Source organism: Ambystoma mexicanum, chromosome 5q (assembly GCF_040938575.1).
Source record: "Ambystoma mexicanum isolate Mex_15411 chromosome 5q, UKY_AmexF1_1, whole genome shotgun sequence".
Lineage (NCBI taxonomy): Eukaryota > Metazoa > Chordata > Amphibia > Caudata > Ambystomatidae > Ambystoma > Ambystoma mexicanum.
The window spans coordinates 599,921,555-599,993,643 of NC_090933.1; positions in this window are offsets into that span (position 1 = coordinate 599,921,555).

A 72,089-nucleotide genomic window follows, 5' to 3' on the forward strand; every position below is an offset into this window, starting at 1 on the left:
GGACACTGGCCATGGCCCCAGTAATGTATGCCCTGTAATTATGTAATGAACATTTAGCACTTTGATATTTAGCATGTTAACTGTTTTTTACAGGTAGCACTTTGACTGTTAGCACTTTAATTGTTTTTGATGATATTCAGCACTTTATAGATGCGTAGAGGACAGTATACATGTTCCATTTGGAAACACAAAGAAAATATGGATACTGTTTGTCTCTAATATATCATCCTAGTGTTTCACTGGATCTATGTTAGACCGGATTGTTTTTAACTATATTATGTGTTTGTGTAAATGGCAGAACTTACATTGGTTATGTCTTATGATTCTATGTCACTTAAATTAATACAATTATGAAACTTACTGATTGTGATGTTTTCCTGACCTAGCACTCTTCCCTTTGCCATTGTGAGTCCTTTTTTTATAGAGTAGATATTCTACTGTACCATGAGACACCTTCCAGTGTTTGTTATGTAATTAATATGAACATTGTAAGTTAAATAATGTGGTTATTAGGCTCACAAAATGTAATAAGCATCACCTTAGATATGGACATTTAGATAACGTAAGAAGGGTATAATTTGCACTTTTCTGTCTGTAAAAAACAAAACATAAAGATAATTAGTTAAATGACATACTTTATGAAATACAATTAGTTACAGTTGCACACATATGTTAAATTGTTTTGGCCCTCAAAAGTACTACATTGTATGCACTCTGTTTGATAAAACATTTGTGCGTAATACACTGTTGTTGTCTTCACATATAATAATCATTGGGTCATTGGGAAAAAATCCAAGATTGATTGAAAAGAAACATACACTGTTTAAGATTTACATGCCAAGGTGCATTCAGAAAATCCACCATATACGTTTATACAGTTTGTGAGACAACTCCTTTTCTTTTACTCATTGCTTTTTCTTCTGACTACTGAACAGGTTCTCTGTAAAGTAGCCATTTTTGAGCAAACTCCTCATTTATTGCCATCCTTTTATTGCAATTCTTTGCCCATATACCTCTTTCCTGTGTCCTGTCAATTCCTTATTTAAGTTAGTTCTTTTCTTTTTTTTAAAACAAAAGTGTTTATTTTTAGTGGCATAGTCCTTTTTGTCATGTCCTTTTTGATTTTATTACATTTTCCTCCCAGGTCAGACATTGTCCACCATGTCTGACCACAGCAGTATCAGTGAAAAATGTTGTCTGGGTCCCAACACCTCCACCCCCGCCAACCAATTGTGCGGGATGAAAAAACTGCAGACAGCTGGAGGTACCTCATGGTGGGGGAGCCTCATCCAAGGAAATTAGATAGAACAGGTGCAGTGATGTGGTCCCATTTTACTGTGGAGAAAGTTTAGGACATGTGCATGCAAATAAACCTTTAACCCTAGATTAACCTTAGTCCCTCCACAAGACTAGCATTGTACATGGATCAGTGCACCAAAGCAATGTATTTGCAGTGAAGCACAAGAAAGGAATTTTTCCAGACATTAATGTCAGCAAAATGGTGCATGGCATTGATTAAGAAGAAAAAGGGAAATCATTGAACATGTAGATCTTCTTGAATCTCCAAATAGAAATCTGTAAGAGAGTGAACATTAGTTTATGATAGAGCAGGCTCTGAATCACTGGACAAATGCACTCTCAGAGTTTTGACCGCAAATAAACCTGTAAATATTTACTGACACTTATTATCTAAAAAGTTATCCCTTAAAACAAATATGACCATGTAGCACTGCATACATTATTAATAAAAAATCTAATATGTAATCTTCAGCAAGCAACAAAAAAACAATTATTTAATATATCTTACACACCACATTGCAAATAAACCTTTAAATATGTACATATGTACTTACACTTGCTTTCAACTAATGCAGAATGGCAAAAGTTGGTGCCTACTCTTTCAAAAACCAATGGCACAAAATGAGGACTATAGTAAGCAAACTACTAAAATGGCCAACATATTTTCACTGCAACCTATCACAGCCAAGTACACACTTGCAGCAGTAACACCAACCAATTGCAAACAACAAAACACATACATCATGCATGCACCACCCTTTCGATTAGTAGAAATTCAAACTAGGAGTCATTTTCCTGCAAACATAGAAGGAGTTCAGATATCATGGCTGGTTTTAAAACGGTGTGCCTGATTGGAGACTGCTGTACTCCAAATGTGTTGAAATACCCTGAAACAGACCTTGTAAGGACTACCTATTACATATGCAGACATATAATAACATACAACCCTTTTTTTAAACGTTCTTTTATAACCACGGATATTCTACTAGTTGTTATGAACACGTTCATGTAGCCATGGATACACATACATTTTTTATATGCTCAAAAACACACATTGCCACTGTTTCAAAGTTCAAATGACACAAGGGTAGAGGTGAGGGCATGGAATCAGGAACACATGAAAAATTGTGTTTTCCAACATCCACGGAATAATATTATTATTGCACATAAATGTGTTGTTTAATACCCAAAGCTGTTATGCAGAGCTGCGTGAATGATAACAACCAGTCAGGTGGCGTGGTACGTTAATGCAGCTACATACGCCTGGCGTGCTGCTAAATACCTGTGCGTAAGCCAACAACCAATGAAACCAGTTATTTCTCCTTTATCATAATTGTGACTATTGGGAAAAATGTTGAGAAAGTAATTGCTTCCCTGCTCTTGCAGACCCTCACCAAGAGCCCCCCACATCTGTGCCAGCTCCCCATACTCTCCAGATGACCTCCTCCCCTCCCCTGCTCTCTCCCATTCCCCTTAAAACATTCATTGTTTCAGTGACGCAGTTTCAGTTGAAATGCCGGCTAGCCATGGGTGTATCCCAGGTTATAGCCCGCGCGATGCTGAATACCCACATGTATGCCAACAACCAATGAAACCAGCTATTTCTATTTGATCATAACTGCTGCTATTGGGAAAAAAGCTGGAAAATAGCTTTCCTGCTCTCCCAGACCTCACCAAATGCCCCTCCAACATCTGTGCCAGCTCCCCCCACTCTAACGATGGCCTCATCACCTCCTCTGCCCTCTCTCATTCCCCAAGAACACTTGTTCTTTCTGTGACGCAGTTTCAGTTAAAGTGTCCGGTAGCTGCGGTTATAGCAGAGGTTATGCAACTAATGTTTGAGCCTCATGTTGCAATCTTGGTCCCTATCCCCCTTCCAACTCCCAAATTTCACTTAGTGTCCTCTTGCCCACCCCCACCTCCAGACTTTTGGCATTGGCATGTTTTTTACCCTACAAATGACTTTTTTCTTCTTTTTATTTTCTGATACCCTCGGCTATGACCTGGGGTGTAACCGTGACTATCTCTCGGATCGAGAAAAAAAATATGGCAGCTGTTTCATTTTTTATTTTTACATTTATAAAGCGCTCACACAGCCCGCAGGCATCGAGGCGCTGTTACAGGAATTGTTTGTTTTTCTTAGTTGCGTAATTGTGTTTTTTTTTGTTTTTTTGTCTTAGTTACGTATTTATAACGCGCTTAAACACCCAGAGCTTTCTAAGCGTGGACCCGGGGATCGAACCTGTTGTTGCTTCGTGTCGTCTTGCTTCCAAGACGCGCACGCTGCCGCTGAGCTATCCTCCCGGGACAGGTGTATAAACATTTATAAACACCCGGTTTCTTGGCAATTTACCACAGATATAACAGATATAAGGCACCCCCTTTTCTGTCAAATACTAAAAGAAAGTACTGGACAGAATAACCTGAGACCTCAAAAAGATTGCGAGTCAACGTTTTGTGCCAAAGTTGTTTCAGACCATAACCAAATCTGTCCAGTGGTTTTGACTGTGCGGTCTGGGAAAATTGATCTTTTTTGTCTTTGAGAAAATGAATGGGTTCTAGGCCAAAACTGTGTTTTTTGGTTTTCTTAATAGGTTTTTTATTTTTCAAAGAATCTCTCCGAAACTTTATAGCCTGGGGGATGGGAGGTGGGAGGCAGGGGGGGCAGGGCGTGAGAGGGTGTGTGACAAACTGTGTTTGTGACATGTCAGCCAAATCCATCATACAAGTCAAAAGTTATTAGCAATTCATTTTTGGGATTTCCTATGTAACTCTGTTTCATCTTAACTGTAGGGGCGGTGACCGCTGACCTATTATATATATCAATATATATATATTGCACGGCCCACGGTAGCAGCCGTGTAGTTATGGTTAAGTTGCTAAACCCATAGGAAGAGCACTTGTTTGGGTGGATTATAACTTTGCTCCCCCTGGACGACTCCTCACCAAACTTTGCAAGAAAAGTATATGGCCCGCTCTGAATCTTTTTGCAAAGGTTGGTGAGGTTTCGTCCAGGGGGAGCAAAGTTACAGGGGGGTCCCAAAATGTATTTTTTTCCCATACACTGAATGGAGAAAAACTTTGCTCATGCCTACAGCCCAAACCGCTGGACAGATTTTCACCAGATTTGTGGCAGGAGCGGCAGCTTGGTCCCAAAAGCGTGGTTTTGTAAAGTCCAGTGGTTTATTTTAAAATGACCAAAATGTAGGTCCAAAAAAATGTGTGATATCTGGGTTTGGTCCGCTTACTCACTTCCCTGTTCGGTCCGCGGACAGGACTCCGATCGGCTTAGAAGGCAACGTGGTGTCCGCGGACTTCGGATGCACCCACTAATTTGATGGTGAAAAGCGTGAAGTGCATCAGATTTTTTGGAAACACCGCCATCTTGGATTTGCGGACAGCGGCCGTGTCCGCGGACATTGCGGTAAAAACATATAAAAAACACAACATTGCACTTGTCAAACTTATCAAATAATTTCTGGTGAGGTGAGGGGTGATGAGGTGTGTGTCATACTGTAGGTACAAAAAATACTGATATTCCTTTGGTGACTGAGGTGTAGCATGTGGCCATGGGCAGTGGCCACATTGTCTGGGTCATGGAATAAGGTCATGATCCGAACAATATGTTCACTGGCCATGACCACGAGGGACAAAACATGGGGCATTGAATTTCACAGGTTTTTGCTAGTGCAACTCAACCATAACGTCAATTTAACAATGTTTTTGTTAGTGAATTTCATAGGTACAGCACTGTAAGCAGAGCGTTGCCTTAGCATAGTGTATTTATAAATGATGGTATGTGTGTAGTACAGCAGCTGCACCATAAAGTCCTTTTAGCAATATTTATTGTGCCAGATTATGATATAAAGCTCCTTGTAGAGTGTCACAATGTAAGTGGCAATGAAGGAAGACAGTGAGACGCGCATTGTATACCCTCCACACAATTGTGTGCTAATTGAAAGGAACCGTGGTACTGTGGAAAACACTGCAGTGCGAACAGGTAGAAATGGGTGGCTGTTGAAATAGATGTTTGTGCATGTTGCAGTGCGTTATCAAGAGCGCAAGTGCGCAACAGCAAGCACAAACATTATTCTTATACTTCCAAAAAGGGGGCAAGGCAATGTGTATAGAGCGTGCAGAATACAGAAATGCAGTAAAATCACCAAGAACACTATCTGTGGGGGAAACTGCTCATGCTGTGAAATGATAAATTCCCATTTCTAAAGTACAACAATAGCACAAGTTGTAAAAAGACATAAATACAGTTCTTCACAATGCACCGCGCTTTCTCCATTTACGGACCAAATAAAAAATACCCTACATGGGTGTCTGCATATTGGGATACAATATTATGAAGGAGATCGGAAACAGAAGCATTCCCTGGCCTACTACCTCCCTCAGCACAAACGCCACTGAAAATCGTGTTACATGGTCTGCATTTGTCCCTCCACAATCAACAACAATAATATCGTTGGGATCGAGCGTCACCAAAGTCTCACACACACAAACAAAAGCAATCATTGCAGTGTAGCTGCTCCATACGCGTACAAACACACATGATACACTCCACACAACTCCCACCAGACTCTGCTTTCCATTCACTGTCAAATAATGTACATACAATTCACCCACAAAGCATTCGTGGTGGTGCGTACAACACACAACCATAAGCTCTCCCTCTGCATGTAGGTCGACAAATATACCGTATACTGCGGTCTCTCCGTGCACTCCACACCCAGAAAGCCTATTGCACAATCCCATGCCCTCCACAATCCCAAATATAAGTTGGCCATATGCAAAAGGGGCAAACGTTACACATACAAACCTCCAACTGTCACAATGTCCAGAGACTTTTGCAGGTGCGCACGCGGGGGTACGGGAATACATGTCAACCAGGGTAGGGGATGTCCTTTGTAGTTGTGGCTCTTAAAATGCTGTTTTTATTTTATTTTTTTAAACCATCTTCCACAGTAAAAAATCTTTTTTCAGGCTTTTATAATTGTTTTTATTTGTTGCACGGCACTTCACATTCTTACAATAGGGTCTTCAGTGCAGCCTGTAGAATGTAAAACCAAATGTCAATGCCAGTGGGCGACAATGAAATGCCATTTCCATTGAGAAGGTGCACATATCGATAACCAGTGTTGTCACCGTCACAGGAGTACATCCCAGCAGCACGCAAAAAGGTACACATGCTGCTGTTGATAAGACGCCTTCCCACCTCTGGCTGCGACAACATTCATTGGAATAGTTATATACTGGACTTGGTGGTATACATGAGAAAAGCACCTTTGCACTGGCAAAAATGCGCTGCACTTTTTTCATCATATTTTTGAGTTGACGGTACACACTTGCACAATCTATGGAACCCAAAAGCAATGCTCCATAGTGCACTACCACAACGTGTATGGTACCTAAAGTGGCCACTTGTCGACATTCTGCAAGCAAATGTTTGAAAGTATGGACAGGGGCACCGTACCACAAAGCGTCCACTTCATCCAAATTCAAATTGCCATTAAGGCCTCTTTCCACAGCATACTGGAGCAGATCTAGCACAAAGCGATCACCCACTATGAAAACTGTGCATCTCACCATCTCTGCCAGCCTCACTACACATTAATAAAACCATATATGGCCGCCCTTTCCTGTGACGCACACTCTAACCACCTGATTGGACAATTACAACAATCGCATTTCCATTTGCCAGCATGTTCAAAAGCGCAGAATGTAGCATGTGCGCCTCGCAAAGTATCGTGAGAGACGCGCCCCAGTAAATCACTTACTGAACCTCGCCATTGCAGACTATCATTTCTGTACACAACTCCATATTTCCTGTTAAGCGCTCTAAGAACACGTTCCCTTTGCTTCCAAAGCCCCTCCACTAGAAACCTTTCCTACAGGATTCCCTATTTCAGCATGCACAATGATCATGCAGCGCACCCAGCACACCTTTCAACATGCACACAACAGTCCACCCTTGCCCACACCCAGACCAACACTATGAATCCATGCATGCGACCATGTGGGCAGCTAACATTGTGCACAAACGTAACATACATAACGGCACTTCAACCCAACTCCCTCACACCAGAAAGCACCCATTCACGAAAACAAGTCGCAAATAGCAGCATCCACAAACATACCACAGCCTCTATCACTCCGACCCACTGCCATTCACAAAGTATTATGTCACTACCAATCTACTCACAACCTTTTCACAACATTGGCCCTACTTCAACAAATCAGCACACAGCATAGTAACCAAGCACATTTAAGGTGCACTTCTACCATATCCTCTTCCCTACTGACAGTATTCAAACCCAGCACCCAGTGCCCACTCTGCATGACTTTTCACACCACCATCGCCAAGTATACATCAAAAACTTTACCATGTTGTGAGAGTGTCGTCACCTGCAAAACCAAACATACACGCATGGCACCTCACTTCTCCTGCTCTATTACGTCTCAAATGTGCTCCACACCCATTCTTTACAGCTCACCACCCTCTAACTGCTGCAGTATCCAAAATGCACTACTGCCGTTTGTGTCCTAGCCATAACCTTTTCACAACATTGGCCCTACTTCAACAAATCACCACAGAAAGAGGTCGCAGCAGACAGGTCACTAATATAGAACCAAAACACTGTCTCCTGCACCCCTGTGCACTTTCATTCACCTACTACGAATGTACCCACTTCCATTCACAAAGTATGGTATCGCTGTCAACGTACCCACATAGTGTTCACTACAGTAGCCCTACTCCAACCAATCTGTACACACCACACTGTGCATACACCCACTCTACTGGATATCAAATGCATAGTAGCGGTGGGTGAGAAGTCCTAGGCTCTTCAGAGCATGGGCTCCAACCTATGGCATTTGGCCATGCACCTAATAGTCTAATCTTTCAACAGACCCACCGCAACTACATGCACCCATGCATGCCACCATGTCCACAACTACCGCAATCCATCCGCATAGAACAGGCATCCACGCTCCCACCCACCCTATGACATGTGCAAATCACTCCCCTTCTTAAAATCATCTGCCACCACTCACCACGGAAAGAGGTCGCTGCAAACCAGTCTTGGCAGAAGCTAGCGTGCCGTCACGACAGCTGCCTGAAATCACCACAAAAAGGTGTCGGCTGTCTAGGTACCCTGGAAATCATGCTACTCCTCCGTCTTCTTCCACCTACTTACATATGTCACATTAACCACGTGTCACTCCCCCACTCCCCTCCCTTGACGCGGCCAACGCATGGCGAACGGTACATTTTGCAGACCCTTCCGCCAGCGCACTGTCCTCCGAGAAACCATGGCGGTGTTTCGTAAACATTGTTGACGCACAGCACGCTTCCCTCCAGCCAACCACCGGCCATGTCCAAAGTTCTCCGACATCACGCCGTACCGCAGGCCAATGACACTTTGGTCCGCAAAGCGAACTGGGAAATGGGTCCGCTGAGCTGTTAGGGAGAATTCTCAAGAATGTGCTAATTTCCCTTACCTTTTGAGACCCCCAGCAACCTTGCTGGATTTCTAGGATTTGAATTTTTACCTGAGAAGAGAGTGAGCCTTTTTTCACACTCTTCCATGTATTTTGATGTGTGTTTTGCTTTTGTGTTCTTTGGTTATGGAGTTTTTAGACAACTCCATAGGCATCATCTTTTTCTGTGTGTCACACAGCACCTTCAGTGCAGTGGCACGGGGATGTCTTTCAGACTTCCCAAGGTTTAAATACCTTCTCTGGGACTGACTGCTTTCTCCCAGAGCATGTAAAGTTAAATTGACTTTACTAGTCTCTTTAAATATACAGACCCAGCACACACTATCTGCCTATAGAGTGCTGGAGGGGTTGCCTAGCATCCCCTGAGTCAAAACACTCATGTAACAGTCAAATGTTACCATTTCCTACTTTAAATGGCTGGTGGCAGTGGTTTAGATCAAACTACCATGATTTTTCCCGACCGCGAACAACGGTAGCTAAAAATCGGGTCAGCCATGTTTTTCAATATGGCGCCCAAGACCTATCTGTAAAAACCGAATCCGGTCATCTTTTTTCGCCATTTCTTTTAGGAAAGGTCCTTCTTGTATTTGTTTCTGTGCACCAAACCAGGTTTGGACCCTTTGTTTGTTCGCCTTTGGCAGGCTTCAGTGCTGAAGCCCTCCTCTGGCGCCTGAGTGTCTGGGATGGACAGGATGTGAGTGAGGTGCCCGAAACTCCCTGTGCTTAGTTGTCATGATGCCTACCCCCAGGCATCCGGACCAAGCCCATCAGCCCCGGGAGCAGGCATCTAGACATTTAGTAAAACCTCAGCAGCCCCGTCTAGGGGCTATCTGGGTTCAGTCCTGGCACCTTAGGCGCCAGGCTCATAGTAGAAATCAGTCCTGGCGCCTAAAGCGCCTGGCTCATAGTCATTACTTACCTCAGGCAGACCATGCTGCAAATGACTCCAATCCAACATGAAGCCTGAAAGGGACTATTTTTCTACAGGGATTATTTTTTACTCGGGTGTGGTTCTAGGGACTTCTTACCTGGGACTACTTTTGAGGCTATTTAAACCACGCCCGACCAGCAACACACGCTTCGCGTTATTCTGCCTCCAGCAGCGTAACGCTCACCGTGCCTGCAGCCTGCATCCAGTCTTCTGCCACGCCCGCCTGTTTAAAAGCAGGTCTCTGGGACTTGGAAAGCAGAGTCGACCATTGGAACGAAAGAACTGAAGACGAGCTGAAGGAACTGAAGGAAGAGGACTGCTGCAACTCCTGGACGACTGGTGAAGCCCTGCTGCTGGTCCGAATGCCCTGACACTCCATCGAGAGAGAAGTCCTTCAGGGTTAACTTCTTCCCTTGAGTTTGATGGGAACAACCAACTCGTAAACCGCCTGGACACCGTCCCCTCCTGGTCGGATTTTCTGCAGAGTGCTGTGGAAAACCGGATAGCCAGTGCGAAGGATACCAGTTTGTGGTCTTTAAGGCACTCACACCTTAAACAGACGTTTTGTCAAGCTTGTGGCCTCATCCCTGGGCAGTGCAGTAACCTCCCAACGTCCTCCTTCTTGTCTCCACGACTGAAGCTTAGGAACAGCGAGAACTGCTCTAAATACCAGGAACAACTGCCTCAGCTACAGCTCTTCTTCACTTTTAAGGTACTGTGCAAACGCGGGAAGGAAATCTTTTCGGCAACGCAGAAAGTTTGTGAAACGTTCCCAACTTCGAAGGCTTGTCCTTCCCTAAACATTCGTCAAACTTTTCGCCTAGCCAAATTCTTCTGAAATCCGTGGCAAAGACTTAACCGTTTACTACCAGAACTGTGCTATCATACACAAAGACTCTGAACCATTGACTTTGGCCCAGACCTATGAACTGAATTGCTGGTTGTAGTTTTCTGAAACCCTTTGCCCTGCCTATGAAAGTATTTGGGCTGTCTATTCTTATAACTTTGTCTTTTTGTTTTTACCCTTTTTAAAGTATCTGAAGTGCCTAATTGCTCCCACTTCAGGGGAGCTGAACTTGTTCAGTAATTTAATGGTTGTGTATTTGTAGTAAATTAGTGTGTGATATTGAGCTGAGAATGTTTTCCAACTGACTGTGTAAATAAATGTATATTCTTTTTACCAAGAATGAGTAAAGTGTTTGTTTGAATCACTGTATTTGTTGGTCCTATGTGTAACTTGTTCTACTGCTCACTCAACTCTTGAGATAAGTCTGGCTGCTCAGACACTGCTACCACATAACTGTGTAGTACAGGCTTGTACCAAAGGTGAATTTGTACTGACACTTGTAGTCTTAATTGCATGTAGTGTTCCCAAAGGGTACTGCTTGTGATTCTGCCTAACAGGAGCAGACCCAGATATCACTAATTTTTAGAGACGTACATTTCAGTCGTTTCCAACAAAAGTACTGGTCGGATTCCCACCAAAGACACAAAAGCAGACTTTCTGACCCAAACCCCGGCTCCTGCTGCAAATTTGGTGAAAATCTGTCCAGCCATTCGGGCTGTAGCCGTGCGCAAAGTTTTTCCCCATTCAGTCTGTGGAAAAAAAATGCAGTCAAGGCAGCATTGCTCTGAGTAAGTGCAGCCGGCCAGCGTGGCTCTGGGTAAGTTCAAGGAGGCAAGGGACTGTCGATGTTACAGTTACAGCCCCTAAGGGCACGGTAGGCCAGGAGGCAGTGCAGGAGCGACTGATCGTGGATGAGCCTGGTACCCATTGAGACGCTAAGGGTAGCTAGCAGCTAGTTGGCACATTTGATAGGTAGGTCAGCACTGGAGGGAGAGAGAGAAAGCGGAAGAGAAAGGGAAGGTATTGAGCTGCTTCCAGAACTTCAGATGGTCCGGCTCAAGTTTGAGAGAGGCAGGCAAGCCATTCCAGACGGAGGCACCTGCAGAAGAGAGAGAGATCTACCACCTCACTCTCTGCCTGGAGAAGCATCTGTCCCTTAGAGAGTTGGAGGTAGCTGAGCGAAAGGCTCGGGAAGGAATGTATTTTGGAAGAGAGAGTTGGTTGTAGTGAGTGCACCAGCCCCCGAAATCCTTGTGAATGATGCAGAAGGTCTTGATCTTGATCCTTGCAGCCACTGGGAGCCAATGTAGAGATTTCAGGGCTGAAGGGATACAGTCCATGGGCCTGAGGCCAAGGATAAGTATTACAGTCCTGTTCTGGATTAGTTGAAGAGGGTGAAGAGATGAGAAAGGCAGATTGAGAACGAGGCTGTTGCAGTAGTCCAGCCAAGAGAGAACCAGGGATCTGGAGACAGTGAGCTTCTGGGGGAAAGTGAGAAAGGAAAGAATACCTCTGAGTAGTAGTGTGGCCTTCTTGGCAAGGTCTGTGATGTGAGGAGAGAAGGAAAGAGTGGAGTCGAAGATGGCACCAGGGCATTTTGCCTCATAGGAAGGTGAAGGAAGAGGGCCCAAGGAGGGTGGCCAGGGTGAGAGAGGGAAAGTGGGAGATGGGTACCAATGAGTCCAATCAGTCTTACTGGCATTAAGGCAGAAATTGTTGGAGGCGCACCACTCCTGAATCGTGCATAGACAGTCAAGAAAGAGTGAGAGGGGAGAGGAGCCTGAGGGGAGCCTGAAAGAGAGCTGAGTGTCATTTGCATAACACTGAAAGCTACAGGAGAAGGTAGAGATCAGGTGTGCCAAAGGGGCAAAGTAGACATAAGAGTGCCAGGGTGAGAGGGTAGAGCCCTGGTCAACACCACATGTGGAGGAGAGAAAGGACCCAAGTTAGACCTGGAAGGGGCAGTTCAGAAGGAAGGCGGTCAACCACTCTGGGCCCTGATCCGTGATTCCCAGGTTCTCACAGAGTCAAATGATCAGGATGGCGTGATTGAGTGTGCCAAAAGCAGAGGAAAGGTCAAGGATGTTGAGGACAGAAGGAATGCTGAAGTCAAGATTTGAGAGCAGATCACCATGGGTGTTCAGGAGAACAGTTTTGGTGCCTCTGGCTGCTCTGAAGCCAGACTGATGGTCATGGAGACAACCAACAGATTCGGTGTGGAGAGTAAGCTGGAAGATGCCCAGATATTCCAGGGGTTTTCCCAGGAAAGGAGTGATAGAGATCGGGTGATAGTTTGCCATGCAGGTAGGATCAGCAGAAGGATTTTTAAGGAGGAGGTGCACAAGGGATTTCTTGAGGAGAGAGGGGAAAGATTCAGTGAAAGAGTGATAGCAGAAATCCGCCAAGCAAAGGTGGCAATGTGGTCCTCGATGGTTCTGGATGAGCAGGGGAGCACCTGTTTGGATGACACTTTCATAGATCGGACTTGTCTAGACATTTCTAGAAATGTCGACGGGTGTTGGAGAGAAAGAGGAGAAAGTAGGAGGAGAGGGAGAGGAGGCCAGAGGGGACCCGAGAGAGGACGGGAGTGGTCTGAGCTTTAATGGTGAAATGAGAAGCCAGAGCTGTACAAAGGGCCTGGGAGGGGACATGAGAGGTGGCGAATGCAGATGGATTGGCCAGCTACTTGCATATTTTAAAGAGTTTGGCCACGTTGTTAAAGGCCGCAGAGATGTGGACTCTCTTCTTGGTCAGGACACAGAGTGTGTATTGCCTTTAGCGCAGGCGGCAGGCCAGTTTGTCGGAGGGTGTTCTTGAAGCCCTCCACTTCCTTTTAGCCACCCTGCTTGCTTTTCAGGGATGCAAAGTCAGAGCCATACCAAGAGTTGAACTTGGAGGGGGGCTTCAGATGGATTCTTATGTCAGGGGCAAGGATGTGCAGAGTGTTGGAGATAGCAAGATGCAGGTTAGAGAGGGATGTGTCAAAGTGTGAGTCAGCTGGAGGTGTAGGAGGAGCAGAGAAGGTAGAGGCAAAGGCATCCACTGACACACGCTTCATGGGCCAAATGACCGAGAAAATAGGTGGCAGTGCTGCAGTGGGTTTAGCCCGAGGGACAGAGAGTTTCAGATGAGAGGAGAGCAGAAACTGGTCAGTCAAAGTCTTACTTCTCCCCTCCTTTGTGGCTTTCTTCAGACCTGCCGGGAGAACTGCCCCCTGCAGGCATACTCGTAGTCTGGCAGTCTGGAAAGGGTGCCTATACATTGCTTCCAGCACCCTTATTTCTGGACCGCCAGAATTGTAATGAGGCCCAATGTCTACTTGACTTGTGACTGGCTCAGCCTCGTCCCTTCATTCATCTGAAAGGACTACCTTATTTTGAGATGTGAAAATAATATAGTGCCTCTAGTATAAGGGCTTTCACTTATTGCTCGCTGAAAGGACCTAAGGCCCTACTATATGTAAAATACGCTGTTTGCTACCGAAGGTGGAGAAAATACTGTTTGCTGCATCAGCCTGTGAGCATAAATGTAGTTGTAGTTTGAGCTCTATTAAAATTGACATGTCTAGTGCAAAGGGAGATGTCTGTTACCGGTTCCCTTTACATGATGTGAAGTTTCTGACTTTACCTTCCCTCTCTTGTCTCCCACATTCTGAGTATCATGATACAAATCATATGCTGCGAACACATGTAATTCATTAGCCACAATTAGATTAATGAAAGAATTGAAGCCACTGTCTTTCTGCCCACTCTTTTCCGAGCCCACATATGGTCTTTATGAATCTGCTTGTGTACCTCTTCGCCCCAAAAATATGCTTTTACCAGTTCTTTTATTCTAGGGCACCAATCGTATGCTGTGCCCATCTAAGTGTAACATCAGCCAGTGTCATTTAATTTTGTAAATGAGTCAAGCTAATATGAGTTTGGTGGTAGTGGTAAACAATGTCATTACCAGATTTACCGCCATTTTTCATTTCTCAGGTGCTCTATCAGTGGTGAATGTCTACATATAGCTTACAGTGTTTTTGGTCAGTGTCTCTTTCTTGAGTGTTTAGGGAGGAGATGACTCCTATTCACAGCATGTAAGGATCTTGAAATGTGTCTCTGGCTCAGAAGCTTAACATGTATGTGACTCCTGTACTCAGCATGTAATGTTCTTATAGCGCATCTCTTATTTAGATGTCAAAGGAGTAAGGGGCTCCTGGTCCCAGCATGTATTACTGTTCTCCCCTTTGCTATGGTTGTAATTCTCAGTAGCTCATCATGTAGTAATGTCACTTGAAATCGAAAACAACACTCCAGAACCAACTTCCCTACTCTTCCTGGATTAGGAAAGGCACTGTATACACCTATAGTGTAAGGGAAGACCATAAGGGATTATTGGTAACGTATTTCAAAAGGCTAGTGAAGGTGGCAACAAGTAGCCCGATTACATATGCAAATGAGAAACTGTATAAAAACGTTATTCTTGGGTCTTACAAAACTAAACACGTTTTTGAAAAATGAACACCACAAGTAAAATATGCACCAGCAATTCCAGCACGCCATAGTCAAGTAACAGTGTTGAGCATAGGTTTATCCATTAATTGAAAAAAAACATACAATATAATATAATTAATGTAACCACATGAATTGATTGATACATATGTAATATCACATGTACAAAAAGCACCCTACTTGTTTCTTTCCTGCTTAAAAAATATTTGGACGTTCTTCGGGGAAAATACCCCATTCACATTGCCTGCATGCTTTTCTCATTAAAAAAGTAAGTGATAAGTAATATTTCTCCCATGCAGTTTTTAGTAATGTGTTCATGCAATCAATTGCATGAATAATGGTTTGGAGATGCTTGATGGAGGGGAGCATTTTCGGGAAGTAACATAGCTGTGTTTACATTATGGTGAAGTGACGGCCAGGTAGATGGCATACTGCTGCCTTAACATGATATGTGTGATAATATGGCTGCAGTGCACAGCAGTCCCAAATGCAGAACATGATCATCTTGGCTATGAAGTGGCCCCGTGACCACTTAACAATAGCCTATTTGGTGCAGGTGCCAAGTAAAGAAATGCACACTTCCATCATAGATTTACGCATTTGTGTATTGCTTTCAGAGAATTCCATATGAGCTTAACAATAGGTTGAGCATTGCTAGCATAATTATATACCTTCCCACCCTACAGGAGCTCACATGCTATAATGCTGTGGTCTGACTCAGCAAAGATTCAACCCAATATGTCATGTGTGTAGTGCGCCACTTACCTCAATGGATGTTAGGAAGCTGGTGGCTTTACCCATTTTGGCAGCTGGCCCTGGCACGCCCATGTGGAGTGGGGGGCATGGCAGAGCACTGGGAAGTGGCGAGGGACCACTGGTTGTGTCAGAGGAGCGTAGATCTTGGGACCACCATGTTGTCCTTAACATGTAGGTTCAGCGTCAAGTTTCCAGCTTTTCAGTTTACGGTGTATGGAATAAATCCTCTGTTGATACAGCAATGTGCACTAGGGGATGAGCCAGCTGGCAGTGCTTGCTAGTCCCGTTACTAAAGCCCTGGGTCCGTTTCTCTATCATCCTTAGCCGCCTTATCTGACATTCTGACTCTGATCTTCTCCTCTTCCTACAGTTTCTCCTGGTCATCATCATATCTTCACCACCAGAGTCAAGGCTTGATGTTTCAGCTGCATCATCTCAGATTCCTTTATCAGTGCCTCTCACTATCTCTACATCATGTCAATTTGAGGGAAGCTGTTCCATGTTGCGGGAGCTAGTTTTGGGTTGCCCGTTGTATTGACAACCATGGGGGGGAGTCAGAGCTTGGTCCAATCATTACTCTGTACCAAAAGGTCATCAAAACGCACGCTGGAATCCCACAAGAGGAAAACACTCAACAGATCAGATACCCAGCACAGCTGAGCCATTCACATTGACACAATAGAGTATTGGATGACTACATTAGATTGTGGTCTATTCCTTATTGATTCCTGACAGCCCAGTAATGATATGGATCACTATGAGCAAGGTTGATGTGTTGGGTGTTGATGGCTATTTGCTAGTGCTGCATGTTGTGGGATGCTTTAACCCACTTCTGCTCTGCTATGCTGCAGCACTGTGTTATGAGGGTACCAGAAATAACAAAATGGCTGCGAAACCCTTGTGCACGCCAAAACCTCTGAAAATCGCGCTTTGCAATCACAAAAAGATGACTGCCCAATCTGCCACGCATGTTGTCAGTGGTGGAACAGAGATCTCACTCCTGGAATCTGTCACTGGGCTCCAAAGCATGTAAAAATGGAGTACAAATGAAGTACAGAAGGAAAAAAGCCGTGCTTTGCTAAATGAAATCCCAAAATCTTGATTTAAATCCTTTTTTTCTTTGGTGCTGAAACTGCAGACTGCCGGTACAAACACCCTCAAACATCAAAAATTCCTGATGGGTTCTACAATTCACTTAGTCTATGAAATCATTGTGAACTTGCAAGGTCCTGAAAAGCTGAAAGCATAAAGGGATTTCCACAGCAAAAGTGGCCTGTCTGTGGATGTAAAAAAAAATCTCTGTGCAGCAGAGGGCTGCTGGAATGTCAGCTGTCAGGAGCCTGTCTGATTAAACTGTAAACATGAATACACTGATATCAAATGTTTGCAATCTAAGAGGCCTGCACTGATGGTAACCTATGTTGTAATTGTTTTGATCCCATGGTTTAAAATCTTGACTCAGAATTCTAGCTGCTATTTTGAAATCACAAGTTTGTTTTAAGCTAAGGGAAAATGCAGAATTGACTATTAAATCAAGCCTGGCTAAAAGCTACCAAACTGGAATATCAGGTTTCTCCACAGAAGGATGGACATCACACCCAAGTGGTAATTATAGGGTTTGGAAAGAACTTGGTCTAAAGAGGCAAAAAGGAACAATGAACAGCTGCTACTAAGGAAATAGGGGGTGTGAGAACAGTCGTAAATGGCCTCTGCCAAGAGCAAACAGGGAGGAGACTGCTTCTGGACTGCAGGGAGACAGAAAGAGGTGGACCCGAACAATCATCTGTGGCTGAACTTTCACAAAGAACATTTTCTTAAAAGACTTATAATTTGCCAGTGAAAATTGTACAAAATATAAAAGTAACAGATTGGTGAATCTAAATTTTGGCTGCACGTTTCAAAAGTCAGCAAAATCGTGTGACATGTTCTGGAAAGAAATGGCATAAAATGTGATTTTACACAAAATGTATTTTCGCTAGAAGTCTGAAACATTATACAGTTATGCCCATGTTAAACGCGCAGACTTGTAGAAATTTGCTATACATTGGACATTGTGTTCCTGATGAAAAGGGCACAATTCTGTGAAAAGCCGAGACAAGATCCCACAGCTACAGTGTTTTGAGGGATAGCTGCTATATAAAATATGTAATCTGTATATGTGATTGTTATAGAGGTTGTGCTAAACAAGGAAAAGCCAGCAGATAGAAAAATAAGTTCACTTCACAAAACATAGTTCCAACAGAAACATGAAAGCAGTAACCCACAGTCAACACCACAGGTCACCTCATACAGACCACAAAAAATAACTTTCACGAAATACATTTTTATTATTTTAGTCGAATTTCATTTAAGAGATTATTAAATAGTTTATAATACACACAAGAATTGACATACAAAGATATAAAGTGCAATATGTGTTAAAAATGTGCTGGTCACAATGAGAGGCAGCAGAACATTAATTAAATGTCAGTAAACATTTCAAGGAAAGAATGGCAATAATCCCTCAAATAGATGTTCAGTTGCCAAGATAAAAAACTCCATCGGGGGAAGAAACAGTCTTACCAGCAAAAGGAGCCAAGTCAACTGGACACTGATAAATGTAACAGTTTGATTCAATTAATGAGTTGGTTGGATGATTAAATCAACCTATCACATAGGCTAAGGAAAGAAAGGGAACAATAATTTGATCCCAAATAAATCAGTCCAATGGTATATTAGCAATGCAAAGCCTCACGATCTTAAAATCATACACTAAAAAATCTAACATAGGATGCTAAACGTCATAAAGGTTGCACATGTGTAAATATGTATGGTGCCAAAAGTAGATTCTGTGTTCAAGGGGCTAGGGGTGGATTCTCTGCCTCATAAAATCACACCATAAAAGTGAAACACTGTTGCTCTCCTCCTACCAAGGCAGAAAGGAGACTCTGACCTGTGAAAGGGGCGATCCTAGGATAAACCAGCACACACACCTCTTATCATAGCATAAATAGAGACAGCTCACCACTCAAAAAGACAGACAGATTCACCCACTATCCTGATACTGGTGGAGCACTCTGCTGCGGAACTCTACATCTTCCTTGCTCCAGACTCCAGAAACTAGGCAAAGCCGAAACCCATTGCATAGCTGAACCATTTTCAGCTAGGCCTCCACTTCCAGATCCAGAACCCCACAAACGTAGGGGGAAGCATCAAAATACAGCCGGGCTGAGCTGTACTGCTTGCCTGCTGAAAGAATTATCATCAGAACCAAGAAGGGCTGATCCAGTCCTGTTCTGTGCTGTCACCAGAGTGCATTGCAGATCCAGTCCAGTCCTGTGCTGTGACCAGAGCGCCTTGCTGATTGCAGATCCAATCCGATGTGCCCAGATGTCTGTCCTAAAACCAGATCCCATTCCCTGACCAGAATCTTGACGGACCAGAATCCTGATGGTTCTGTTTAAAAACATATCTAGTGAGTATCTATAGATAGAACTGTGTCACTAGCATATGTACTGTCCGTAATCAATCCCTATCTTAAACCCATCCTATATTGTATTCAGAACCGTGTTGTTAGGAGTATTTTTGAATTGTCTGAACTCGCTATTCCAATCCATCCCTTCTTCCTCCTGTGCTAGTATTGCTAAAACTATCTTTGCGCTGATCTTTTCCCATCTGAAGAAAGCGAGTCCTTAAAGGTAGTCATTCTGATCAAGTTGCTGTGTTCCTGTGGGGCATTCATTTTGTTCATAGTCATCCTCTAGTGTAAGAAATCCTTTTGTCATTTTAAAAGTGCATTCCTGTTTCCCATTCTTGCGCCGATCTCAAAAAGACGACCTCCACTAAAACGTCCATAACTTCCTCAGTTTTTGTGCTAAAAACAAAATTACAACTTCTGCCTGTAGCTAACATCCACAGCTTTAAATGTTATGACCCTCGCACAAAACCCCCTCTGGCAAACCCATTGGCCAAGTGGAGTCAGGACTCGGGCCTCTAGAGCCTGGCATCCTCTTCAAAAGCCTTCTTGGGGCCAGTCCTGGCGCCTATGGCACCAGGCTCATACACCATGAAAAACAATGTGCTTGGAAACTAGTTTATTGTATTGTCAGCCAACATGGAGGCATCCAACTAGCTTGGTTCCTAAGAACCAAGCTATGCGGTCTAGTGTTTTGGGTGTGGTAGCCTAGGGACTACTTTACCTGGACTATTTTGTTGGGGCTATTTAAACCACACCCGAGTAAGACAACATGCTTCGCGTTACTTTGCAGCTTGCAACGTGATGCTCACTGTGTCCAGGTATTCCCTCGAACCTCGGAAAAGCAGAACCTGCAAGGAGACAAAAGGAACATCATTAGCAGCAGCATCTTACCTGCAGTCTTCATCTTTAAACACTCGCAGCTACTGAGAACAGCTTCCTCGAATCTGCACGCCTCCCGGACAGAACGACCTGAAAGAGGAAGATAGAGGCAACATTAAAGAAAGCAGTAGAGACATTTACAAATTACGAACTGCTCAAAAGGCTTACCTGGCTGGTCGCCTCTTGGCTGGCACCACTCCGGACATTCCACTCGCGCTGAAGAACACTGCGACCTACACGGAAGGAAAACACAGGTAAGCAAAGGCAAGACTTCACAGCGCTGCACATAGCGCTTACTTACCGCGTCATAGCGTCTTAATGCGCCATCATTTACCAGCGGGGCTCAACCAAGCCAGTGTGCCGCGCTGAAGCTCTGCATACCTAAGGGAGAAAAAAGAGACATTTTAAACAAAGAAAGGCATGCATGATAGCAACAAAACTAAAGAACAGCAATAAGACCTACCTTAACAATATGAAATGGGCCGGCGTCAGTGAAGTAACTGTCCCGCACTCGCCCATGAAAGACAAGGCGCCCCTGCAAAGAAGGCAGGATGGAGAGCACGCCTAATTCTACAACAAGGTGAGGAGAGGGCGCCAGAGGGACTGAAATCATACGGGGGTGGAGGGAGGATAATTACCCCAGTCAGTCAGTCTTGAACACAGTCCTCCTGTATTTTCAGGCAGAACCTTCCCCGCAGACCACATCAGGGCAAAGCTGAGAAGCATACCAGCGAGTAACCTGGCTGGGTGGCGTCCCTGTGGATACCAGGTGAGCGTAACAGAATGCGAAGCCTACCATAACAAATCCATCTGGGCGCCATGGAGACATCAGAAATGGACCAATTGGCCCAATTACTAGGAGAGCTTCGTGCTGAGGTTCATTCTGCCCGACAATAGACTAATGCCCTCCGGAGAGACCTAATAGTGACCAAAGAACGCACTGAGGAGATTAGCAGGCAATACCTGCAATCACAGGCAGGACAGACGCCTCTACCTGGAAGCAATCCAATGATGCAAAACCCTGCAATACCACCCACTCCGGTACAGATCACATTACCTGGAACAGTGCCCCTGGCACCACCAGAAAGGTTCTCAGGCGACCCACGGAAGTATGCGGCATTCATCAGTCAGTGCCGCCTTCATTTTCTTTGTAGCCTGGAGCATTTCCAAACGACCAAGCTCGAGTAGCTTTTGTCTTATCATACCTGAGTGGTAGTGCAGCAGATTGGTCGGTGCCGTTGGTAAACCATGATGATCCTCTATTACATGACTTTGGGGGGTTCCAGAGAGAAATGGAAAAACGTTTTGCTCGCCATACCCAGGAACAAGCAGTAGACAATGAACTCTTGTCCCTCCGACAGGGGAATCAGGACTTGTTAACGTACATTGCTGCCTTCAACAGACTGGTTGCTGAAGCTAGGTGGCCAGAAAACAAAAGAACCACGTCATTCCATCAAGGCTTACGAGGCGAATTAAAGGACGTCTTAGCCCAGGTGGTTGATCCACCCAGAGACTGTGCAGAATTCATAAATCTGGTCATGCAGCTAGACCACAGGTTGCAGGACCGAAAGGCAGACTGGTCTAAGACGGACCCTCGGACCGTGTATGTTCGACCAAGGGAAAACATACCCTGTGTACCTGAAAATACTGTAGAACCCATGCAGGTTGGAGGGATACGGCCTCCGTTAACAAAACAAGAGCGGGACAAAAGAAGACAACAACAGCTTTGCTTGTATTGTGGGAAACCAGGACATTTCCTGAAGGACTGTCCAGTAAAACCCCCAAGAAGAACAGTCGGGCCACAGAGAAGGATGAAGCTAAGGAATCAGAAAACTACCAAGCTCGACAAACATAGAGGTCAGTTTGTCGAGTGAGAAGAAAGAGTTGCTGACCTCGCACTTTGCAATACCAGTGATCTTAATTAACCACCAACAGTCGTCAAGAATGCATGCCGTTGAAGTATACATCGATAGCGGAGCAGTTGGAAATTATATTGATCAAGAACTGGCAGCAGAGATGGGGCTTCCTTTGTGTTGAAAGCCAACTATGGACAAGGTAACCATCGTGGATGGGACAGAAATCGCTTCCGAACCAGTAACCCAGTGCACAGCCAGGGTAACCTTGCTGTGCCAGGACGGACATCGTGAGTCTATTTCATTCGATCTCATCAAGGCACCTCAGTTCAGGCTCATACTAGGGAGGACATGGTTGGTTGCTCACAACCCTTTGATAGACTGGTGGGCACGGAAGTTAACCTTCCCCGGTGACTGCTCCCCTGCCTGCTATTACCAAGAGGAGAAACCCGACGTCTTTATCCCGATGACTCCCGTAGCGACACTATCAACCCTGGGAGCAAATAATACCTTGCCAAGTGAATACCATGATTTCCAGGATGTTTTCCGAAAGGACCAAGCCAATACATTGCCGCCGCACAGGCCCTATGACTGTCAGATCGACCTTGTTCCTGGTGCAAAAATCCCTTGCGGCAGGATCTACGCTCTCACAGAACCAGAAAACCTTCATTTGAAATCCTATTTAGACCAGTACCTTGCAAACGGATTTATCCGTCCATCGAAGTGCCCATCGGTTTCCTGTTCCGTGATCCTGAGCACGGGAACGTTACCGCAGTGAGTGCCTGCGTGGCCCCGAATTGTTTTCATTGTGCTGCGTATGTTTATTCAAGTTCATGTCGTCCGGATGTGTTGCATGCTGCATTGAATCCTTACCATATTACGCAGTACACAAGGACAAGCAGTTTTATAATTCAAGACGGTTCTTACCGTATAATACTGTATATAAGGGAAAGTGCATTTGAATCCTTACCATATTACGCAGTACACGAGGACAGGCAGTTTTATAATTCAAGACGGTTCTTACCGTATAATACTGTATATAAGGACAAGTGAATTTACAAATACAGCTGCATTTGAAACGCTCGTTCTTGTCGCGTCATAACATTCCATTCGTCCTTCCATCACGAGGCGAGCACGCGCAGCTCCTCGTGATGAAAGGACGAAGAGTGTATTACATTACACATCTCCCCTCCTTAATTTCTTGCTATTATTTGAAAAATAGTTTGATAAGATCTCTTCTTCGTTCTGCATACTCCGTATTCTTAGACAAAGTCCTTCATGTGATCTGGCTTGCGGATTATCCTTCCTGTTCTTGATACACGTGAAGAATCTGATTTTACTTTTGGCAAGGAAATTAATGACATTGCCTTTCTATTCAACATTGGTCTCACATGTTCACCATTTTCTTTCATGTCTTCACTACTGCAGCCAGTCCTTTGTTCTTCGTACCGAAAAAGGAACGAGACTTGAGAACCTGTATTGACTACCGCGCATTGAACCAGATCACTGTGAAGAACCACTACCCCTTGCCACTTATCCCTGAGATGCTAGACCAAGTTAAAGATGCCCAGCTTTATACCAAATTGGACCTTCGAGGAGTGTACCACCTGGTCCGAGTCAGAAAAGGAGATGAATGGAAAACCACCTTCCGTACTAAGTACGGCTTGTTTGAATATCAAGTCATGCCCTTCGGGTTATGCAACGCTCCTGCGGCATTCCAATATTTCATGAATGACGTCTTAAGGGAGTTAATTGATGTGTGCACCTTAGTATACATAGATGACATCTTAGTATACTCAGCCTCGAACAAGACCATGTCAGGCACGTTCGTTCAGTCCTCACCAAGCTCCGTCAACATCGCTTGTTTGCAAAGCTTGAAAAATGCTTTTTTCACATCACCGAAGTAGAATTTCTTGGTTTTATCCTTACTCCAGGAGGCATCAGAATGGACGTGCACAAGGTAGTTGCCATTCTGAAATGGCCTACACTGATGTCTCTGAAAGGGGTACAAAGTATGCTGGGCTTTGCGAACTTCTACCGCCGGTTCATCCCAGACTTCTCTCAGGTTGTGCACCCAATCACAGTACTATTAGGAAAAAACAATAAAAAGTTTGCTTGGACCAAAGAAGCAGAAGAAGCCTTTCAGGAACTTAAACAAAGGTTTACCTCTACTCCAATCCTGCAACATCCTCGTCCAGACCTCCCTTATGTCGTTGAAACTGATGCATCCAGTCTCGCAATGGGGGCTGTAATTTCACAGAGAGACCAGAAACCGGCCAGCTACATCCTGTGGCCTTCTGGTCGAAAAAGGTCTCAACTCCAGAGATTAATTATGCCCTCACAGACAAGGAACTCCTGGCTATCAAATCCGCCTTTAAAGCCTGGAGGCACTACCTTCTGGGAGCCAGACACACCATTACAGTCATCAAAGACCACCGAAACCTGCAATATCATAAAACAGCCAAGGCCCAGTCCTCGCGCCAATTACGGTGGGCCCTTTTCTTCGCCGAATATGATTATGTAATCACATTTCGACCAGGAGTCAGAAACTGAAAGGCGGATGCCTTATCTCGAATGGGCATAGATGAAATAGTATATACAACTCCAGACCTAGTACCTATTATACCTGAAGACAAACTCTTGGGTATCACGACAGCCTTCACACAAACAGAACTACGAAAAGAATTCCAACGGACAATGATTCCTGATGCCTACCTCACATGGCAAACTCAAGGAGAACAATATACCATCAAGGACCATCTACCCTTTTTTAGGGATCGCCTATATGTACCCAAGAAGGAATTACAACAGCATATTATTTCAAACTATCATGATTCACTGATCGAAGGGCATCCTAGGATCGCCAACACCCTAGCTAAGGTGAAAGAGAACTTTTGGTGGCCTACCTGGCGTAAGGACATCATTCAGTATATTCAGTCCTGCGGTGTCTGCGCACAAAATAAATCACAGAAACAAAAACCATCTGGTCTCCTACAACCATTGGACATTCCTCCAGTTCCATGGCACACTCTTTCCCTCGACTTCATCACTGATCTACCTCCAAGCCAAGGGTTCAACACCATCCTTGTAGTTGTGGACTTATTCTCGAAGATGGCCCATTTTATTCCTCTCAAAGACCTCCCAGACGCAGCCACTTTAGCAAAAGTGTTCCTGGAGGGCATGGTTAAGCTACATGGCTTCCCTTCAGTTCTGGTCTCTGATCGAGGCAGCCAGTTTGTTTCAAACCTCTGGAAAGAATGTTGTGCAATGGCGCAGATCGATGTTCGGCTATCTACCAGTCACCATCCCCAAACGGACGGCCAAACCGAGAGAACCAATCAGACACTCAAGCAATATTTGCAGTGCATGCTGCACCACGAACAAAGGAATTGGAAAGACCTACTATGGATAGCCGAATATGCATATAACAATTCTTTGCAGTCAAGCACGGGACAAACGCCCTTCCATACCCTTTATGGCAGACATCCACGTATCTCTGAACTAGACCTTCCAGCCAGCTTGGAAATGCCAGCGGTAAATACTCTACACACAACAATTACTCAGGCTTTCAAAAGTGCAAAGGAACACCTTATTCATGCCAAAGAAAAACAAAAGAGATTCGCCGACCACCACGGAAAAAGGCCCCTGATTATCAAGTAGGAGACAAAGTTTGGTTAGCCGCTAAATTCGTACCCATCAAGGGAACCCGGACCTTTCATCCCAGATTCTTAGGACCCTATACCATTAAGGCAATTATCAACCCAGCAGCCGTGAAACTGGATTTACCACCTAATCTACACATCCACCCGGTATTCCATGTGTCCCTCCTGAAACCAATGCAACCCGGCACACGGATTGGGACACCACCTAAGCCCATAGTTGTTGAGAACCAGAATTTGAAGTCAAAGATATCTAGGACCAAGCTATAATATCTCGTCGATTGGAAAGGATTTGGACCACAAGATAGATCCTGGGAGCCCAGTGAGAATATCCACGCACCACGTCTAATCAGGAAATTCCATCGAAACTTCCCAACCAAACCTGGGCCAGACAGAACGAACACCATGGGAGGGGCCTTAGGGGGGAGTGCTGTCACAACCCTCGCCCAAAACCCCCTCTGGCAAACCCATTGGCCAGGTGGAGTCTGGACTCGGGGCTCTAGAGCCTGGCATCCTCTCCAAAAGCCTTCATGGGGCCAGTCCTGGCGCCTATGGTGCCAGGCTCATACACCATGAAAAACAATGTGCTTGGGAACTACTTTATTGTATTGTCAGCCAACATGGAGGCATCCAAATAGCTTGGTTCCTAAGAACCAAGCTATGCGGTCTAGTGTTTTGGGTGTGGTAGCCTAGGGACTACTTTACCTGGACTATTTTGTTGGGGCTATTTAAACCACACCCGAGCAAGACAACATGCTTCGCGTTACTTTGCAGCTTGCAACGTGATGCTCACCGTGTCCAGCTATTCCCTCGAACCTCGGAGAAGCAGAACCTGCAAGGAGACAAAAGGAACATCATTAGCAGCAGCATCTTACCTGCAGTCTTCATCTTTAAACACTCGCAGCTACTGAGAACAGCTTCCTCGAATCTGCACGCCTCCCGGACAGAACGACCTGAAAGAGGAAGATAGAGGCAACATTAAAGAAAGCAGTAGAGACATTTACAAATTACGAACTGCTCAAAAGGCTTACCTGGCTGGTCGCCTCTTGGCTGGCACCACTCCGCTGAAGAACACCGTGACCTACAAGGAAGGAAAACACAGGTTAGCAAAGGCAAGACTTTGTAGCGCTGCACATAGTGCTTACTTACCGCATCATAGCGCTCTTAATGCGCCATCATTTACCAGCGGGGCTCAAACAAACAAGTTCGCTGCGCTGAAGCTCCGCATACCTAAGGGAGAAAAAAGAGACATTTTAAACAAAGAAAGGCATGTAGGATAGCAACAAAACTAAAGAACAGCAATAAGACCTACCTGAACAATATGAAACGGCCGGCGTCAGTGAAGTAACTGGACCGCACTCGCCCATGAAAGACAACACACCCCTGCAAAGAAGGCAGGACGGAGAGCATGCCTAATTCTACCACAAGGTGAGGAGAGGGCGCCAGAGGGACTGAAATCATACGGGGGTGGAGGGAGGATACTTACCCCAGTCGGTTAGTCTTGAACACAGTCCTCCTGTATTTTCAGGCAGAACCTTCCCTGCAGACCACATCAGGGCAAAGCCGAGAAGCATACCAGCGAGTAACCCGGCTGGGTGGCATCCCTGTGGATACCAGGTGAGCGTAACATTAAATTGAATCTAAAACCACATCTCAAATCCATACGGTTCTCCCGTTATCGCGATTATCGTGCAGAGAAAAGTTTGCAGCGAATTTCATTTTAGGGAAATTCTGACACGTGTAAAACAGCTTTTGATTGCTTCCGACTTGAATTTTAAGATTTCAAATTGTTTCTTGGTATTAAATCATTGCTTTTGTTTGTGTGCAACTATCCAAAGCGGCTCCCATAAGAATTTATAGTAATTGCTGCAATTTTGACCATATTTAGTGTTTTTCCCCCATCCATTCTAAGATAACTTTAAAGGCCATTCTGACAGTTTGACAGTCAATTCTGTTTTTCCCTTGTGCTTGCTGGGGGCAAGTGGGATTGATATTCTGTGTGAATTCTGCCATTCCTGAATACCTGCTCTCTCCTCCTATGTCTTTACATTGACTATTGGGGGTTGAGGGGTTTGCAGGGGGAACCTTTAACCACAGTGCTATTTGATCTGCGCACACACACACAAAAGTATTATTTCTGTGCTGAATTGTTTTGCTCACTATTACTTCTTGTGGATTAAAGAGATTATTTAGTGTTACATCACCCCATTGGTGATTATTGTGTACCCATTAAAACATAGTGTGATTAAATTGTAAATACATAAATAAATATTTTAATTTTGCAAACCAGCCTGATTCTTGGTTCATTGTGACCGGGGGGGTTCCAGGAGAGGGGCGTGATATGAGTGGTATATCGTTCAGAATAAAGAACTTTTAGACAAAAATAAATAAGGATTTCAGTTGTGCATTACACGCTAGGCATTGACTTGGGTGTGTGCCGGATTGAAATCATTTACAGCTTGGGGGCTCGGCACGAGATCCTGAATTAGACATAACACTTGTGACAGTCTAACACAGCGTGCTAACTGACGGGGTACATACACCTTGTTGGGCTACCATACTGTGCTACACTGTAAAAGCACCCTTGAATAGAAATACTCAAAAGAGTTGGGCCTGTTTTGCAAAAAGTAAAATAACCCTGAGATAAGTCAGAAGGAAATTAATATTTCCGGAATGGCTACCTTAGTCGAAATCAATATGGCAAAAGAACACCCACTGCACAAATTATTTGTCAGGGGTGAATGGGTAGAGCAGAATGAGAATGTCTGGCTGCAGGAAATCAAACAACAAATCACTGCCATAGAATTAGATACATGGCAGGACCAGGGTCCATTACACCAGGCACTTAGTGAATTGTATATGGCCACAAAAGTAAAAGAAGAGCAACGTAAAATTGCCAAAATAGCGGCTTACCTATACCTCCCCATTGGAGTAAACAGGAAAAATATGCCGAAAACTTAGATCTGGCAAAGAGGCAAATACAATCCCTAGAGAAAACCCAAACTGATCTGGACTCTGCAGAGCAAAGGCTACAAAAGAGCCAAGATTCAGAGAGAGAAACCAGACAGTACCTGACAAAAAGTAAAGGAAGATCTGGATCTCCTGCTGCAAGAGAAGGTAGAGCAAGATACCAAATTACTGACACTGCAAAAAGAGTGTCAAGAAAGGTTGGATTCGATAAAACAGAGCCAACAAAAGCTGGAACAGCAAGTCAATTATAATAGAGCCTGCGCAGGGCATATAGTTGCCCTAGAAAATCAGATTGATGAAATGAAGGTGGAAAATAATAAATTAATAGTGAAGGATCTCCACACTCAAACGGATATTGATGAGGAGCGCCAGAAATTATGTTCCATTAGAAAACAAAGGGATGACCTGGCTGCACAGAGGGGTACTTTAATTCAGGAAAGGAACACCTTAGGCTGGAAAAGCAGCCATTTAAAAACCAAGGTGGAAGAAAATCAGCTGGCCCTTCAGGGACTGGGTGAACTCAAAATGGACTATGAAAAACTGTTAGAGTACACCAGGAGTGTGGAAAATGCTCTGGCAAACAATGATCTGTCCAGTAAAGATCAGACTCAGGAGGTGAGCCTCCCGCAGCAAAGCAGACAGGAAGCACAGAGAGACAATGAGGCTCTCTGTGAAAAGAATAACAGGCTCCATAGAGAGATATGCAGGAACAACTAATAGAGACCAGTAAGGCCTTAATAGAAGAACGAAAGGTTCAGATTCTTGCATGCCAACAGGGAGTAGGGGCTGAGAGAGATGAGGTCAGATGGGAGTGGGAAGCCCCTGAGCATACCCTCAGGAACCCTGTCCTCGCCAGAGACTTTAATCCCTTCAATTCCATGGACTCTGCCACCTCCATGTCCAGTGGCTCACATGAACCATGGGCCACAGGGATGGTAGACTTCAACCCAATGGGAAATATGGGGCTAATAGGTCAGCGCCTCCCAGAAATGGATGGACGGGCATCTCTGTACAGGTTCCCAAGTGCTAGGGCCATCTTCTTTGATCAGGGAGACTCAAATGAGGGGAGAATCAGAGAAATGGATCCTCAGAAATATAATTTACCAAGAGATCAGACAGTTAAATTTGGTGGGGAATTTTATGTGACTAGTCCCACCAAGAGCATACTAAAAAGCATACTAAAAACCTCTTCCCAGCTAGGACAGTGTGGGGGGGGGGTACTCAACCAATCCTGGGAGCAAGGAAGAGTCAGAAGACTCTTCTGAGTGCCACAGGTCCCAAGAGACTAGGCCACCACATTCTGCCAGCAATTGCTAAGCTCGCAGACTCCGGGAGTGTCTAGAAGACCAGACAGCCACCTCTGGTAGCAGTGCCTCTGAGTCATGAGGATGAGTGGACCAGGGTGACCAGAACTAAAAAGGCCAACAAAGTCAAGAGGACTTTACTTAAGGATCCCCTGAAACAAATAAAAGCTATTAGGAGCATCATCACGCCCTACCACAAAAATGCCAAATATTCGGTTTGGGAGCACCTTGAATTATTTGAGCACATGATGGAGACGTTCCACCTGAAGGACAGCCAAAGCTGTATTCAGTATGTAAAGTGAAGGTTTTCTCCGGAGTACTCCAGCTTCTTTTTGGGGCTGGAGGATCAGAACCATTCCAGATGGTCCACCTATAGGGTGGCCATCCTGAAACATTTTTCCATTCATAGGAACCCTCAAGAGGCTCGCAAGGCAGCCTACAACTTACAATGTGGGGAAGACCAGGCCCCACAAGAATTTGTTCAGGAATTGAAACGCGCCTTTGCGCATACCACTAGAAGGGTGCATACTGACAGTAAGGAATTTGTGAACACCTTCTTTCATGCTCTCCCGAAATACATTATGACCCAGCTAGTGAGGGACTTTCAGGAGAAAAGATCACTAGACTGGGTCATTGAACAAGCAACGCGCATCTATGAAGTACAGAAGTCATTGGAAAGTAAAAATATTAGCAAAAGCCCCAGACCAACCAACACCCCTGCTGCTGCTAAGGTGGCGGAGGTGAAGGTTGCCCCCATTTTAGATCTGGAGATGGGGGGGCCTAAAAACCTTCCCGCGCACAATCTGACCAACCCCAAACCCAGAAGGCCCTCGGGCCAATCCCGAACAGGGAGCCAGGGAGATAACCCCACAAATGGAGCCCCTAACTCTCCTGACTACATCAGCCCATGATAAAAGGGAAATAGACCCATCCTGGGCTGTGTGTAGACTCCTCCAGCCCAAGGGGGGGGGATCCAACCAGACAGCAGGAAACCCAGGAAACTTCCCTCCTCATTTTTCCCAGGAGGGCAGTAATCCCCCAAATGCTGGACCAAGTTTCTTTTCCCGGTACCCGCCAAACTTCAACCCCAAAAACAACCCTTCTTTCTTTCCCCACTTTCCTGAGCCCATACAGCCCAATCAGGGAGAGGGGAGGCCAAGGGTGGAGGGGTACCCAAACTTTCCTAACCCAGGGTATTATGCGAGAAGGGATAGTTACCCTTCCCGGGATCCACCCAGGGTAGACCTGAGGACCCCGTACCAACCAGAGCGGGTGTCCCAACTAGAGCCCAGGTCCAGAACATGGAAAAGGATCTGGGTCGCATGCTGAGGGCTCAACAGAACCCGCAGATGAGCATGGCGGCTCAGAATTCCTCAAATCCAGGGTCTGGTGCTCCAGAACAATGACGGAGGAAGAACCCTGACAACCCACCGGTTCCCAGGGAGGAGGCACAAGGGGAAGGGGGGCATAAAGCCTTAGAGGAATCTTCCTTCCCCACTTGAGAAAAGCCCCTGGAAAACCAGGAAACCCAGGAAACCCAGGAACTGGAACCATAATCTCCTGCCCCCGAAAGGCTGCAACCCAATAAAGAGCTTAAAAAGTCCCATTTTGTGGAGGAGGTACAAATCTTCCAGTTTGAAGGAGAGGGGTCCTCAGAGGATTTGGGGAAATGATCTTCTCCTTCAGGGATGGGGGAACTCCTCACAAAGAGAATGGGTCCCAAAGGATCCAAATCCAGACTGGGTAGATGTGGGGACCGAGTTAAAACCGCCCATCATCAGTACCCAGAATGACCAGCACGAAAATCCCCTGGTTCAAACCCATCCTGGTGACTGCCTCCAAAAAGGGGGGGGCAGCCCAGAATCAGAACCAGGGGAGTACAAAACTTCCCCCATATCTAGCTGTCACCTTTTTTGCTTACAAATTCCCAATATCCCAAACAGAATCCTGCCCAAATCACCTCTGTCAGTATCCAAAGCAAGGAAATTAACCCACCAGTTGGCCAAAAATGTGCATTATCTTTGCCCCCTTGAGGAAAAGGAGGGAAGATTTTATGCCCTGGCCCAAATACAGGGGCAATGTACAATTTTGGCAATGGTGGACACTGGATCCCAAGCTACCCTTCTGTCAAGAAGGGCCTTTGATCAGCTGAATTCAGGAAGGGGGGGAGAAATACCAAATTCCTCTCACCCTTCTTCCTGGACAACTTCAGAACTTCGATGGGAAGGAAATTCCTGTCGAGGGGACTGCGGATTTAGACATTAAAATTGGGCGACACAAGGTGAAGCACCCGGTTATAGTTGTAACTCCAGAGGGCACACCATGTTTACTATGGAATGACATCCTGCGTAGATTGTCTCCCCTCATAGATTGTGTAAACAAGGTCCTCTGGACCCAGACTAACCGACCAATAAAATTGAAACAGAGCGTCAACCATGTTAGTTTAAATGGCACATGCCACATGGTTGAACAAAAACCTAACCAAATTGAGTTCCACTTGCAGAATAATCAAATCCCAGACGTGACAGTAATTGCAATAGGACAACAAACTGGTGATGGGGAGTCCTCTCTATTTCTGAAAATCAACCTTCCTTCCAGTCTAAGGTTTTATTTGTTTATTTGTTAATGCGCATCAAACCCGTGGGTAGCCGGGCGCAACTGTTTACATGAAGTCTTAAGCTTGTTACAATGTTAGGCACGAGTATACACAACACAATGGCAAAAGAGAGCAAATATAAGTGAGACTAGGTACAATCATATAAAAACAAGCGGCAAAAAGCAGATATGTACAGGATTATATACAAGTAGGTACCCAGAGGGCATGTCTTGGGGTGTCTAGGCAAAGGTAGGTCGTGGCTAGGTAGGAGGTAGGGTAGAAGTTATGTGTCATTGGCAAGCAGCCAATTGATTATCTTGTGCCTGAACTTCAGGTATGGTTGTTCCGTTCTGAGTTCAAGTGGTAGTTTGTTCCAGCAGTGAGTAGCTTTGACGGGAAAGCTGGATCCTCACGCGGTGGAACATTTAAACCTTGGAATCTCTAGTTTAGAGGTGTTAGCTGATCTTGTGGGTCGCGAGGACGTTTTCCTATTAATTTTTTTCCATGAGATACAGAGGGGCTAGGTTGTTTAGACATTTAGATGTGAGGGATACTGTTTTAAGTAGGATTCTGTCTGTTGTTTTTAACTAGTTGACCTCTTTCCTGAAATTAGTGATGTGCTCTCTGAACAGGATATTTAGTGCTGCTCTTAAGGCGTTGTTCTGTAGTCTTTGAAGTTCATCGGTGATATATTTGTTGGTTCCAGAGTACAGGGCATTACATTAGTCTAACCTAGACATGATAAGGGCATTGGCTAAAGTGATGCAGCTGGTACTAGAGAGATAAGGTCTAGCTGCACGGATAAGTTTGCAGGTGTAGGTGGTGGAGGAGGCGAGGGAGTTAACCTGTTTCTTGAGGGTAAAGGAGGAGTCCAGATAGAATCCAAGGGTTTTTACCACAGACATCACCTTGATAGGGTTGTTATCAATGCTGAAGGATGTGTAGTTTGGGCATAGTTTTTGGATGTTTACTTCAGAGCCTAAGATTAGTAGTTCTGTTTTATCGTCATTCAGGCAGAGGCCATGTGCGGCCATCCATGCCTGAATGATGGTGCTAAATCTGACTCGTAATTGCCCGAAAGGGGTATAAGGATCTGGGTGTCATCTGCGTAGTTCGTGTAGATGACACCCACACCGTCCAATTTGTCAAACAAAGGCTTGGTGAAGATATTATACATGGTGGGGGAGACACAGGATCCTTGTGGGACACTGCGGGTTATTTTGATGGGGTCAGCTGAATTGGTAGTGGAGAAGACTCACATGGTGCAATTTGCCAAGAAGGATTGGACCCATGCTATAGCATCTCCGGTGAAGTTGGCGGCAGATTCAAGGTGGTTGCATAAGATTGCATGGTCCACCAGGTCAAATGCAGCCGACAAGTCCAGCAGGAGGAGCAAGGCTGTTTTCCCGTTGTCCTCAATTTGAGTCTTGAGGTCTAACATAGCTGTTTCCGTGCCGTGGAGTGGGCGGAAACCAGATTGCCGTGAGCCAAGCAGGTGGTTAGCCTCTAGGTAATCCTGGATTTGAATGTAGGCTGCTCGGTCTAGGATTTTTTAGTAGGAAAGGTACTGTGGTGATAGGTCTGTAGTTGGTGGGGATGGTGGGATCAAGAGTTTGTTTTTTCAATAGTGGGAGGACCCATGATTCCTTTAAGGTTGGTGGGTACCATGTTGGATTTAAAGGAATAGTTTATAAGCTTGGTAATGAAGGGAGCTAGATCCCTAGCTGCATCCTTTATTAGTTGTGCAGGACAGAGGTCGCCCTTACAGTTTGAGGGTTTGAGGGAGAGTATTATTTTTTCTGTGTCAATTATGGAGATAGATTTGAATGTAAATGGTGTATTGCTCTTATTCTCCTGCGATTGGGGTATTTGAAGGTGCAGGGGTGGAAGAGTAGCCTTTTTTTTAGCAATTTTACATTGTAGCAAGGAAATTTTGTTAGCAAGGGCGTTTTGTATATTTGTGCACCAGGCTTTGTTTTTAGGGGTGTTGTCTATTGGTTGAATGGGGGATTCCATCTCACGGAGGATGGCGAAGAGCTCTTTAGTATTGGAATTAGCTTTTGCAATCCTGTCATTAAAGGTGTTCTTCTTGGTTTTGATAATTTCTTTTTTGTACAGTTTTGCAGATTCGGTTAGGTTATTTTTGTTGTAATCAGTGGGAGAGTGACGCCAGATAGATTGGAGCTTTCTATTTTGTAGTCTTAGGGATTTGAGATGGGGCGTGAACCAGACATTTAAATGGGCTTCCTGTTTAGCTTTATGTAGTTTGGCTGGAGCAACTGCGTCTAGTGCTTTGGTCATAGCATTATTGAAAGTATTTACCAGGGTGTCTGGGTTGTTGCTTTGCAAACCAGATATGGCTGGAAGGAGGAGGGGGATAATGTTTTCAGCAGTCATGTCCTTCTTGCTTCTGGTCAGGAGAGGGGGAACCATGTTGTTGATTTTGGGGCTGAGGAGATCCAGAGTGGTGGAGAAGGTTATTAAGTAGTGATCCGTCCATGTTTGTGGAGCAATATCAGTGATATTGATGTTACAGTTTAGTTCCGATACCCAATCAAGGGTCCTTCCCTTTATGTGGGTGGGGGAGAGGACTTTTTGGACAAGGCCGTGGTCCTTGAGCAGGGCTGCAACTGACTCTGCATGTTTATTGTCAGTTTCATTAAAGCCAATGTTAAAGTCTCCCAGTAATAAGGTTTGGGAATGGTCTTTAGTGTTGATGGCTATAAGGCTAGTTAAGTCATCTTCAAAGGTGCCTAGGAGCCCTGGGGGTCTGTATATTAAGAGGGTTGAGAGCATGCGGTTGTTAGAGAGGGGCATTTTGGCTGTAAGTACTTCACAGGATGGGTAGGAGACTGCTGTGGCCTGTCTGATGGGAATAGTAGATTTGCAGGTGATGGCTAGTCCGCCGCCTCTGGCATTAGGCCTGTCTGCTCTGAGAATTTGGTAGTTATCGGGCACTGCTAGCATCAATGTTGGACCTGCCGCCTCATGAAGCCAAGTCTCAGTTATGGTCAATAGATCCAGGTTGTCCTTATTTAGGATGTCCGCAATTTCTGTGGCATGGGCCACCATCGATCTCACATTGATGAGGGATCCTAGTAATGTTAGAGAACTATTAGGTTTGCTAGTTTGAGAGATTTTGAGTGATCGGGTGTCCCAAGTTGTGCAAGTTATGGTGGGGGTTTGATCATTGGTGTAGTTGGATTGTATGTGTGAGTAGTGCAGGTTTTTAGGTTGGTTAGTGGTGCGTCTGTTGGCATTATTCTGGTGGTTTCCTACAGGTTCATAGATGCTAGGTAGTCTGGACCTAAGTCTCAGGTTTCTGTCTTTAGAAGGGCTCGTTTTGGGAGTGACGGCCATAGTACTAACTATAGCAGTGAATAGTATTAGTGTCAAGGCGACTTTCGTGGGCAACATTTCTTAGCTATTCCATAGATGTACTGTGAACTGGCTTCTAGATATTAAGTAGATGCTTCAGTGATATACCTGAGTCATTCGTGTCTGGGAGGTACAGTGGACTAATATTTGGTACGTTTGTCTTGTGGAGATGAAGTCAGGGTATTCAAGCAAGCTGACATCTAGATTTGACTTTAACACAGGACCTAGTACACTGGTAACTGGAGAGTAGCAATTAGTACATTTAGGTTCAGTTAGGTTGTGGAGATGCATGAGGGATTTCGGGTGACATGTGCAAGCTGGTGCCGTAGACCAGAAGGGTTCGCCTGAATGCAGAGTTCACAGGTGAGGCTAATAATGGCATGTACAAGCAGTTACAGTAGACCAGAGGGGTTCACCTAGATGCAGAATTCACAGGTAGGGCTAACAGTGGCATGTGCAAGCAGGTACAATAGACCAGAGGGGTTCACCTAAATGCAGAATTCACAGGTAAGGCTAACAGTGGCATGTGCAAGCAGGTACAATAGACCAGAGGGGTTCACCTAAATGCCTAAACGAAATGCAGAATTCACAGTTAAGGCTAACAATGGCATGTGCAACTGAGTTCACTAAATACAGTTAACCAGAGGGGTTCACCTAAATGCAGAACTCACAGGTAAGGCTAAAGTGGCATATGCAACTAAATGCACTAAATACAGTTGACCAGAAGGGTTCCCTAAGTGCAGATTCACAGGTAAGGCTAACAATGGCATGTGCAAGCAAGTGCAGTGGACCAGAGGGGTTCACCTAAATGCAGAATTCGCAGGTAAGGCTAACAATGGCATGTACAAGCAAGTGCAGTGGACCAGAGGGGTTCACCTAAATGCAGAATTCACAGGTAAGGCTAACAATGGCATGTGCAAGCAGGTACAATAGACCAGAGGGGTTCGCCTAGATGCAAAGTATACAGGTGATGATGAGATGGCATAGCAATGCAGTACAGGTTAGTTACGATGGCGGGTTAGCAGGTGGAGGAGTTCATATAAGTAAATTGGCTACCGTGTTTACAGCATTAGCGCTCAGCATATCGGGCTAAAGCATAGTTAAAGACTTAGTCAGCAATTAGAGGTAGATTGAGGAGTCTTACAGATTAGTATTGCAGAGGTCCAGGCTCTCGGCTCTTCGAGCTCCTGACACGCTCACCACAGGAGGAAGCCTTAGGGAGTGTACGTTTGAAAGGTGGGTAGGCTGATTTGGGTACCAGGTATGGATAGTTCCACTAGCAGCGCCTCCTTTTAATTGCTATGAATGTCAATTGGATTGGGCATAAGGGGTAGGCCACGCCGCGCTTCCATGCGCGAAACAGGCACAGAACAGGCCTTTGTATGGCCTTCGTTACAGCCGGCGTATCCACCTGCCGGCGGATGTCGGAGATTCGAAAGAGTGCGGGCTCAGCCTCGTTGTGGCACCGCGATGCGCCCGGCATGAGCACGTCAGGCACTCCGTGGCACTCCACACTGGAAGGAAACACTCTGAAATTCTATACAAATTCACAATCATAAAATTCCATTCCTATAGTCCAAAAAGATGAGAAATCAGCTCAAAGCTTGGCTGATATTCAAAACATTGGAGAGCAGTTGTTCATCCCTATTCAGTTAAATGAGGGGAAGGACTCTGTTCTCGCCCGGGTATGTGTGAACAACGGTAAGAGCTTCATCAGCGAGGCCATGTTCCGCAAACTCCCAAAAGATCCAGCCATTCCCACATTTAAACTGTTAGACAAATGGGAAATGGACCTGGAAACACCCAATTCCAAACATCTCCTGCCAGCAGGTGTATGCTCAAAATGTCCATAGGCAAGAAGAGCATAGTCCAGATGTCCCTGCCGCATTTTATTTAAGCAGTGACATTCTCAATCGCTTTTCCATTAGTTTGGACCTAATAAACTTCAAAGCTTGGTCCCGATTAGCGGGTAATCCCATGGGCTTTGATGACCCAGAGAAAGCATTTCGGTCAGCTCAACTGCTGCCATATGCAGTTGAAATTCAGATTGGAGAGGAAGTCACCATCCCAGAATGGACCCGACAATTCTCACTGGAAGTAAAAATTAACAGAGGACATAAACTGAAAAATCATGACTCCTATGTCCATCTTAACGCTCATTTTCAACAGCAAGGGTTGGGGGTAAACCCACCACCACTAGTCAACAGAGAACACAACACCATTCCAATAGAGGTGGATAACAGCGACCTAAAGAGTATCACTCTGGGTGCAGGCACTATTATTGGAATGGCGGTTGATGACTGACATTTTTCCATAGATTTAGGTAATGAACTGTTAGGACCAATCCCCAAGGACTGTTTTGACAGTGATAGTGATGATGACACATCACCAGACAGGATCTTCACCCGGCATGGGCGGAACCTCCTGGTGTACACTTCTTGCCCTTATGGTAAGGAAGATGTGACCTGTGACTTCAGGAGGGATGAGGTGATCTTTCACGTCCATAAGGGCTGCCTTCCCCACCTGAAGCCATCAGTCCAAATCAGCACTTTGACCAGGGACTTCTCCACCCAGCTGGAGGGAGCTGCTGAGATAGCCAAACCGGAAGTCTTTCCAGGCTTCAGGCAGATGGTTGAAGAGAGAGTCAACCTAGCTGATGCCTGTGAGACTCTGGAGCAAAAGCAAAAATTGAAACAAGTTTTCTTAGATTTTCAAGATCTCTTTGCGGTGGACCCATATGACTGTGGTCGCACCGACATCCACACAACAAAAAATCCCACAGACCCTGGCATGACTCCAGTGTTTGTGAAGCATTATCGCTTGACTCTCGCCTCAATGGAGTCCCTTACTGAAATAATTAAGAACTTTGAGTCCCGTAGGATAATTCGTCCATTCCACAGCACCTTCAATAATCCAGTGCTGGGGATTTTGAAACCTAATGGCCAGTGGAGACTCTGTGCTTACCTGAGGGAGCTCAATAAACCGGTCCATACTTCCCGATGGCCTCTTCCCTACATTGACCAAGGGCTGGCCCAGATCCAGGCGTCAAAGGTATTCACTGCCAGTGACCTGACCAGTGGGTACTGGACTGTACCTGTCAGTAGGGAGGACCAATACAAGCTGGCCTTTCTCTTCGGGGGGCAGCAGTACACTTGGACCCGGACTCCCTTCAGCTAAATCAACTCCGGCAATGAATTTAACATCTTTCTACATAAAGCAATGCCCGACCTAGGTGAAAGGGGTAACCTGGCCTATGTAGACGATGTTCTAGTCAAAAGCTCAACTGTGGAGGAACACATAGCAGAGATCTGTTATGTTCTGACCCAGTTGAGGGCTGCTGGAGCAAAACTTTCTTTTCGAAAGGCACAGTAGTGCAGAACCCGTGTCAATTTCTTGGGGCATGAGATAACTCCTCAGGGTCTCTGTCCCCAGGAAAAAAAAGAAGCCCTCCAGAAAATAAAAGACCCCACAACTCTGCGGGAACTAAGGAGCCTCCTTGGACTAACTAATCACAGCAGAAAATTCATTGAGGACTACGCAGAGATCACGGGACCCCTGATCCATCCTTTGAAGCGGGGTCAAGTGGAAGTGGGGTCCAGAACAAACCGAGGCAGTAAAACAACTCAAAAGAAGCCTCTCACAAACGCCTTGCCTAGCTTACCCTGTCAAAAACAAGGAGTTCTTCTTGGAGACAGGGTTCTCAAATACATGCTTGACTGCAGTATTATATCAAAAGCATGACAAGGTCAATAAAGTAATCTCCTATGCAAGTAAGACTTTATCCTCTGTGGAGGAAAAATTCAACGATTGTGAGAAGGCACTCCTGGCAACGGTGTGGGCATTGAAGAATTACCACCCAGTTATCCAGGGGCAACACATCATAGTGGAGAGTCTACACCAGCCTCTGCAATATCTTCAAAGTGACAGAATCTGGGCCGGAAATGTGAGTAATTCCCAAATGACTTCCTGGATTCTGTCAATGCAAGTCTTTCCTGCGGAGGTCAGATATGGCCAAAACAAGAAGAGTCCCCTCGTGCAAGGTCTGGCTGACTTGCATGATTGTGCCAGAGAAAACTGTCTTGAGGACAAAAGTCTTAAAATCAAGGACAACATGGAGGCATACCTTAATTCCCCACACAAAGTCTATGAAGAAGACCAGTGTGAGGGAATGCCCACCGTCTATGTGGATGGATGCTCCTATCATGTTGAAAACAAACAAAATCAATCCCCAAAGTAGTCAAGTGGCAGAGCTGATGGCTGTGCATCAAGCCATCCTCACTGCTGTCCAACACCAACTCCACAAACTGGTCATAATCACTGATTTGGATTATGTACGGAACGGGTTTGTGGAGCACCTGGTTAACTGGAAAACAAGAGTCATGCTATGTGCTAATAATAAACCTTTAAAACATGGAAAATGAATACAAAATATTGATGATCTGGTTACCTCGAATGGGATGACCATCTACTGGAAAAAGATCAAGGGTCATTCTAAAGTAGAGGGACCAGACAAAACTGGAAATTACCTAGCTGATCAGCCGGACAAAACCGGAGCCATCCAAGGGGATCTACTTGAGATCGACACTCTGTTGGAGGAAATCCAGGTCACTGCTATCACTAGGTTCCAGACAAATGCTCACAATGAACTCTCAACTGCTCAATGGAGTAAGGAGACCCCAGATGCTGATTTGATTACGGCTCAAAAAGGGGATCCAATAATTGGTAAGTTTTATCAACACATTGAGGACCCTGAGAACTTTCCCCTGACGGATACCGATTACATTGGGAAAGAGGACCTCAGAGTGTTGATGAAATGTCCAAAAATGTTCCGAATCCAAGACGGTTTGTTGGTGAGGAGATCCGTAGCTGGCCATGACCAGTGGGTAGTCCCTACCTCATTCCAAAGCCTGATGCTAAGTCACGCCCATGATGCTGCCACAGCTGGTCATCGGGGGTTTCATACGACATTAAAAATCTTGCGACAGGTTGCCTACTGGCCACACATGGGACAGGACCTCAACCAATACTTGAAGGGGTGTCTTGTGTGTGCACAATTTCAGCCAACATCACTCACACACCGTGCTCCCCTTCAAAAGAGGGGGATGACACTGCCTTGGTCAGATTTACAAGTCAATTGTATCATGTCCGTGATTCGCTCCTCTAGGGTGAACAAGTACATGTTGACCGTAACATGCTTGTTCACTAAATGGGTGGAATGTCTCCCGGCCCCAAATTGCAAGGCAGAAACAGCAGCTAACCTGATGATCAATCACATCTTCTCGCGTTTTGGACTACCCCAAAGGATTGAGTCAGACCGAGGCAGTCACTTCACTGGCGAAGTGATGAGAAAGATGTGGGAGATACTTGGGGTCAAAAGGAAACTACACATTGCCTACCGGCTAGCCTCTAGTGGTGGAGTTAAGAGATACAAAAAGACTATTGTGAGCATATTAAAAAAGTTTGTGGCAGATTTTGGGCCAAGTGCGACATTCGATTACCTCTTTTCCTGATGGCCATCAGATCTAACCCTTCTTCTGCCACCAAAATGTCTCCATTTAAGCGGATGACTGGACGAAGGATGGTGCTTCCCCAGCATCTGCTCTACAGAACCCAAGAGCAGACCTTGATAAATGCCTCCACAACTCATGAGTATGTTGAGAATCTCAGAAAATACCTTCAACATGCTTTTGCCTATGCTCAGCGGAATCTAGAAAGATCTGCAGACAGTATGAAGACCCACTATGACCTTAAGACAACTAAAAAAGAATACCAAGTAGGAGACAGGGCCTACTTGTACAATTTCCAAAGGAACCAAGCCAAACAGCGCAAATTCCTCCCTACTTGGTGGGGTCCTTTTGAAATTGTAGACATAATCTCACCAGTCACCTACAAAATCTGCATCCCCAGTGGCAGTTTGGCAGAAGGGGAAGACAAGTGGGTCCACAGAAACCAGCTGAAGAGTTGCCATCCCAGGCATACTCTGCGGCAAATAGAGGAGCCAACTGGAAACCCAGAGGGGGACATTCCGGATACCTAGAAGAATCCAACTGTTAAAAACATTAGTAAATACAGGCAGGGAATATTGTAAATTGTATTTCAATGTATGCATCTGCCCCACTACATGAGTAGTAGTGGGGACATTTCCATAACCATGCTCTGTTCTGTCTCATAGCATTAGAACTAAGAATTTCTAATTACCAAGGAGGACCACACGGGGACCGGGAGGAAAGACCCAAGGAGATGGGAGTATCGCTCCATACTCCCATCTAGAACCGGCGAGGAGAGCATGTCAATCGAGCATTGATGGGAGAAGCAGGGGACTTTCTCCACCTGGACCAAAGAAAGAAAGAACATCCCAATCTCACGACATCCCCTTGACGGGCGGTCAAATTCAAATCATGAGGGGGGCTCTGTGGGATGTTTTAAGCCACTTCTGCTCTGCTATGCTGCAGCACTGTGTTATGAGGGTGCCAGAAATAATAAAATGGCAGCGAATCCCTTGTGCGCGCCAAAAGCTCTGAAAATCGCGCTTTGCAAAGCACAAAAAGATGGCTGCCCAATCTGCCACGTATGTTGTCAGTGGTGGAACAGAGATCTCACTCCATGAATATGTCACTGGGCTTCACAACAAGTAAAAATGTAGTACAGAAGGAAAAAGCAGTGCTTTGCTAAATTAAACCCCAAAATCTTGCTTTAAATCTTTTTTTTCTTTGGTGCTGAAACTGCAGAATGCCGGTACAAAACACCCTCAAACATCCAAAATTCTTGCCGTGTGCTACAATTCACTTCGTCTAAGAAATCATTGTGAACTTGCAAGGTCCTGAAAAGCTTAAAGCATAAAGGGATTTCCACAGCAAAAGTGGCCTGTCTGTGGATGTAAAAAAAAAATCTCTGCGTATCAGAGGGCTGCTGGAATGTCAGCTGTCAGGAGCCTACCTGATTAAACTTTAAACATGTATAAACTGAAATCCAAGCGGTAATTATAGGGTTTGGAAAGAACTTGGTCTACAGAGGCAAAAGGGAACAATGAACAGCTGCTACTAAGGAAATGCGGGGTGTGAGGACAGTCGTAAATGGCCTCTGCCAAGAGCAAACAGGGAGGAGACTGCTTCTGGACTGCAGGGAGACAGAAAAAGGCGGACCCAAACAACCATCTGTGGCTGAACCTTCACAAAGAACATTTTCTTAAAAGACTTATAATTTGCAAGTGAAAATTGTACAAAATATTAAAGTAACAGATTAGTGAATCTAAATGTTGGCTGCACGTTTCAAGAGGCGGCAAAATTGCGTGACATGTTCTGGAAAGAAATGGCAGAAAATGTGATTTTACACAAAATTTATTTTCGCTAGAAGTCTGAAAATGTATACACCTATGCCCATGTTAAACGCGCACACTTGTAGAAATTTGCTTATACATTGGAATATTGTGTTCCTGATGAAAAGGGCAAAATTCTGTGAAAAGCCAAGACAAGATCCCACCGCTACGGGTTTTGAGGCATAGCTGCTATATAAAATATGTAATCTGAATATGTGATTTTTATAGAGGTTGCACATGTGTAAATATGTATGGTGCCAAAAGTAGATTTTGTATTCAAGGGGCTAGGGGTGGATTCTCTGCCTCATAAAACTGTTTCTCCCCTCCTATCAAGGCAGAGAGGAGACTCTGACCCAATCACCTGTCAAGGGGGTGAGCCTAGGATAAACCAGCACACACACCCCTTATCATAGCATAAATAGAGACAGCTCACCACTCAAAAAGACTGACAGATTCACCCACTATCCTGATACTGGCAGAGCACACTGCTGCTGAACTCTGAATCTTCCTTGCTCCAGACTCCAGAAACTTGGCAAAGCAGAAACCCATTGCATAGCTGAACCATTTTCAGCTAGGCCTCCAATTCCAGATCCAGAACCCCACAAACCTAAGGGGAAGCATCAAAATATAGCCGGGCTGTGCTGTACTGCTTGCCTGCTGAAAGAATTATCATCAGAACCAAGAAGTGCTGATCCAATCCAGTCCTGTGCCGTGCTGTGACCAGAGTGCATTGCAGGTCCAGTCCAGTGCTGTGCTGTGACCAGAGCGCCTTGCTGATTACAGATCCAATCTGATGTGCCCAGCTGTCTGTCCTAGAACCAGATCCCATTCCCTGACTAGAATCTTGACAGACCAGAATCCTGACAGTTCCGTTTAAAAAACATATCTAGTGAGTATCTACAGATAGCATTGTGTCACTAGCATATGTATTGTCCATAGTCAATCCCTATCTTAAACCCATCCTATCTTATATTCAGAACCGTGTTGTTAGGAGTATTTTTGAATTGTCTGAACTCGCTATACCAATCCATCCTATCTTCCTCCTGTGTTAGTATTGCTAAAACTATCTTTGTGCTGATCTTTTCCCATCAGAAGAAGGCGAGTCCTTAGCAGGCAGTCATTCTGATCAAGTGGCTGTGTTCCTGTGGGGCATTCCTTTTGTTCATAGTCATCCTCTAGTGTAAGAAATCCTTTTGTCATTTTAAAAGTGCATTCCTGTTTCCCATTTTTGCGCCTATCTCGAAAAAACGACCTCCACTAAAATGTCCATAACTTCCTCGGTTTTTGTGCTATAAACTAAATTCCTACTTCTGCTCATAGCTACCAACCACAGCTTTAAATTGCATCTAAAACCGCATCCCAAATCCATTCAGTTCTCCCGTTATCGCGATTATCGCACAGAGAAAAGTTTGCCGCGAATTTCGTTTTAGGGAAATTCTGACACATGTAAAACAGCTTTTGATTGCTTCCGACTTGAATTTCAAGATTTCAAATTGTTTCTTGGTATTAAATCATTTATTGTCTTTGTGTGCAACTATCCAAAGTGGCTCCCATAAGAATTTATAGTAATTTCAGCAAATTTGACCATATTTAATGTTTTTACCCAGTCCATTCTAAGATAACTTTAAAAGCCATTCTGACAGCTTGACAGTCAATTCCGTTTTTCTCTTGTGCTTGCTGGGGGAAAGTGGGATTGATATCTGTGTGAATTCTGCCATTCCTGAATACCTGCTCTCTCCTCCTATCTCTTTACATTGACTATTGGGGGTTGAGGCGTGTGCAGGGGGAACCTTTAACCACATTGCTATTTGATTTGCACACACACACAAAAGTATTATTTCTGTGCTGAATTGTTTTGCTCACCATTACTCCTTGTGGATTAAAGAGATTATTTAGTGTTACATAACCCCATTGGTGATTATTGTGTACCCATTAAAACATAGTGTGATTAAATTGTAAATATATAAATAAATATTTTAACTTTGCAAACCCGCCTGATTCCTGGTTCAGTGTGACTGGCGGGGGGTTCCAGGAGAGGGGCGTGATATGAGTGGTATATCGTTCAGAATAAAGAACTTTTAGACAAAAATAAATAAGGATTTCAGTTGTGCATTACACACTAGGCATTGACTTGGGTGTGTGCCGGATTGAAATCACTTACAATGTGTGTTCTGGCTGAATAGTTACACGACCCTTTAAGAGGCTGAGCCACTCTGTGGTTAGGCATGCCTGTGAGATTTAATTGATAGGAAGGCCTCATCAAATTGATGATAAATTGCGTGCTCTGTGTTTGCATGCCCATCTGCAGTCATCATGTCCCAGAAGAGGCAGCATTATAAGATGAACAAGAGAACCAAAAAGCATTTAATATACATTAACATTGTTTGATTGTGCCGCAAGCATCATAGCAAGATTGAAGATGCTATTTTGACATGAGACATTGAGATATATATCACTGAGAGAAGAAAAACAGTTATGAAAAGATAAAATATTGCATTTTCCGTAGAGATAAAACATCATTGTAAGATGGAGGACTGCAACATTTCTCAGGAGGTGAAGCAACAGTCCTTGCAAGTTGAAGGAATACTCACAGAGTCCACATTCTCCATTCTGTGTCATGGGCCGGTGTCTACAGATAAAGGAGATATGATAGGATAATAGTCAGATAGATTGTGGGTGGTTGAAGAGGGTAGTGCTCAGTGGAAAGGCTGGTGGGTGGACGGGTGATGAGGTGGAGAAAAAGGTTGAAGGTGCCTAGGATGTTTCAGAATCTCTACCCTTCAAAAAATCAAACTCTTCATCCAACCGCAGGACTTCCAGATCGTAGTGCAGACCCTTGTGGTCTCGCACATCAATGGGGGAAATGCTCTTCTGATAGGGCTCCCAGCTGATAGATTAGCTCCCCTAAAAGTAGTCCACCACACTGCATCACCTCTTATTACGCGAGCATGGAAACTTGACCGAATTACCCCCATCCTACACAAACTACATTGGCTTCCACTCCAATCCTGGATACTGTTCAAGACTACATGTATCATCTACAAAGCAGTCACAAGTAGCACACCAGTGTACTTGGTGGCTAAGCTCCACATATCTGGTGGCACACGCTCATCATCCAGCAAATCGACCAACTGGCTTGAATCACAACTCGTCCACAAAGAGAGGACCCACAAGCAATCCTTCCCTTGTCATGTACCCACCCTCTGGAACTCGATCCTGGTGTTGGCTCAGAATGCCCCCACAATTTTCTATTTTTTGCAAATCTCTCAAAACATGGCTATTTCAACAACAACTGACCGAGGACTAATTCCAATGGATGCACATACCGACACACAGACCTCACAGTACTGCACTACTGTTAAAAGATGCATGCCCAAATGCCAGCTACCACCACTCTGTAAAGCGCTACGCTATTCACGAGCTAGCACACACTTTAAAAAATAAAATAGATAAAAATAAATAAATGTTGTAAAGAGATTGACAAGGTTCCAGGATAACCTAACATTGAAGCTAACATGTGTCAGAAAGGATCAACAGAACACAGTGGTAATGGGTAAATTTAACACTTGAATACTGGCATCTTAGTTCCCAAACTAACATGGAGTTTCTGGGATGTATGGGTCAGCCTTCTTACTTTCACACACTTACAGGGTCAAGTGTATTGAGTCCAGCATGATTCTTGCCTTCACATTGCCAGGGTTACAGCACTAAGCACATATCTTGGCTTCTCCTACACGCATGCACTTCTCCCCTGTTGCTTTGGGGAGTGGGTTTTGCGGTTTACTGTAATCTTAACAAATGAAAAGTCCCCCATTTCAGCATCTTTAAAACCCCACGCCAACCCCCTCCCCACCATATTTAACCCCTTAAGCCCCCGCCACATATGTTTTTTTTTATTCGGTATGTTTTCTTTATTTTTTATTTGTTACAATTTCATTCTTAATTTTATATTTGGTATAATCACTGAATACCGGGTTTGGCTCAGATATCATCATCCTCTACCCATGGGCCACCCTTTCTGGACTGCTGTTGATGCATTTTTGCTCACTCTTACCAGCAATTATTTCTTCCCATTGCTTAGGATTGTTGTCAGATTGTATTATTGTAAGCCATTAGGCATGAGGTGCCCTTCTAGGTTAAGGACTTCTCTGTTCCCTCACTATGGTTGGGCCCTTCCCAAAGTCTGAGCGATATCTCTGAGCATGGTTTCTGCCTTCTCTCTTTCTGTGACTCAGGTCTCAGCAAGTGTCTGAGATGCAGCCCTCAACGGGCTCTTGGCTTGTTCTCCTCCTCTGTGTCTGAAATTGGCCATGGTCTGTGGTAAAACCCTCAGGAGGCTCTTAGATTGCTCACTTCCTTTGAGCCTCTACAAAGGCTTGAGATCTAGCCCCAGCACGCTCTTTGGGGTAGTTTCCTCTGATGGGGTCTGGCTCTCTCCTAAGCTCCCATCCCCCCTCTCTCTCTCTCTCTCTCTTTCTCTTTCTCTCTCTCTCTTGCTCTCTCTTGCTCTCCTTATCTATCTCTGGCTCTAGCTCTCCAGAACAGTAGCATTCCTTTGACACTCCCAGCAGAACCTGCTGTCCTTCTAAAGTGTGACCGATTAATCTGATTTTCCCATCTAATCTCTAATGATGTATACCGCCTTCTCTCTCCAAACCCTGTCAGTGATTGGTTGATGTCCCCGCCCCACCATTCCACTCACTGGTGTTTCCCCTCATCCCTTAAGTAATTTCCCTTGTGTCCGATGCCTTGTCTTAAGTTCATTATTATACACGACAAATAGCAGAGGTCGTGCTGTCATGCTGAATTCAGGTGGAAGCAACATTGCCAATACGTGCCACCGCAGCAGGAGCCTAAATCTCTCCACTCTGGACTGTCCTCGAAGGTTGCCAATGAGGTTCACTCGCTTCTGCATTTGAACAAGTGGGAGAGGGCCAGTGTTGTATCGTCTTGCGAGTACAGAATTTGCCCCCCACAGCCCAGTTGTGTTACCCCCTCTTTGTGTGGGAAATCTCTTTTGGCCCATAATGTTCTTTAATAATTTCGGGGCAGAGTCATTATAAAGTCTAGGCGATAGGTAGGTGCATGAATGCCAGAGCAGGGGAATCTCTGTGCGGTGACGGGAAGGGCAGTGTGCTTATCCTCCCTTGCAGAATCACACTCTGCTCTTAGGAGGCGTCACGATCTGGGACATACTGGGAGGCAGGACATTCTGGGAAATCGCCCATTTATCTCCGCCAGGTAGTTGTCTACATGGTGGCTGGGCCTCCCAGATCCTCAGAATCCTAGAGTTACACAAAGTGACATCATCACACACTGCATGGCCTAACAAAGCATACATTGCATAGCCTTATAATGTTCTGGATTATCATCAAGAATCGCAGCTTTAAATATGCCTGTGAACTAAAAACATTGGCACACGTTGGCAAGACTACCTTAGCTGGCATAGACAGTGAACAATACAATGGGATGTGTCACCAGGCAGTCACTGAGCTTTCAACAGATTAGAATGTAGGAACCTCTTGTAAAATTTCCTTCATTTTCTTCATCTGGGTTTATTGTATTGCTCTCCATGCATTAGGCTATGCTCACTGCTCACATATGAAACCAGCCCATTTCAAATAAACATTATCCACTGACAAAGCAGAGCATGAAGACAGATCTGGTGACTTCCAGATAGATGGCGCGCCCTGGTCCAAGTAACTCATGGATTCCCAATAAGGAAAGATGCAGCCCAGACCCAGGATGGTTTGGTTCCACTGCCATATACCATCGGCAGGATGGCAGGGAGACATCCAGGGACCTAGCCTGTCTCTACCATGATCAGTCCCTGTGGTTGGACAGGTTCCCCCAGACTCTTTCTCTATGGGCCTGATCTGGACAGGCCACAGGAGGAGCAATTGGTTGACCTGGCCCAGTGGCAGGGTCAAGGAGGTGGTGAAGATAGAAGGTGCATAGATAGGGGAAGCTCGAATTCCATATATCCCAGCACATGCAAAGGTACAAAGCTGTGTGGCATGCCAGTCTCTCTGCACACTTTCCCTGTGAGGTCGGTTGATGAGTGGGAAGATTAGATTAGAGGGGGTAGGGTTGCAGGTGGGTTGGTGAGTAGTGGTGAAGGTGGGTGAGGGGCACGGTAGTGAATGCGAAAAGTAGGGTCCAAGTGTCTGGTGAAGTGCAGGGGCCATGAGGAGAGGAGAGGATGTTGGGTACATGAGGTCAATAGGTTATTGGTGTGGTGTGAGATAGGCTGGGTAGAAGCTGAGGCAGATAATGGAGGGGAGATGTATGTAGGAGAAGTTTGTGAGGGTTGGTGCAAAAGGTCAGTGTGATGAGTGCTAAGTAGTAAAATTTATTCGGAGGAGGAAGGAGTGGGCATGGGGAGGACAAATGACTAGGTAAGTGAGGTGAGGGGTAGAAAATAGGTTGGGTGTGGTGGCTGAAGTGTTACAGGATGTAAAAGGGTCAGAAGTGGTGGAGGGAGGAAGTGGAAAGGCTTGGTAGGCAATGCTGGGTTGGGAAGAGCAGTGTCTCAGATCTAAGTGTTAGTGAGTGGCATGTGAGGTAGACAATATAAGGTGGTCAGTGGATGTAGAGGGATTGAAGTGGCAAGTCTTGAGGTGGGTTAGGTCTGAGGTTGATGAGGAAGGCGGTAGGTGGGTAAGGAATGGATAGAATGGGGTGCATGCTGCGGCCCTCCTCTGAGCCATACAGCCCACTATACCCAGAGCATTGCTATAACACAATGCACAAGACAATTACATAAATGTGGTAAAATATCTGTGTGGGTTTTGTACATCATCGTTTCACAGTTTGTCATGCGAGTTTCTGCACTCTGTGCTGAATGTATGTGTGTGTTTCTGTTTACATTGCATATTGTGTGTTTTTCAGTCATTATTATGTGCTGTGGCTGTGTTGTGTGCAGTACAGGTGATCGCTTGTGATTATATTCAATTGCATGTTATTTGTACCTATGTCAGACGCTGTCTTGACACTGATGTGGTCTTGAGGATGTTGTATTCTAGGGTGAGGAACACAAGCGATGTTTGAAAGTGTTGTTAGTGTGTGTGTATTGTGCATCATGGGTGTATGTCTATTTTTATGTATTCATTTGTGTTGTGTTTGGTTGCTATGCCCATTTAGTAGTGTGGTTCAGTGACTTCTCTGGAAGGAGAGTGTGGGAAGAGGCGAGGGGCAGTTTCAGTGAAGGGAAGCTGAAGAGGGAAGGAGACAGGCACACTTTATTAGTGAACAAAATGAAGAGGCTATCAAATGAGAATAGTAATAATTTATGAGGAAAGCGAAACAATGAGTTTGGATTCACAGTTATGACATGTTTCCCATTTTAAAAAGCCTACATACATTTGCAGGCCTACATTTTGATTACTTGACAATGTGACAACATGGGCGTAGGACATGGGGGGAGCTGACGTGAGACAAATCCCCCGCACAATTTTAAGTGGGTGGGATACAATAGCTTTTATCCCCCCCAGATTATTCGTGTCACTGCCGTAAAATACGACTGCAGGCTGCAGTTGTCATGTAAGCACTGGCGTAACTGGGGCCCCGCATCCACCGCAGTGCACAGGGCCCCCTCCATGTCCTGGTAGGGGCCCCGCAGACAAAATATATATATATATATATATATATATTAAAATATTTTTTTACAAAAGAAATTAAAAACAGAACAAAAATTAAGTTTTTTTTTTGAAGTCACTCTGCCTTCATAGAGTTTTTGTTTTACAGAAATAATTTCTTTATGAAGGCAGAGTGACTAAAAAAAAGATTCTATTTCTTTATGAAGTCCGAGGGCTCCCCCCACCTCATGACGTGGAAACCTAAAGGCTAGTGGCCTCCTAGGCATGGGGCGGGGAGCACTATGACATCAAAAAGAAATAGGGACTCATTACGAGGTCAGCGGTAAACCGCCGGTGTGATTGGCGGGTTGCCACTGACCTCGTAATACCATTTCCGACATCTAGCTTCCCAGTGCTCCCCGGGACATTACAAGTCCTGGCGTACTGGGAAATTAGGTGCCAGAAAATGTTAGTCCCCATGGGTTCACGGAAGCACCGGCAGTGCCACTAATGGTGCCTGTGCTTCTGTGATGAGTGCCTACTGAGGCCACTGCGCTCGCCAGGGTCAGACCTGTCGGGTGCAGCGGTCTCAGCAGGCATACTCTGAGTGTGGTGGTCCGGAAACAAGGGTGCCTTACCAGCACCCTTGTTTCCGGACCGCCACACTTATAATGAGGCCCATAGTTTATGTTTGCAGTAACTCTTCCTTCATAACAAAATTATTTCTGTTCCGGTTTGGTCCTTTGGTCCTTTAACGGAAATAATTTCTTTAAGAAGTCAGAGTGACTTCAAAAAGAAACCATTTTTTTTAAAGTAATGGAACTCCCTCCAACCCATGACATGGAGGCCCCTCGATGCTCTGCAGATGACGGGAACAAGCGAGCTGAAGGTCTCGTTCCCTGGACCAATGCGTTAAAGGTAAGAAAATGTATTTCCTTTAAATGTGTGTGCGTGCATGTAAGTGTGTGTATATGTATATATGTAATGTAATGTGCATTAATGAGTGAGTGTATGATGCGGCCTGGATATGCCTGTGTGAGTGTATGGTGAAAATGTGCACACTCAAATGTATGGGTGGCTGGGTGTGTATGTGTGAGTGTACGGTGAAAAGGTACAAACTTAAATATATGCGTGGCTGCCTGGGAGTGCCTGTATGGTGAAAGGGTGCGCACATAAATGTACGGGTGGCTGCCTGGGTGTGCCTGTATGGTGATAGGGTACACACTTAAATGTATGGGTGGCTGGGTGTGCGTGTGTGTGCGTGTATGTGTATGGTAAATGGTGTGTGTGCTTGTGTTCAGGGGCTCAACAAAACCTACATTTCGGGAGACCGCTAACCCTTCAAATGTTGGGAGAGGCGCTAACTTCACGAGTGGTGGGGGCATCTAACTTCTTTACGCATTCTAATGAGACTATTCTAGTGCAGCTGCAATGTTACAAGCAGTTACCTCTCTCGTTTAAGTCTGAAAGCACCCACTTATGGACTGCTGTGAGAATGAGCAGTCTCCTGTCCCCTCTCTACCCTTTCAATCACTCTTCAATCACAGGCACTCTTTAGCCACTAATACAGTTTCTAAACACGTGCAGTGCGTTGCAAAACCCATCAGGGAATCCTGGCTTCTTAATGTTTCAATGAAACATTAAGAGGCCAGGATTACCTGATCAGTTTCCAACGTTCCGCGCATGTTTATAAACTGTATATCTGACGTTGGCAGTGGTACACTTTCACGAATTGAAAAATCTGAGGCCCTGCCAGTGCCGCCTTCATGTTTTTCAATTCATGAAAGTGTGCCAAAGCCCCTGCCAAAGAGGAACATCACATTTCGGAATGGCTCTTTGTTCGTTCCTTACTGATGGGCAGCCAGGGCTCACATTTAAGCTCCAAGCATTGGCCAACACAGTCTTGCAAGGCCGCACAAAAAAATACAGAGGCCTTTCACCTATACGGCAGAGGATCAAGGGTGCACAATAGGAGCCAGTATATAGTGACATGTACATGCAGTTTCTATACAAATGCCACAACACCGTTTAATATATGATGTATTGCCTTTTTTAAGGAAAAGGGCGTGACAATTATTTTTGCTGCTTACACTATACTAGTGCCCCTACACCGTCAGGTTACTTTGAGATTGTTTCCAGTTTATTTCCTTAGAGTTGGATCACGCTGGCTGCCCCTGATACGTTTCTCTGCAAAAAAACATTACAGATTCTATGTATCTATAACTGCTTCCCAAAATGAGACCCGGTCCCCCAGCTGGAGGTGACATCTATTGCTGTGACACTTTGTCCTTCTTCACACTCACTCAACATGCTTAGCATACATGGAGCAACAAGAAACTCTTACGATTGAGGCATTTTGTTATAGTGTACACTGCCAATTGAGTCACTTCTAGGTGATCCCAAGTAAACACATATAGAAAATAATGTACAGTGCGGGGGGTGGGGGATCACACGATTGGCACAGGATCACACAATCTGGCGAAGACTGAATTTTCTCCCAGATGTCCCTGTACCCCAGGCCTGGCTTGCAAAGCGCAGACACTGTCTGAGATATCAGCCTGACATTGTATATGAAATCCTCATGGAACCAGATAAAGTAAAATGAGGATGAGCCAATCTCAAGAAGGGCCGCTACGTGGGATGTGTGCTCTTTTCCATAGTAATGTCTAAGGTAGGCTAGGGAAAACATTTGATGTATACTCTAATATCAGTAGGCCTCACTTAAGACACACCGCTCCACATCTTCCCGCCAACTCACACCTGCTTGAAGTTTGGATGGTACCACACCTAAAGCTTGGTCTCTGACATGATGGCTACCTGCATTTCGCTAGTTCAAACCCAGCAGCAGGGTCCACTTAACCTTTCAAAAATTCAGTGTTGTTCAAATGAGGGTAATAGTACCTGTTATTACATTGCTTAGAAGCTGAAAGCATCTAGCATGAAGCGCTGTGACCAAAGTGTTATTATATTCCATAAAGCAAACAATTACCAGCACAGACCTGAACTCTGTCCCCGCCCAAAATAAACCATTTGTTGGTGCCTAGCCTGCGCATCTCTTAAAAGAAATCAAGTGCTAATCTTCTGTAGGTCTTGGCTAAGCTTCACCCTGTTTTATTCAGCCTGGCTGTTTCTGTCAGCGTACTTGAGTGGTCGCAGTGCGATCAGATTTTGGGGGTAGAGCTTTGGCAGTACATGGATTTAGTGACTTCTGTGTCTGTCCCCCCTTCCAAATATCCATGCTCCTGACTATTTCTTAAGAGTTAATACTTGCATGTATCAATGGGCCCTTTTAAGGTCATGGATCTGGCATGCCTGTTTCAGCTTATTCTGAGAAGCTATGTGGAGTAGTTGGTCATGCAAGGCGTGCAAGAGAAAACCTGTGAAATGTAAGCCAGGATATCGAGGGTTCTCTGAAGACTGAGGAGAAAGTGCTGAGTAAGTGTAGATGAGAGTTGTGGGGTGCTGGCCACGGGGGAATGGTAAGCAAGGGATTGGGGTACAGTAGAGTGTGGGACTGCAAAGTGAAAAAAGGTAGAAAGGGTGCAGAGGACAGAAAAAGAGAGGTGCAAAGGTGGGGAGAGATGGGAACAAAAACTGAGTGCAGATGAAAGATAGGGATGCTTTGCAGTACAGGGTGACCAGTGTGTGCAGGGGAGAGAGGGGCGCAGGAAAGACCAGAACACAGGTAGAGTGGTGTAGGGCAGAAATGGCATAGGAGGTGCTTCGGGTTTTGCAATTGAGAGAGAAGTACAGACAAGTGAGAAAGTGCAGAGGGCAGTGTGTGAGAGGAATGACTTGGTGTGGGGTGCAGGGAAGGGACTTGGGAGAAGAGGGTGTACAACAGAAAGGAATGTGGATTAGAGAAAGGTACAGAGGCGAGATTTGTACGAGGAAGAATGGTGTCTCTCCTCATGTTCCCAGATAAAGGGTGCAGTCACGAATGGGTCTTCTTCTAACGCTTGATCCATGCTAACGAGGCCTGCACGAGGACGATTAGAAGTCGTTTGTTGAAATAATTGCAGATATATACACTAGATCATATCTATCTGCACATTGATTGGGCCTGATAATACACAAAGTGGCCCCCTTCTCCCAGGTGCAGGTCGGCATGGGGAGGATTTATTCGAGGGAACGTGGGAGCTCGGGCTTGGCGCCCTCCCACTGCCCCAGTGTCATCTGTGCTGCTGTCTGGTTCCTCTCCAGGAAGAGACAGTCACAGCAGGATGTTCCTGCATCAACTCCCTTTTCACTCAATCCCACCTGCAGCCTAGGTCCGAAGTCAGTTCTAACCTTTAATGAGGTATATATTCACCTCTGACCTGCCCTGTAGTGGGAGCTGGTGCCAGGGTACGTGTCATCTTGCCTTGCGACACAAGATCATGTTATTTGGGCTATCATAGCAACTTTTATGGGTTTTTTGTGGATGGATGCCACACGGGCCGCAGACTCATTTTACACCATAACCTATTCCTTTAAAAAACACTAGAATGATCTATAAAGGGCACGTAAAGTGCCAGTTCTGTTTTAGATAAAGCCAATTACTTAGGGATGTTTACTACAAAGCCCTATGTAGTTAATAACTTAATTAGAGCTGGGAACATACTAATGGTGTAATACAAATGTCTTATCCAGGGATGCCTTCATCCACTCCTTTTCTCCTTAATTGTTCATTGCACTTGCACTGTCTGAAATGTTGTCCGGCTGATTACGATAGTTATTCTTCACATTCTTAATTGTTTCAAGGACCTGTAGGAATGTAACTGTATTTCTCCCATGCTCCCCCCCCCTGAAGCGCTTTGAAACACATTGTGCATAGGCGCTATACAAATAAACAATCAATCAATCAAAAATCAATCAATCACTCTATTAGCACTATGCATTTCCTTCACTGAAGTCGTGCTAAAAACCAGCAATGGCAAGTGTTTGCTTGTCTATACGTATTGGGCATTTGCCAGGCACTGCTATTAAATGTTCAGGTACTTGCACCATTTTGCAGCTGCTACCATCAGTGGGTACCTAATACCACAATGGCAGTGCTTGGTAATGGCCTTTTCCATGCCTACATTAAAGCTCAAACGGCTGGCGTTGCCAACGCTAGTTTTAAAATAGGGATGCAACTGCATTTTTTGTACCCACCACCAGCTGAATAATGAGTTGCAGACAAGTTTTAATAGAGGCCACCATAAGCCATCTGGGTGACCCAGAAAAAAATAAAGCAGATGCTCGAGATTCAAAACAGTGCTTGTTCCGCTACCCATGTAATTCCAGTGAATACCCTGGCGCTGAGGTATGATTGCAGCCCATACACTACTGTAAAGGGGCACACTCATGTTCCAACATTGAGGGTGCAAGTGGAATAGGATAGGACCGGTTGGCAAAACTCGATAAAGCATCTGCACTTAAAGTGCAGGTGAGTGTATTATAAAATATCTCTCTAAAGGTCCATCGCTGGGAGGATTTTATACTGTGAACTGCTTTTCTTTTTCTTCATTTTCTTCGGTTTTCTTTCCTTCTTTTCTCTTGTTTTATACAGTGATGACATATGTAATTTAATGTATACTGCTGTTTTAATTTTGTGAAAAGTCGAGTTCTTTGACTAAAACACAACAAATAAATAAAAAACCAAAGTCCCCAAGGTGTCCCCTGCCCCCCCCCCCCCCCAGATTTTATGGGTCTCCTACGCCCCTGTGTGATGATATCTTGTACAATTCCCAGTGCCTTATTTTAGAAGATTTGTACTTTTAATAAGGTTACTTTTGGTACCAATGCTAGTGGTGTGTGGTTCCTGGCACAATATTCATGTGGCTCTCTGTTATTGTATACTGTGTAAACTAAGACATGTGTGCGAGACTAGCAGACATATTCTGACTAGCTTCCAGACCCTGGAACATTACTGCAACTTATATCTGGGAATGTTTGTGCATGATATCGAAAACATTAAAACGGACTGTTTTTGGGTTAGCTGTTTAGCAGGTAATCGAATGTCGCTAAGATTAGCAATGGGTAGACTATGTAGGGTAATTGAAGTTAAACTGAAGGAAATGGTTAACTACAAAGACAAGATATAAGAAGATGTAATGACATTTTATATTTTTTGATGATCTGATGAACCTGTATAAGATGTGATTATATTAACTGGGCGAATTGTAAGGATTGTATTTAATATTGTATAATTGATATCTTTCTATTTATTTATATTTTACTATGTTGTGTGAAAAGTTATCTTTGCAACTACATCACTCTAATAAATAATAATAATAATAATAAAATCTGAGATTCAATTGCCACAGCAGAGTAACTCTTCAGATGTTCTGGGAATCACAAAATTAGTTGTTGGAGAAAGCGCATCTTGAAATCTATCGATTTGTTTGACTTAACTTTGGTTATTCATTCATTAAAAAATACCTCCTATATTGATGATAGTTACCTCTTCGATTATAAAAGAATTAAAAGATGAGGCTTCACATGCCCTCGTTACATTTGTAAATGCATTCTTAGAACAAGGTCCGTTTCCTTAAAATCTGAAGGAAGCCAACCTAGATCCTGTGCAGACGGCACAATTTAGACCAATAACCCATCTAATTAAATGTGTTGTGGCATTTCCTTTCCAAGAACAGGTCAATCAAGTTGATCTGATCCAGGTGCGGGACGGAAATAGCAACTTTCCCGGTGGTGTATGATGTGCTCTTAATGATAGATAATGGTGAAGTCTACCCTCTCACGCAGCTGGATCTTTCAGCAGCGTTTGGCGTGGTTGACCATGGGACCCTCCTTCAGACACAGGAGAGGCAAATAGGTTTTAGGGGCAAAGTCCTTTGATGCTTTTCATCTTTTCTTTCATGCCGTACACGATTTCTCTTAATGGAAACACTTAAGAGCTCTGCCCTCAAAGTTGCCTGTAGGGTGCTACAAGGTTTAGTCATGCGTCCTCTATCAAATAATCTGTATATGGAGATCCTGGGTGATCTGGTCATCTCTGTTCATCAATATACCCAGTTATATTTCAGAGTGACGTTGGTTGCTCTATGATATCCACCACATGGACAGTTGCCTGCCTTCTCTCAACACATGCATGGTAGCGGCCTCCTTCAAGTGGAATCCTTCAAAAATAGAGTTTGTGACATTTTCCTCCAGAAAAATCAATGAGGCTGCCCAGGAATGGCTGAAAACTGCACAATAGAATTCTTGCCAACTCAAAAGGGTCAAAATCATTAGGGTTCTTCCCAGAACCTGAACTTCATGTTAATGCCCTTGTGTAGAAAAAGGAAAAGCAGCTTTCTTTCAATTTCATTTATTGAAAAAAAGAAAACCTTTCTTGCCCCCAGAGAATTTAAAAACTGGTGTGCAGGGGGCGTGGCCTGGAGTGCGAACGATGCAGCCGCTCCTGTAATGGCCTCCGTACGAGACCTGCGGCGATGATGAATAAATCAGCACTAATGGATCGATTCGCGGCATCCCCCGGCTCATAAGCAAGGCGAATCCCTGAGGCATCGACTGCTGCCTGGCGAGGCGACATCATCATCCCTGAAGTCCGATTTCGGCCCGTTTTTCCGAGGCCCCCTGCCTCCTCACACAGCTCCCAAGATGGCGGCCGGAGAGTAATCATCCCGCCGTCCCCAGAACAGAACACAGTGAGCAGTGGAGCGGATCCCCTGCGGCTGGACCCGCGCTGACGTGGGCCCCCGGGTCACACTCCGCAGCGAAGAGGTGGCCCCCTCCTCCCACCTCGGTGGTCCCGCTGCCCACAGAGTTTTGTGGAGCTGCGGCAGCTCCCTCCCGGGTAGTCGGGCGAGAGCAGTGGTGAGGCCGGCATCCGCCCACCCGGATCGGCAGCGGGAGTGGACCCGCCGAGATTCGGTGGGGCAGCGGGCCTCGCTCCAAGGGAGGGCCCGAACGACACACTGAGGCGGCGTCTCCGGAACCTCCGGTCCGGCCTTCACTGGCGACTGAACGACCTCCTCCGGGATCTCACGAGCGCTGCCACCGGCCCCGCTTTGCCCCACCACCCCACGCCAGGATTCCGACACGAGAGTCGAGGCCCCCCTCCATCAGACGGCCCGGCTCCTTCCAGGGGCGCCCGGCCCACTCTCCTTTGGCAGGCCTCTCATAAGCCGGGCCCACGGACCTCCCTGAAGTTCCCACGCAGAAGCGGCTGCTGATCTACTGCTCCGCAGCCTCTGAGCCCGACTCAGCGAACCCGGATGAGGTCGGAACCTTCCTAGGTTTTGAAGGGGCTATATCCACCCGCTGCTGCCCAGAAGACCTGACGGCGCCCTCTGTCCAACTGGAGTACTCTCGGTGCCCCGCTTGGAACCCCCCTCCCGTCTCTGGGACTACCTGCGGTGCCCCGGCCCACTCCCGCTGCCCATATTGGATCCTGGGTCCCATCCCCGAGGCCCCCCCACCCAGACACGTTCCAACTGACCTCCTACAGAACCCGACATTGGCCGCGCCGACACTGCGGCCCTCTTTCTAACACCACGGAGGCAAAGCCTGGTGATCCTAATCCCGTCTAACGCTCTGCCTGTTCACCTGAGTCTTTCTACCCCCTCTGCCCTCGGGCCCTCTGGCTCAGTAAGCCTCACCTCGAGAACCCTAAGCATTGCAGTCACTGCCGCCCGGATCTCCTAAGCCCGACACAATGCTGAAGCCAACGAAAGCAGCCAAACCTTTGGACATCTCCACCATGCTCTTAGCAGCGGACAGGACGAAGAAGTTAACTCCACAAAAACCCCCTGAGGAGCAAGGAAAATTAGCCACCAAGGAAGACATCCAGGCCTTCATGCAGGACATTAAGGCGGAGTTCTGGTCTTGTATGTCGGAACTTACCACGCGGATGGATCAGACGGATCACAGACTGACCGAGGCGGAACAGAGGCTGGGCGAGGTTGAGGACCTGACCCAGAGCCATGACGCAGCGATCCTAGACACGAGACGAGAGATCCTGGCGCTGCAGACCAAGAATGAAGTGATGGAATTCAAACAAGAAGACCTAGAAAACAGGGCACGACAAAATAATCTGCGCATCAGAGGAGTCCCATCAACTATCTCAAACAAAGAGTTGCCAGAATACATTGGCAATTTCTTTCAAGCCCTTCTTCCAAACATGGATAAATCCAAACTTATCCTGGACCGCACTCACAGGTTACGACCAAGACGGGGGGTGGACTCAGACGGCCCCCCGGACGTAATTACCAGGGTCCATTTCTACGCTACTAAAGAGGCCATCGCCGCCATTAGCCACACCAAAGATGAACTCTCTTTCATGAGCTCCCCACTGAAATTTTCCAGGACCTCTCGTTAACAACCTTACAGAAAATAAGAACCCTTAGACCTCTAACACTATTTCTACAGAGCCAACAAATCCGCTACAGATGGCTTTTCCGTTTCACGCTCCAATTCACGTTCCAGGGAACTCAGCGCAGAATCAGCCACCTAGAGGACGCCGAGTCCATTCTGCACCCACGCTCGCCTGAGGCCTCGACCGCTCAGTCCCCGCAGCACTCGCCGGGGGAGGGGGAGTGGCTACCCCAGGAACATCAACCTTGGTCAAGGACTCAGAGACGCCGAAAGATGAAATGATACAGCCCAGTCCGGGGCTCTAACGCAGATTGATCCGGAGAAGAAATCAAGATCCAGTAATGCCGCGGGTCCCGAGCGGCCTATACCCCACTCCAAGGAGTATGTCACCAACTCACCCTCGGAGACCAACCCCACATAGTGGTTGGACCCCAGCCCTGTTGGCTAGGGGAACAGTTAGGGCCCAGTTGGCCCACTCATCGAAAAGTTTACCCTCCCGTTGGAGGATACAGGAAACCCAGCCACAGGAAAGCTTTGTTGACCCTGAGCCACGAGATGAAGAATGAATACCCCCACCCCCCTCGCGGAGAGCAGAACCCCATCCCGGAGGACACCCAGAAGTCCCCCCCCACACCAGAAACTAAGATTCCTGACCCTGAATGTCAGAGGCCTCAACGCCCCACAGAAGCGGAAAGCGATTCTGAGACACATCCAGAATGATAAGACTTCCATTGTCTTCCTACAGGAGACACATCTGATTCCAGCTGACTACACAAGGCTCCGAGACCGACAATTTCCACTACAGTTCCTGGCGTCAGGTGGAACGAAGAAGGGTGGCACAGCGATCTTAATCGCCAAAGGCCTTAAGTCGCAAATTCTGGACACTAAGCGGTGCCCTGAGGGCCGCTTTGTAGCAGTGAAGTGCCGAATGCTTGGCCAACTATACACTTTGAACTCAGCATATGCCCCGAATGAAGACCAGGAGGCATTCTACTTGGCCCTGGAAAGCTCCCTCCTGCTGTTCGCTGAGCGCCATACCATCATCGGGGGAGATTTCAACGGAGTCCCCGATCCCTTAGCAGACAGATCACACCCTCCGGCCCGCAGAGACTTCGGCTTGGCAACGGCTTTATTCAAAATGTTCGGAACCTTAGACTTGGTGAATACCTGGAGGGTCCTACACCCAGAGGAGCGAGACTACTCTTGCTATTCCTATGTACATAGATCCTATTCACGCATCGACCTCCTGTTGGCATCCCCGCAGATCCTGGCATACCCAGATGGAGTCCTCACAGGTCCCAGAATCCACTCAGATCACGCACCCATAGTGTTAACGCTAAGAGCTCATGACCCTGACCCGTCTCCAAGACGCAGATGGTCTCTCTATGACCCGATCCTAAATGATATGGCCACCAGAGACATAGTGGCTAAAACAATAAAGCAGTTCTTTGAAGAAAATAAAAACGAAGATACCTCCCCGGCGAATACAAGGGACGCTATGAAGGCCGTGGTGAGAGGGGTGCTAATCTCCCACGGAGCGGCCTATCACAAACAAAAACAACAGTCCCGCTGCATCCTAGAGGACAAGGTCCTGGAAGCGGAGACGACATGTAAGGCCAGAAACTGGTCCCCAAGAACTTACCGTGCCTTGCAGACAGCTCAAAAGAAATTAGAGGCCCATTACGCGGAGGACACATCCCAGCTTCTAACCAAAACAAAACAAAGTTACTACGCCACAGGAAACAAGGCGAATACATTTCTAGTGGAAAAATTGGCAAGAGTCAAGAGGAGGAATACTATTATAGGCCTCAGAGACCCCCAGGGTGCTGTCCAGTTCGCAGATCGGGATAAGTTGAGGATTGCAGAGGCCCACTTGACGGAGACAATGACGGCTACCCCAAGACCCTGTGGAGAGCAGCAGTCCTACCTGCAGGAAGCCGCCTTACCCAAGATCTCAACCCCAAGGAGAGAAGAGTTGGAGGCCCTGATCACCAGCGAGGAGATTGACGAGGCTATTAAAAGCCTAAAATCAAGAGCCCCAGGGCCAGATGGTTTCTCGACTCGATTTTTTAAACTCTTTCGACACCAGCTTCTAGCCCCAATGACGACTCTCTTCAATTCCTTCGCCACCTCGGGATCAACCACCCCATCGATGAAAGAGTCATTCACAGAACTAGCGCTGAAACCAGGAAAAGACCCCAGAGAGATCGCAGCGTATCGACCCATTTCCTTATTAAACTTAGACGCGAACATTTACTCAAAGGTCTTGGCAACCCAATTAGCGAAGATTCTCCCGGACATTGTAGACCCAGACCAGACAGGATTTATTCTAAACAGAGCCACCACGGATAACACTCATAGAGCCCTCAACCTGGTCAAGATAGCCAGGCGAGACTCGCAGAAACTCGGCCTGCTAGCCTTGGCGCGACCAAGGCTATTGACAAAGTGAACTGGTCATTCCTCCGTCTTACCCTGGAATCGTTCCGCTTTGGGCCCACCTTCATATTTCTAGCCTTAGCGAACTATCAGACCCCCTCCACCCTATTCCGTGTGAATGGCCAACTGACCAGCCCGATCTCCCTGACATGCGGCACCAGACAGGGCTGTCCTCTCTCTCCCCTACTTTTTGCTGTGGTTATGGAACCCCTGGCCCAACGGATCCGCCTCAGCGCCAGAATCAAAGGCCTCCAAGTAGGACCCACCCAGCATAAGATCGCGCTCTACGCTGATGATGTGATGCTAACCATTACAGACAACCTCCCAGTCCTTGAGAGCCGCCCTAGCTGAAATCCATAGATTCGGAAAGGTGTCAGGATTCGCCATCAATTTAGTGAAAACTTCAGCATTGGGGATAGGCTTAGACCAGAGAGATAAGGAATCCTTCAGTTCCCAGTGCGCGATCCCACTAAGTGACAAATCCATCCCCTACCTTGGGGTTCGGATCCCCGCTAATCCTGAAGACACCTATCGGATAAACTTCCCACCCCTGATTGAAACCTTAGAAAGAGACCTGGCTAACGCAGGAAATATCACTAATAGGTCACATCGCGGCCTGTAAGATGAACTTATTGCCACGATTCCTGTACGCCTGCTCGGCCCTTCCCATCATAGTCCCTCGCCCCCAGCTGCAGAGACTTCAGAGGAAGATATTTGAATTCATATGGAGGGGGAAGAAAGCCCGCATTCCACGAAAGACCATCCTGTGTGCCCCGAACCCGTGAGGTCTAGGGGTCCCTGACCTCCAAAAATACCAAATGGCGGCGCAGATAGCACACACCCGGGCCTGTACCATAGCGTCAGGGCGCCCCAAATGGATGGACATAGAACAAGCCCAGGTACCTCTCCCCCTGCGCTTTCTCTTGCATCTACCGACTCCGCTGCGGCAGTCGTGGCCAGCCATCTTATCCTCGACCAAACAGACGTTGAAGGCATGGGATTGGGCACGCAAATTCAGAGGCATCCCGAGAGACCTGAGCCCCTCAGCTCCAGTCTTCCACAACCCGGCCTTCTCACCTGGAACTTCCCCCGCGAACTTCAGAAACTGGATAGCCGGAGGCCTTAGCTCCCTGGGCCAACTATTCGAAGGAACCCAGCCGCAGACTTTCGCCCAATGCAAAAGAGCTTTTAATCTCTCAGAGTCATACAGGTTCTCTTACTGCCAAATCAGACACTGGTGCTCACACCCCCAGACTCGTATGGCTGCTATCCAAGACCTCGACGCCCTGGAATTAACTGTGGCAGACCCTCCTGCCCGAGGGCGTATCTCGACGCTGCATCGACTACCCCAGGTGAACCTATTATCAGCCAGAGCAACTTATATGTCGCAGTGGGAGAGAGATCTAGGGCATCCGATCCAGGATCAGGCCGGGACCGATATCTGGTCACGCACACACTCATCCTCTTTCTGCATTACCAATCGGGAATGTGCGCATAAACTTCTCCTGAGATGGTATTTCCCACCGCTCCAACTACATCACTTCAATCAGTCGCTGGACCCACAGTGCTGGCGCCGCTGCGGCTCGCCAGGCTCCTACCTACACATGTGGTGGACGTGCCCGATGGTGACAGTCTTTTGGACCCAATGCATCGCTACCATCGCAAACATTACCCAGATCACCCTGCCACTAGAACCGGAACCACTCCTGCTGGGGACCCCGATTCCAGGCATTTACCCAAGATCGGGCGCGCTTCGGGCCCTCATCACACAATTGCTCTTGGCCGCGAAAATCACATGGAAGTCCCCGGAGGGCCCCCTAACGGTGCTGTGGTGGTTGAAAATCTGGGACATTTTCATCGCCGAGAAAATCATGGCGGCAAATGGAGGCCGCCTCCATCGTTTCACGAACATATGGTCTCCGGTGATAGACTACGACCTGCGCTTCCCAGCGCTGACATACAAACCACGTCTGGTGGCAAATGCCCAGCGGGCTGCAGACGGGGAACAGGCTCGGTTGGCAGAGGAGCAGGCCCCCAGAGACAGCCAGAATCAGGACACGGAGACGGAAGCTCGGGGATAGAGGTGGAAGACTCTTTTGTGTAAGATATGACAGGGGATGAGAAGTCGGGGATCGAACTTAATTGGCGAAGAGACAGTCCACAAGAGGCAGACAGAACTAAAGGGTGTCAGTGGGTATTCGGGGGATATTGAACTATGTGTTAATGCTGCTAAAAAAGTGCTGAATGTATAAGCACATTTTGTTTTCCTGTGTGCTAACCAAAAATAAACAAGTTAAAAAAAAAAACTGGTGTGCAGGTGTTGGTGCTCACTCATGTGGATGGTGGAATGCCCTATTGCTGGGCAGCTCCAACATTATATTGGCACCATCGTGGAAGGTCCTGCAATTTAGACACCAGTTGTGCCAAATCAGCATCACCTTGCAAGGCACAGGACCTCACCAGGTTGTTCAGGTTGAACTCAAGAACGTACACCAGAGGGAGAGCTGTACTGAGGGACATATTGTGACAGTTAACCCACTTGGTGGCCTACTCGAAAGGTCATAGAGCTGAACAGACGACAGCTCCTGCCTCTGAAATGGTGTCAGGAAATCCCAATCTAGAGCTCGGCTGTAAATGTTGCCATCATCTGCGATGACATTGCACTGTTCATGTAGCATGTCCAACATGTGCAAAGTAGAGTTCCAACAAATGGCTATTGAGGTCTTGAGGTTGTGCAATGGTAGCTTGTGGCACACCTGCAGTTAGCGCAGTGTATTTTGGCTGCGTAAGCCCATGTGAAATTTGAACTGATCTTCTGGGTCACAGCAACCATTTCTCTTCACAAGCTGACAATTGCTGGTAAAAGATGTGTACAAATCACTTGTGTCTTCCCAATGTGTAAGGCTGCAAGGGTATTTGATCAATTGTCTGATGCAACAAGCTCAAAAGCAAACTATGAGGTTTTAGCCGCTGTGACACCTCTTCCTCCGCTTTCACCCAAATGTCAACTCCCCTGTGGCTTCCACCCTGAAACCCTTCAATGCTCTACGTTGCCTGATGCTGAACTGCATACACCTGCAACCCCCTTGCATTGCCCTACCACATTTCTGGGATAATAGATGAATGAAACCCAGTATGTTCTGACAGCCATATAGTCAATTCTTGACTTTTCCCATACACTGCTGAAATCCAGCATTTTTCCACAAAAGAGTAGGGCAAGAGTCATATAGCCAACATTATAGCCAGGTGAGCTTTGAGTATGTGCAGCCCATCATGTAACTTGTGATATTTTTCTCCACGCTCAGACCGTTCCACAACATTAGCCGAATGCAATGAGGGATTACTGTTGCTCTGTATCACTAGGGTCTGGGGGGAAAAGCTTGTTGCCCAACTCCCAAGCATAGATGCAGTATTTATAGGGGTACATTTGTGGAAAGGTTAGACTTTACTGCTTGTCGGGTGGTATGAGGACAGATGCACTTTGATCTTTCACCCGTTCCCATGTCTGCTTGAGATGCTACGGCATATGGTCCCTGCCTGCCATTCACACAGTGCTTTATAGTAGCTTGAGCAAGTGGCCAGATGCTGTTGCTGTTTTTATGGGTGAAATACTGACACACTTTAGATTTTTGTTGTGGGCTGACAACACACAGGCTGGGCTCATCTCAGTTTGGGGGTGCTGGTGCACTGGATGCCACATTATGATGGTATGTGCTTTCTTATCTGCGACAGGAAGGCTATTCCTTGGGGACACTGTACACCCTAGCGGGGCAAGCTGATAACACTACTACAGCCTGTGTATCTATGATGTCATTCCCGTCCTCCTCATTTTCACTGTGCTCCAGCAGCAAAGCACATTGGGGCCTAGACTCTGTTGTATCGTATTCTTTGTCTTGATCCTCATCTATGTTGTTGTCATCATTATCATCATTATCATCATCATCAATATTTGCTGACTTATCAGAGGGTGGGGTGATGGAGATAGATAACTGTTATTTTCATTCTCCTCCCAGTGTTAAACTACCCATTATGTTGTTATTCCCTGATCTGTGGTATATAAGTTCTGACCCCCCTCCACTCCTGTGCCACGGGGATGGGGGAGAAACCTCAAGTGCAATATTCTCTGCGGGACCTGATGGATATTCATCATCATGGTGCACTACCCTTCCATGTACTTGTACTGGTGCATGTACTAGTCCTGAGCGACTTGTGATGGTGCTGTGGAACATGAGTTGGATGACACCTTCAATTGACCTGTTGCATACAGCAAGCACTGCTGTAGATGTGAAAACACTATGAACAGCATGTCTTCCTCTGGCTGTTGTGTGCTGTTAACATGTTCGTAATGTATCATTCACTCACTGACTGGTGTATCTCCCAGCTCCCCGAATCTCTGAGCTAGTCAGAATCAAGGCCTCTTCTTCCCACAAAGATCAGGACTGCATCAGTTCAGGAAGGAGATTTTAGTGTGTAGTACTGGGATAAGCAATGCACTTGCAGCCTCCTTCCACTGGTGGCGGAAACAGGAGAAAAGGGGAAGCTTTCTATCTTTTCCTCATGCATCCACCAGTTCCACAGACAAGAAGACAAACTGATGTTAGAACCTCAGACTTCATGGCCTCCATTCCTCGTGCAGCCTTTTAGGGAGAATTCTCAAAATGTGCAAAATTCCCTTATCTTTTGAGAGCCTCAGCAACTTTTCTGGATTTCTAGGATTTGATTTTTTACCTGGAAAGAGTGTGAGTCTTTTTCCCCACTCGTTCATGTATTTTGATGTGTGTTTTACTTTTGTGTTCTTTGGTTATGGAGTTTTAAAACAACTCCATGGGCATCATCTTTATTTGTGTGTCACACAGCACTTCAGTGCAGTGGCACAGTGGTGTCTTTTAGACTCCACAAGGTTTAAATACCTTCTCTGGGACTGACTACTGTCTCCCAGAGCATGTAAAGTTAAATTGACTTTACTAGTCTCTTTAAATGTACTGACCCAGCACACCCTATCTTACTACAGAGTGCTGGAGGGGTTGCCTAGCTTCCCCTGAGACAAAACACTCATTTGACAGTAAAATGTTACCCTTTCCTACTTTAAATGGCTGGTGGCAGTGGCTTAGATCAAACTACCATGATTTTTCCCTACCGCTAACAATGATAGCTAAAAATGGGGTCAGCTATGTTTTTCAATATGGTGCCCAAGACCATTCTGTAAAAACAGACCCTGGTCATCTTTTTTCGGCATTTCCATTAGGAAAGGTCCTTCTTGTTTTTGTCTCTGCATGCCAAACCAGGTTTGTTCGCTTTGTTCGCTGGCCTTTGGCGGGCTTCAGTGCTGAAGCCCTCCTCTGGCGCCTGAGGGTCTGGGGTGGACAGGATGTGAGAGAGGTGCCTGAAACTCCCTCTGCTTAGTCTCCTAGGAGACCTGAATGCACTCTGGTGTGATTGGCCGGCTAGCTGTCGGGCAAGGACTGCCACTCTGCTGTGTGAGTGACAGCCAGACTGAAATGAATGGGGGAAAACTGTTTAAAAGCAGGTCTCTGGGACTTGGGAAGCAGAGTCGACCACTGGAATGAAAGAACTGAAGAGGAGAAGAAGGAAGAGGACTGCTGCAACTCCTGGACGACCGGTGAAGCCCTGCTGCAGGTCCGAGTTGCCTGAAACTCCGACGACAGAGAAGCCCTTCAAGGTTAACCTCTTCCCTTGAGTTTGGTGGGAACAACCAACTCGAAAGCCACCTGGACACCGTCCTATTCTGGTTGAATTTGCATCAGAGTGCTGTTGAAAACTTGATAGCGCGAGGGAAGGAAACTAACTAGTGGACTTTAAGGCACTCACACCTTAAACCAACATCTTGCTACAGCTGTTGGCCTCTTCCCTTGGCAGTGCAGGAACCTCCTGACCTCCTCCTTCTTGTCCCCATGACTGAAGCTCAGGAACAGCGAGATCTGCTCGAACTGCCAGGAACAACTGCTTCAGCTACAGCTTTCTTCATTGACAAGGTACTGTGCAAACGCGGTCCGGAAATCTTTTCGGCCATCGAGAAAATTGTGTGAACCTTTCCTCAATTACAAATGCTTGTCCTTCCCTAAACATTCATCAAACTTTTCACCTAGCCAAATCCTTCAAAAATCTGTGGCAAAGACTTAACCGTTACTTACCAGAACTGTGCTATCCTATACAAAAGACTCTGAACCATTGACATTGGCCCAGGCATATTGAGAAGAATTGCTGGTTGTATTCATCTGAAACCCTTTGCCTTGCCTATGAATGTATTTGGGCTGTATATTTGTGTAACCTTGTCGTTTCCCTCCTTTATTAAGTATCTGAAGTGCCATTTTGCTCACACTTCATTTTTGAGCTAAACTTGTTCATTCACTTACCGGTTGGATTTTTGTGGTGTATTAGTGTGTGATATTGAGTTGCTTGTGCTAGTGTAATATTTTAGAACTGACTGTATATTATTTTACCAAAACACCTTAACTATGTGTTTACTTGAATTACTGTATTGGTTGGTCCTTTGTGTAACTTGTTCTACTGCTCACTTAAACTCTTGAGATAAGTCTGGCTGCTCAGCCATCGCTACCACTTTACTGTGTAGTACAGGCTTGTACCAAAGGTGACATTGTGCTTACACTTGTAGTCCTAATTGCCTGTAGTGTTCTGCACGGGTAATGCAGGTGATACTGCCTAACACAGCCTACCGTGGAAACCCAATTGTGATTGTGGCCTTGCAAGTGGTTTTCCAGGGGAAGACGGTGGTTAAGCAGGACACAGGATCTGACCATGAGTTGGGGAAATTAAAAGGAAGGCATCTGTTGGGTGTGGCTAGAGTTGCTAGTGAGTTCATGTCATGAGGGTCACTTGCGTTCTTTTCTTTGACCTTAGATATACTTCAGTGCTTTTAATTTAATTGAAATGGACCAGCACTACAACTCCGAGCAGGCAACTGATGAAGAAGAAAAACCCCAGTAAATTGGCAACCTGTGGCAATACTTGTATCTCCATGAGCCATGCCAATAAAGCATTATTGAACTGGACAACATTAATAGGTAGTTGAATATCTACTAGACTCTGGTTCTATTAGTGACTGGTTGAAAATGTGGCCTCCTTGAATTTAGCTGCTCCTCTAACTTGCTGCATTTACTGGTCCGGGGGAAACATGTTACCACTCTGAGTACCTACAACTCTGTTCATTTGTATAAACAAGCAAGTGGATGCATGAACAGTCCCTGCATCATGAAGTTGCTCTGTGATGAGTTTATACTATTTGGATTTTCCACTACCCTTTATAGTCTAAGGCACAGACCTATCAAGAATTCCACAATTCTGCATGAAGTACATAGCATGTCCCTGTCATTTTCTTGCATACGATTTAAGAAATGTCTCACTGATATAGGGCACATTTTCAGAAATGCATGGGTGCACATGGTGATTAGTGAATAGTGTTGACACAAACAAGAAGTATTACGTTAAAAGAAGATAACAGACTGAGCCCTGAAAATGTCTAAGAAACTTCCATCAATGATGGTGGTGCATTCTCCTCTGCTATTCTTAAGCAATATGAAGTGAAAAGGCAGCTTAACAGATCCTGAGAATTAAACTCCTAGCCATCTCGGAAAAATGGCACGCACCCATTTGCCGGCCCAGCACTATCACTTGCCATACCCTCTGGCGATGTCATATACAGGACTGACAGACCATCCGCTACAGGGGGTGGGGTTGCACTGATTGCAGAAGAGTCAATCTACAGTAGACATTCTACAATACCCACAGCAGGCCACAGCTAGGTCTTTTCTGCTAAATTGTCCCTATCACACACTGACACCATGACCATCTTTGTTGTCTACCGACCTCCTGGCCTCATCCTCTTCAAAAGAAGAGGATCTCACACAAGTTGTGGGAGCTAACATCAAGTCCACCTCCAGAATTATCCTCTAAGGGGACCTTAACTTGGGCCTCAACAACCTGTCGGACTTGCAGGCATCTACAGTAGCTAATTCACTCAGTTCCTTTGGCTTCTTACACTGTGTCCAGAATCCCACCGATATAAATGGTTGAACACTAGATTGGGTAGCCGACTCCAATTGTCAGGTAACCATCCTTTCCAACATGCCATGCCCATGGTCTGACCACCATATGGTCTCCTTCACCATCTCGCCCCTCGAGATTACCACACATGCTCGTCCCTCCTTGCCCCCAGCTTGGACGCACAGCTCACGAAATCTCACGAGGGATAGCATTGCACCTCTACTGAAAGATCTCCAACCCCAACACATGCACTCCAATGACCCCTCTACACTAGCTGATTTTTACACAAGCACCGTATTGCCTGCAGTAAATTCAGTTGCCCCACAATCTCCTAGAAAATCCAAAAAAGACAAACATGACTACTCTTGGTACAGCCCATAACTCACTGAGCTGTGCTAATCCGAAGAAAACACCCTCAGCACCCCTTTGCTGATTCCAAGATGGCCACCGAGCAGGGAGCACTGTGATCGATGCGCCCCAAACCTCGTAACCAAAAAGGAGATAACATAAGGAAGCGTTGTCCTCCCCAGGCGCAAACAAGGAAAGCGGGGAACTGTGGAGTAGAAGGCTTGGTGGCGACAGTTGGCATCTGCGGTGAACAGTTGATATCAAGAGGATCCTGCTGAGGCAGCAAAGTGGAGCGCCGCAAGGGTCAGACCGGCCAGTGCAACAGCAGACACAAGTTAAGAAGCGCCAGGTGGGAGACAGTGTCATGATCCTCCCAAACAGCGGCTGCAGCCCACACTGAAGTGGGCAGAGGCATAGAATACTCAAAGGAGAACGTTAGAAGGATGAAGTCTAGTGGCGGTGCACACCACCACCGCCATGGGAGAGAACTGCCACGGAAGAGACTGTTTGAAGGGGAAGGCAGAGAGCAGCAGGCCTGGAGCTCTGTGGCAAAATTGGATAGGTGCCACACCTGTGCCCAGTTGTTGAGCGAGAGCGTAGAAAGACTTCGGAGAGCGGAGATATCCCCCAGGTTTAGGTACGCCCCGGACCCAGGTGGGTTGAGACATAGAGGGGGAGAACGCAAGTGGCCGGCATCCCGGGCCCAGTGCACAAGGCCTCCCCCCCTGTGGAACATTACAGACTTGGGCACCGAGCGACCGTCACTTTAAAAGGGCCTGCAGAGTCATAGCGTGCAAGCGCACACGCGCAAAGATACAAAACAGTAGACACAGCGGTTGGAGAGGGAGGAGAACAGGCTTAGAGGATAGCCAACATTGGCCAAATATGCTTGGCAACAGACTTTCCAGACAAAGCGAGGGGTGCACCTAGTACATACACAGAATGGGTCTGGACCGCCGGCAACAGGGTCTTACCAGGCGAAAAGAACACATATACGGAGACTTAACTGGTGGAGGAGGAATGGCCATTATGTCGAAGTCAAGGGGAATGACCCCATCCTGTCAGCAAAAGGGGCAAAGAAGCCCCAGTACTCCAACCTCCAAAGGATGTGGGGCCAGATTACAACCAGACCGAAAAAAATCTGACCCTCACTTGGGAGA